General features: G+C 38.2%; 3 protein-coding genes across 9 annotated transcripts in view; 1 reads left to right on the top strand and 2 right to left on the bottom strand.

Annotated features, from left to right (window-relative positions):
* Positions 1 to 8,622, bottom strand: part of LOC138158764 (low-density lipoprotein receptor class A domain-containing protein 1-like) — a 32,406-nt gene extending 23,784 nt beyond the window's left edge. For 3 of the 4 annotated variants that reach the window (XM_069084965.1, XM_069084962.1, XM_069084966.1), the window contains exon 1: positions 8,503 to 8,622. The gene's annotated coding sequence lies outside the window, so the exon portion shown is untranslated. Of the gene's footprint in view, positions 1 to 6,489; positions 6,633 to 8,502 lie in introns of all 4 variants that reach the window. The other variant, XM_069084964.1, reaches the window with a different exon arrangement.
* A 10,630-nt stretch (positions 8,623 to 19,252) lies between these two features.
* Positions 19,253 to 30,935, bottom strand: ANKRA2 (ankyrin repeat family A member 2). 4 transcript variants are annotated; one of them, XM_069084958.1, is made up of 9 exons: positions 30,747 to 30,935; positions 28,389 to 28,778; positions 25,807 to 25,965; positions 24,473 to 24,538; positions 22,985 to 23,082; positions 22,087 to 22,212; positions 21,605 to 21,671; positions 21,436 to 21,516; positions 19,259 to 19,668 (listed from the first exon to the last, which is right to left on the bottom strand). In XM_069084958.1, the coding sequence occupies exons 2-9, from the start codon at positions 28,675 to 28,677 to the stop codon at positions 19,562 to 19,564; spliced, it is 993 nt and encodes a 330-aa protein (XP_068941059.1). In that variant the 5' UTR covers positions 28,678 to 28,778; positions 30,747 to 30,935; the 3' UTR covers positions 19,259 to 19,561. The 4 variants fall into 4 exon arrangements, with proteins under 4 accessions (XP_068941062.1, XP_068941059.1, XP_068941060.1 ...); XM_069084959.1 differs by lacking the exon at positions 30,747 to 30,935 and adding an exon at positions 30,619 to 30,700; XM_069084960.1 differs by lacking the exon at positions 19,259 to 19,668 and adding an exon at positions 20,539 to 20,649 and having other exon boundaries at positions 30,747 to 30,934.
* Positions 30,936 to 30,970: 35 nt separating this feature from the next.
* Positions 30,971 to 55,893, top strand: UTP15 (UTP15 small subunit processome component). Its single transcript, XM_069084957.1, has 13 exons — positions 30,971 to 31,165; positions 33,492 to 33,675; positions 35,224 to 35,316; positions 35,435 to 35,619; positions 37,427 to 37,605; positions 38,777 to 38,902; positions 40,449 to 40,584; positions 46,537 to 46,621; positions 48,223 to 48,372; positions 49,125 to 49,226; positions 49,396 to 49,529; positions 50,160 to 50,218; positions 50,641 to 55,893. Exons 2-13 carry the CDS (start codon positions 33,586 to 33,588, stop codon positions 50,871 to 50,873), a joined length of 1,572 nt encoding a protein of 523 aa, XP_068941058.1. The 5' UTR covers positions 30,971 to 31,165; positions 33,492 to 33,585; the 3' UTR covers positions 50,874 to 55,893.
* Positions 55,894 to 72,089: the final 16,196 nt, after the last annotated feature.

The raw sequence follows: 72,089 nt of genomic DNA, 5'->3' as shown, positions 1-72,089 counted from the left end.
GACTTTTCATGCCCTGGGGGCACAATCTTATTCCCATTTTGGTACTTGTACAACAATGTTCTTTTCCTGGTTGTTCCTGGCTAAACCCTTTGCCCAGTATGTGCAGACCTTCTGGGGCTGGAAAAGTGACTTACTGTGATTTTTTTTTCATAGATTTCACCATCACAACTTTCTAAATGTATTTAGAGGTGTTATTGGGGAGAGCTCAACTGCTCCTCCGCCATCTTGACTCCAAACCTTCATTCCTTCAATCGTCTGTTTTATGGAATGGTCTTTAGTCTTCTCACTTAGTCTCTAATTTACCTGTTGCTGCTTTTGTCCAGTCATGTCCAACTCTTCGTTACCCTGTGGACCCTACTGTCCATGGGATTTTCTTGGCAAGGATACTAGAGTGGTTGGCCATTTCCTTCTCCAGGGGATTAAAGCAAACAGAGATTAAGTGACTTGCCTGGGATCACATAGCTAGTAAGGGTTTGAGCCCAGATTTGAACTCAGGTCTTCCTGTCACCACAAAAAGAACTGCTATAAATATTTTTTGTACATGTGGGTCCTTTTCCCATTTTTATAACCTGGGATATAGCCCTAGAACTGGTATTACTGGGTCAAAGGGAATGCACAGTTTTATAGCCCTTTGGGCATAGTTGCAAATTGCTCTACAGAATGGTTGGATCAATTCACAACTCCCTCAATAATGTGTTAGTGTTCCAATTTCCCCCCATCTTCTCCAACATTTATCATCTTCCTGTATGGTCACATTAGCCAATCTGATAGGTGTGAGATGGTACCTCAGGGTCATTTTGATTTGCATTCCTCTAGTCCATAGTGATTTAGAGCATTTTTTCATACGACTATAGATAGCTTTAATTTCTTTATCTGAGAACTGTTCACATCCTTTGACCATTTATCAGTGGGGGGATGACTTGTATTCTTATCACTTCGACTCAGTTCTCTGTGTATTTTAGAGATGAGGCCGTTATCAGAGACACTGGCTGTGAAAATGGTTTCCTAACTTTCTGCTTCCCTTCTCATCCTGGTTGCATTGGCTTTGTATCTGCAAAAAACTTTCCAATTTAATGCAATCAAAATCATGCATTTTGCATTTCATAATGTTGTCTATCTCCTACTTGGTCATAAATTCTTCTTTTCTCCATAGATTTGACAGGCAAACTATTGCTTGCTCTCCTAGTTTGCTTATAGTATCAGTCTTTATATCTAAATCATGTACCCACTTTGACTTTATCTTGGTATAGGGTATAAGATGTTGGTCTATGTCTACTTTCTGCCATACGATTTTCTAGTTTTTCCTGTAGTTTTTGTTAAATAGTGATTTCTTATCCCAGAAGTTGGAGTCTTTGGATTTATCAAATAGTAGATTACTAGAGTCATTAACTGTTGTGTCTTGTGTACCTAACCTATTCCATGGATCCACCACTCTATTTCTCAGCCGGTAACAAGTAGTTTTGATGATTGCTGCTTTATAATACAATTTAAAATCTGGTACATGTAGTCCACCTTCCCTTGCATTTCTTTTCATTAATTCCCTTGATATTCTGGACCTTTTGTTCTTCCAGATGAATTTTGTTATTGTTTTTTCTAACTCTATAATTTTTTTTGGTAGTTTGATTGGATATTTATTCATTTCTGAGAGCAACTTTTAAGGGAAGCTTATCTACAGTTTCTCTTAAATATTGCCCTCAGAAATGAGCACAGTAGTCCAGATGTGGTCTGACCAGGGCAGAGTAGTACATCTAAACTTTCACTTGTATTCTGAACTTCTCTTAATGCAGCCTAGGATAGATAGAATTAGTGCTTGGGGGCTGTCCTGAATATTGTTGACTCATACTGAGATTGTAATCTATTAAAACCTCCATCTCTTCCACTCCCTTCCCTCCTCCCCCCAGAAACTGCTGTCTAGCGATGTCAACTTGTAGCTGGTGAAACATCTTATGTAAAGAGAGATTAAACAAAGGGTCTTTCTCAATTTCAGACATGTAATGACTTCTGCCTGCACCTAGCCCATAATTCCTTTATTTGCCGTTCTCTGTTGTACAACACCCAAGAGCTAAACGATTACTCATCTCTTATGAAGTTCCAGGTGCTGAAATGAATACCAAAGAACTCATTTTCATATAAAAAGTAATACTCTGGCCTAGTCAATTCAACTTCTACAGATCAAACCTATGATTCAGGGAGCTCCCCAAACAACTGGCCTGTTCCTCAGGGAAGTTTTGGGGTTTGCTCCTGTTGTTAGATGGATGTGTCAGCTTCCTCTCCCTTATTTTTCCATTGCTTTAATAAGGTTTTCTTTGGGGGGGTTTGCTACTATATTGTGACTCTCCTTGACATGGTGTTCCTCATGATCCCTGAATTTAGTCCCTCTGTGACTAACCCTCCCTAATCACGCATCTTTTAAGATTTTTTGGGAACAGAAGTATAGGATTTTACATTCACATCTACAGATAAATCCCAGCGTGAATAATGAATGTCATAAAGTAGTCACATTAATGGAATTTACACTATTCAAAGTTATAATTATATGTAAAATATGAATTGGTTCTAGCCCAGTGGAAATTTTTAAAGTAAGTTTTTAATCTGTTTAACAATTGTTAATCTAATATAATAGAAAAGGATAAGAAAAATGTATTTCTGATTCAAGTTTGTTGCAAAATAGTAGCTATAGAAAGCATAATTAAAAAAAATTAAATGATTGAATATTATGCCTATATTGATGATATAACAAAAATGTCAGTCTTGTCACTTAAAATATTTTATGAGGGTAAACTGAAATAGGTCAGCTAGGTGACTCAGTAGCTAATATGCCAGACCTAGAATCAGAAAGACTCACCTTCAAAAGGATTACTAGAAACTCTGTAGTCTTGGGAAGCTTAGGCCAAAATATGGAAGAAGTGTTCCCTGGGTTTTTCCTGGAGTATTCAGGTCTCCCTGACTCTAGGCTCCTCACTTTATCTATACCCCTCCTCTACTCAATAAACTCCAGTGATAAAATATATATAAAAAAGAAAGACTCACCTTCTTGAGTTCAAATCTGACCTCAGACACTTATTACCTGTGTGACCCTGGGCAAGTCCCTTAACCCTGTTTGCCTCAGTTTCCTCATCTAGAATATGAGCTGAAGAAGGAAATGGCAAATCACTCTGGTATCTTTGCCAAGAAAATCCCAAAGGGGGTCATAAAGAATTGGACATGACTGAAAAACAATTTGATAATGAAGAACCTTTTACTACAAGCATTGGTTGGTTTGGCTGCTTTAAAAATTGCTTTAAAGATTGAGTTCAATTGTCTAGTATTTAAATTACTAGAAAGGCCTGATAACACAGCAGCCAAGCATCTCAATGCTTTGAAGAAAATCTCTGAAGAAGGTAGATATGAATGAAACAGGCCTTTTCTTCTTTTAATTTAATTTTTTTGGTTACATTTTAAGTTCCAAATTGTCTCCCTCCTTCCATCCCCACTAGAGGAGGCCACCATTTCACACACACACACACACACACACACACACACATACACACACACACGTGTGTGTATGCATATATGTATATGTATATAGATATGTAAAACTATAGTATGTATACTTCTATTTATCAGTTCTTTCTCTGGTGGTAGATAGCATCTTCCTTCATAGGTCCTTTGTAGTTGATTTGAGTATTTATAATACTCAAAATGACTTATTCGTTCATGATTATTCTATGAACACTATTGCTGTTACTGTATAATGTAGGCTGTTACTGTTACTATACTGTTTTCTTGGTTCAGCTCACTTAGAATACAGAGTTTTTAGAATTTAGAATACACATTTTTCTTCTAACAAGTTTGACTTAGGTTGAGAACATGGTTGAGTTAAAGCAACAACTTGGGGAAAAAAGAAGAAACCTTCAGGTGAACCTTCAGGAACCTTCAGGAGAAGAACTCAAATTAAGGTTTGCATAAGTCCCTAGAATACAACTTTAGAAATATTGTAGTATGTGCTTGTATAGTTTGAAAGCTTGATCTGAGATTAGCCCTCCATGTTCAATGGCTGAATTACTGAAGTGGTCCTTTACTCTCATGTCTAGACATGCTAGGAACATCTTGAACACACCTTTGCACATATGTCAACCCCAGTCAAATGTAAGAGATCAATACCAGAAAAAATTTACCCTCAAAAATTTTAGGAGACATTCTAGAAAATAAATTAACGGGGGGGGGGGGGGGGGGAGGGGAAGACTTATATGCACAAAAAATATTTGTAGTGGGATTTCTTGTTTTAACAAAAAAGTGAAAACAAAGTGGCCATCAGGAGTGCTGGTCAGTCGGTCAATAAACATTAAGCACCTACTATGTGCCAAGTATTATGCTAAGTACTAGGGGTACAAAAAGAGGTAAAAAACAGCCTTGCCCTGAATGGGGGCATAATCTAATGGGAGAGACAACAGGCAAACAAGCTACACACAGGCTAAATTGGAAATAATTAACAAAAGGAAAGCTCTAGAATTAAGAAGGGGAAAGGCTTACTGTGGAAGATGGGATTTTAGTTGGAACTTGAAGACAAGAAAAGAAGCCGATAGGTGGAGATGTAGAAGGAGAGCATTCCAGGCATGGGAGACAGTCAGAGAAAATTCCTGGAGCCAGAAGATGGAGGGTCTTGGTGGTGAAACAGCCAATAGGCGGATGTCATTGAACACAAGATGATGTGGTGAGGAGTAAGGTGTAAGAAGACTAGAAAGGCAGGAGGGGGCTGGGCAATGAAGGGCTTTGAGCGCCAAACAGGGGATCTTGTATCTGATCTTGGGGTTGGTAGGAGGATGACATGGCTGAACCTGTGCTAAAGGAAAATCACTATCATGGCTGAATGGAGGCTAGATTGAAGTGGGGAGAAACCTGAGGCACCAGAGCCACTATCAGGCAATTGCAACAGTGCAGGCATGAGGTGATGAAGGCCTTCATTACAGGGGTGGCAATGTCAGAGGAGAGAAGGGGGCATATTCAAGAGATGTTACAAAGGTCAGGTCAGCAGGCCCTAGCAACAGATTAGATGTGGAGGATGAGAAACAGTGAGGAGTTGAGGAAGACACCTGGGTCGTGATCCTGAGGGACTAAAAGGATGCAGCTGAACTGTACAGTGATAGGGAAGGTAGGAGGTGGGGAGATAATGATGTCTGCTGGACATCCACTGGGCAGCTAGATGACTTAGTGGATAGATGGCTGGGACTAGAGTAAACTGAGTCTAAATCGGGCCTCAGACACTTATTAGCTGGGTGACCCTGGGCAAGTCACTTAACCTCTCTTTGCCTTAATCTACTAGAGAAGGAAATGGCAAATTCGTCCAGGATCTTTGCCAAGAAAATCCCATGGACAGTATGGTTTACAGGGTCACAAAGAGTCAGAATCAACTGAATGACTGAACAACAGCACTGAACATACAGTTCAAAATGCCTGAAAGGCAGTTGTAGATGTGAGATTGGAAGTCAGCAGAGAGGCTGGGGCAGGATAGGTAGATTTGAGGATCATCAGCATAGATGGCAATAGATGGTAATTAAATCCATGGGAGCCGAGGAAATCACCAAATGAAGTAGTATAGAGGGAGAAGAGGAGGCCCAGGAGAGAACTCCAGGGGATACCTACAGCTAGAGGGTGTGATCCAGATGTGGAGACTGAGAGAGAGCTGTCACATAGGCAGGAAGGGAACCACAAGAAAGTGGTGCCCTGAAAATTTAGAGAGAAGACAGTTCTCAGGGAGGGAAGGGTGATCAGTGGTGTCAAAGGCTACACAGAGGTCAAGAGAATGAGGACTGAGAAAAGACCACTGGATTGGGATGTTAAGAAATCATTGGTAACTTTGGAGAGAGTAGTTTCAGTGACATGATGATGTCAAAAACTGTATTTTAAGAAGAGAGAAAGTGGAGGCACCTATTATAGACAGACTTCAAAGAGTTTAGAGCAGAAGAGATAGAGGATAATATTTACTGGAAACAGAAAGATCAAGTGAGGACTTTTTGAGAATAGAGGAGACATGGGGATGTTTGTAGGTAGTATGGAAGAAACCTGTAGAAAGGAAGGCATGAAAAATAAGTGATAGGATGGGGATGACAGAGGAGACAATCTGTTGGGAGAGATGGGATCTCTTGTGCAGGTAGAGGGGTTGGCTTTGGTAGGGAGTAAGGTCACCTCATTATGTGAGACAGAGGTAAAGAAGGAAAGAGTGGCACCGGAGTGATGGGAGATGGGGAAGAGAGGAGAAGAAGGAGCTTATGGAAAATCATTCTATTTTTTCTCTATAAAATATGATGCAAAGTTCTTAGCTGAGAGAAGGAAAGAAAGACAAGCTATGAGAAGTCTGAGGAAGAACGAAAAAGTTCAGAAGAGCCAGTTTGGAGAGAGGGATAATGAGATGATCAGGGAGGTATAGTAGGATTGTCTAGCAGCAGCAAGGGCCCAGATGAAGTTATGTAACATTGGATCCAGTCATAACAGTTGCATGATTTTCTTTACCTTCAGTGAGCAGCACGCGTGTAAGAACAAAAGTGGTGGGAGTGATCCAAGGCTGAGTCTTGGCAGGGCACAGCACAGTCGGTGAAAAGATGAGGGGGCCAGGGACTCCAGAGAAGAGGACAATGAAGAGTTCAACTGGTTCACTAAGGGGTCAAGATGGGGAAGAGAAGAAAGAGTGGCTAGTGCAGGAGACATGACCTGGGAGAGAACTGAGGGGTCAAGGGACTGGAGAGGAACAGCTAGGCAAAATGTAATGTAATATTATTACAGCATATTATCACATTGCAAGAAATAAAGAAAGGGATGAATTCAAAACCTGGGAGGACTTGCATGACATGATGCAGAGTAAAATGAGCAGAGCCAGGAGAATCATTTATATGATGACCACAATATTATAAAGAAAAACCATTAGGAAAGACCTAAGAACTCTGATCGATGCAATAGGCAATTACAACTTGTGAAGTCTGATAATGAAGCCATCTGCTCCTCTGAATTTACTAATGAAAAACAAAATGTGAAGTACACTTCAGACATACTACAGCAGGGCTAGGAGCTTGCCCTATTTACATTTCATCCCACTGTGACTAAGCATAATTTATAGATGAGGAAATGAAGGCTCAGAGATGTTAGTGCCCAGTGGCAGTAAGTAGAAGAGAGAGGCTTCTCACTCTAAGTCCAAAGCTTGTCTCTATTACTTCATGCTACCTCCAGATGAACTGGGTCAAATTTTTGTTGAATTGAATTCCCTCCTTTCATAGATGAAGAAACTAAGACCCGAAGAGAACATGACTTGCAGCTAGTCGGTATCAGAGGCGGGATGACCTCATTCTTAATCACACCCTAATCTCACTCTTCCTCTGGTTCTCTCTCTTTGGCATCTACAAAACGAATGTCTTTTACCTGGACTGGTGACTTCGTCAATTCAGTGAACTCCTACTGTGGAAACCATCTCCACTGATGCAGAAAGACAACACTAGGGCAGCTAGATGGCATGGTGAATAGAGCATTGGCCCTGAAGTCAGGAGAACCTGAGCCTCAGACACTTGACACTTACTAGCTGTGTGACCTTGGGCAAGTCACAGAACCCCAATTGCCCTGCCTCCCACCCCCACAGAAAAAGAAAGAAAGACAACATTAGTTCTTAGAGCTAGCAGAAGTAGTTTAACTAGAGCTGACTTGAACCCAGGACTTATTGACTCTAAGGTTTTGCCTCTCTCATTGCCTCTGTCAAATAATATAATCCAATAGTACAAAATAAATATATGATAAGTGTTCTTTATCACTAATCATGTATATGATCATACAAACATAATTTCTGTAATTCTTATACCTTTAGAAGATTCATCTAAAGAGTAAACTCTTCTGGAAAAAAGGAGGAGAAAAAGGAGGTATAAAGAAAATGCCCAATGGTAGTACTAGCTCAGGACTTTGTTTTGCCAGACTTTCTTCCATTCTTTCCACTTCTATTTGACTCAAAAATATCATGTTCTCAAAAACATTTAGTTGATGTTGAACATTTATGTCTTTTAAGTGATGCCTTATTAAATAACTAAATATTATGGATATAATTTATAATAATTAAATAATGTCTTATTATATAAGGCATTACTTAAAAGTTACCAATCTGTTCAGCATCAACTATGATAACTACAGCCAGTCAAAGCTTTTACTTTATACAGTGTAATTTACAGAAAGTATACCAGAAACAGGCAAAATTTATGTATTTATATGGTGTTAAAAAAACCTATGTATCTGTATTTGTTAAAAAAGAAAATGTATAGCAGTTAAAACTTCAAGGATGTTTTCTAAATAACCACTAGGCAGAGCAAAAGGCATTGCAACCACTTTCAAAGATAGGAAATAGGATATTACTTTTTGAAAAAAAGTTTATTCATTGTACCTGTTACTTTTTTCTTAAGGCAAAACAGATTATTCTTTACACGGGTTATTGACAATATTTTTTAAAACTTCAAGAATATTAAAATGCTCAAAATAGAACCACAGTATATTTACCCCTTTACTCGGCTCTCCAATCTACAGCTTCTTTCGCAATGAGCAGTTCCATGGTGAATGATGCCGTCCAGTTAGAGGGGTGAGCGATCTCACCATCCCTTTAAGACATCTGTTAGCTTAATGCGTAAGTGATGAAAGGAGAGTTACAAGTAACAATAACACTTAACCTCAGCCTGGCTTTCACCAGACTAGGAACAGTGACATTCTATCTGAGCTCCTGCCATTGGAGTTTATTATCTCTCTTGTGTGAGTTCCTCATCCTCAGTTGTGTCAAACTGTCCTAGCAACCAGCTCTCTAAAAGAATATGATATCATATGATATGACATGACATGTCACAACACAACATAATATAATTAGTATAATATAATGTAATTACTATAACAGTAATACTTGAATGATTTTATAGCATTTTACTTCAAAATATTTCAAGAATGTATGATTTAGCAGAAAGCCCTTAAGAGCTGTTGTGGCCTAATTGTTCATTACTCTGTGGTCAGTTTGGGGATAAGCTTCTCCAACTTTGATTAGGAGAGTCAATCAACAAGCTTTTATTAAGTGCCTACTATGGACCAGACACTACGCTAAATGCTGGTGGTACTAAGTTCTAATTAGGGAGACAACAGGGACATATAGAGGTATTTACAAGATACATGTAAAGGAAATACAAGGTGACCTCAGTGGGTAAGGCTAAGGGGACAGGGGGAAAGGTCTCCTGTAGAAGGTGGCCTTTCAGCTGAGTCTTAGTGAAATTCTGAATTCTAAGAGGTAGAAGTGAAGGAGGAAGGAGTGTTCCAGGTGTGAGTCAAAAGCATAGACAGGAGATGGGGGTGTCATGTATGAGGAGCGGCAAGCTGATCAGGTGAAGCTGGACAGAGAGAAGCAATGTTTAAGAAGCCCAGGAAGATGGGGAAGAACTTTAAGTGACAAATGGAAGAGTTTATATTTGATCCTAGAGATAAGGGAGGGCAACTAGATTTTTATCAAGTCAGGGTCTAGAAGGGAGCAGACCTAAGATCACTCTTGTAGCTCTGTGGAGGATGAGTTGAAGAGGAAGAGATTTGGGGCTGAGGGACCGATCAAAAGGCATGAAATGATGAGGGCATGAACTAGGGTGGTGGCCCAGGGAGTGGGGACCTATATGAGAGATGCTTTGGATAAAGGAAGCATAAGATTTGACAATAGATTGGATATATGAGGTGAATGAGAGTGAGGAACTAGGGATGACACCAAGATTGCAAACCTGGTGACTGGAAGGATGAGGATGACCTCAACAGTAATGGGTCAGTACCCTTAACTCATAAGGGGGGAGGAGATAATGAATTCTACTTTGGACATCTTGAGTTTGAGATGATGACAGGATATCCAATTCAAAATGTCTACTAGGCAGTTGATGATGCAGAATTGGAGCTCAGGAGAGAGACTGGGGCTGAATATATAGATCTGGAAGTCCTCTGCATACAGATGATAATAGAACTGATGAGATCACCATGTAAGCTAGCATAAAGAGAAAAGAGAAGAAGGTCCACGAGAGAGCCTTGGGGGACTCCCAGAGTTAGTGGATGTCACATGAATCAAGATCCAACAAAGGAGACCAAGGAATGGTTTGTCAGGTGGATGGAGAACCAAGAAAGCAGTGTTGCAAAAACCCAGAGAGGGTACAGAAGGAAAGGGTTATCAGTATATCTAAGGCAGCAGAAATATTAAGGAAGAGCACTGAGAAAAAGTCATTGGATTCAACAATTTAAAAAATCATTGATAGATTTGGAAAGAAACATTTCAGTTGAGTAGAGGGGTGAGAAGCCAGATTACAGAGAGCTCAGAAGACAGCAAGTGCAGTCTGATCTAGGCTATATGTGCGCAACCATGTAAAACATGCAGGCAGCTTTTCAAAAGAGTTTGGCTGGGAAGTGGAGGAGATGTATATAGTGTGACAGCTAATGGGAAAGGTCTAGCCAATGAGGATTTTTTAAAGATGAGGAAGATGTCTGTAAGCAGCAGGAAAGGAGTCAATAGATAGGGGAGAGGCCAAAGATTAGGAAGGGCAATGATAGTGGGGGCCATCTGCCTGGGAATATGGGGGTGGGTGGATAGAGGGCACATAGAGAGGGTTTGGCCTTGGGAAGAAGGGCCACCTCTTCATCAGAGACACGAGTAAAGAGATAGGACAACAATGTAAGGGTGAATTATGAGGAACGTCAGGGGGATATGAGATTAGTCAGTCAGTCAATAAACATTTATAAAGTACCTACTTTGTGCTACCCCACTCCCCACTGCAGGGGGAGGTGGGATGGTCAACTCTGCACTCCATATTGCAAGAAGGAGATGGGAATCTGAATTGGTGGAGAGGGTGCTGAGTACAATGTGATGTTGGTTACCTGTGTAAGGTACAGAGCTGGTGGTAGTGATGGGGTACCTGGGGTCTAGATCAGTCTTTTGTCTCCTTAACGACCTGGCCCAAATCTTATCTAAACTATCTATTCACTTGCTCCTCTTGGTCAGCTCTGACCTTTGTCTATGCATTGAGGCCCCTCCCGTCTGGTCAGCCCTGACAATGGCAGCCCTACCCTTTAAAGGTAAAAGCATGTACCCCTCTCACTTGCAGGTCCCCTAAAGGACTCTTGCCCGCTTCTCATGGAAGCATAACAATAAACTTCTACAACTCTCACTCCAATTAAGCCTGAGACCTTGAATTCTTTCCAGACGATATTGCAGGTTTCCTGGTCTTGGATGAGATCAGAATATCTGCTGAACCTATTGGGATCCCCTCCCCCATCAGTAGGGCTTCTAGCATATGTGATGCCAGACACTCCTTGGGAGAGAGATAGATAAAAAGACTCTGGTATCAGCAGATGTATAGGGAAGCCAACTTCTCCATATCTCTGATTTCCAGCTTGCCTTTCAGAGAATTTCCCATTGGGTGAGATCCAAGTTTCGTTCTTGGTTGAGTTGGAATCTTATCTCCCTCCTGTCTAAAGAGCTCATTCACATCTGTATCTTTTCTGATATATTGTAATAATTTCCCTAATTTCTATTTGTCATTTTGTGTAGTAGACTTTTGTTTAATCAGCATTTGGTAGGTAGGAATTAAACTGGTGAGTATAAGCTCAGAACTAGCTTCCAGGGAAGCAACTTTTGTATTCAACCAGATTTGTGCCCCAAGATAAGAAAAATTTGATGGGCAGATAGATATGTCTAGTCCAGTACACGTCTTGGAAATAGGCAAAGGAAGGAGTGAGCTCAGAGTCATGCCATTTTTTCCTGTTCTCAAGGCAGAAATTACAATTTCCTTTGAAGAGGAGTAGGTCAGATTTCAAAATATTCATGTATGCTACTTGCAAGTCATGAATCTACAAATTAAGACATATATATCTTGTATGGACTCACACACATACACCTTACTAGTAAGTGCATTAGATTTCTTAGATGCAAGACACTACCAATATATGAAGCACTGAACAAAAAGTCCCAAGTGAATATTAAGCTGTATACTCTATCTATAGCATGTTTTAGAACCTGGTGACAGGCTCAAGGAAGTTGAATTAAATAATAAATTTAGGCTATGACCAAGCATAATGGCCTTTTTGTTCTTTGTTTAGTGTAAGGCCTGTTCCTAGCTAATGGCCAGCCAAGTAAGGGATGAATCTCTGGGCTCTAGGAAGATTTCTGAGAATTTAGCCAAGTCTGTGTGAGAGCAGTCCCCTATCTCGAGAAGAATAGGCCCAGTAAATCTGCCAACTAGCCATGGGGTGAACCAGAACCTCTCCTATCTTCTCTTTTCCTTTCCAAACCAATCTTCCAAACCAATTACAGTATTTAAAGATCCCGAAGTATAGATCTGGGAGCAGAGGTAACTGATAACATCTTTGTACAAGGTACAGTCCTAGGACCCCTGACACATAAAAAAAAGAGAATATCTTTAACATCTGTCAGGGGCTTTCAGAGTCATAGTGAGAATAAAATGGGATATAATTTGTAAGCCTTAAAGCACTATACAAATGCCAGCTATTAATATCTATGATGATGATAATGATGGCATTTTAGAAAATCAGCAGCTGCCCTTTATCCCCATGGACCCATCTGACCTCACAGTCACCTGGATGGCTAACAGAAGCCCATCTTGAGGCACAGATCCAAGAACTAGCAGAACTCTCTGTCTCCAGCTCTCCCGAGGCCTGGGACAACTGCGAAGGCTATCCTTCAATAAATTTCATTTGGATATATGTCTTAGGTGTGGCCTCTCTCTTTTCCATTTTTAGCACTGGTGTTGATTTACCACTAAATCACTCATTTATAGAGCCATTTGATGCCAAATATAGAAATTAATGCGGGCAGGAGATTCCCTTTCAATTTAAGACAATTTTTTTAAATTCATAGAAGTAGCACTAATTCACATATCAGAAGGAGAACATTAGTTCAAAACAAAAGCATTTAATTAAACAGCAAAGCAAGATAAATTACAAGGAATGTAGGATCATTCCTAGATCTAAAAATGGAAGAGATTTCAAAAGACATCTAGTCCAACTTCTCCCTTTTTTATTTAATAGATGAAGAAAAAGAAGTTAAATAAGTAAAAGGTCACATAGGTAGTATTTGCCAGAAGTGGCATTTTAACACAGTTCTTATACGTCCAGAGCACGTGCTCTTTCCAGAAAATCGAGCCCTCTGTAACATACATGCAGAGGTACATTCTCCCATGGATCCATATACCATCTGTGGGAAAGTACATAAGGGTAACAAGGGTTATTCACTATTGAATAATTAGTGGGGAATTCGCTATTGGATCTATGTCTCAACTAAAACCACCATCTTCCAATGATGTTGCTGCTTGTTTCTTTCTCCATTATAACTTTGTAGTATCTTCTAAAGGGCTACTTTTTCTGTTCTGCTGACATTTGATAGGTCTTGGCTGCACCATTATCTACATTTCCCTCCAGGGAGCTGCTATCTGCTGGTCTTAGTTTCTTCACTGACAGCTTCTTTTGATATTCCTGGGGCCATCTTCTAGAAGAACTACCACTGCTTTGCACACTCTTTTCTCAAAAAGGAGCAACATCTGCTCCTTTATCACAAAGCCCCAGGAGCTATTTCAGTTCTTTTGTGAAACACACAGACAGCTGCATCCAGTTAACTAGCAGAAGCCCTAGTTAAGTGTGTCTCTTTAGTATTTATGTTATGCTTCTGCTTTTGAATGGCTGCTCCTAGAATTCAGTCTGTTATTTGATTTGGGATGAGTACATTCCTTTTAATTCCAACTATGTCTGTGGTTGCTAATTTAGGTGCATGCAAATCAACCTAAGAGCTTAACTTAGCAAGACTGGAGTGATGGAGTGGCATTGCATTTGTCCTGCTTCCCTGTAGGCACCCTCATTGCTATTCTCTTACACATGTTAACTGTGAAACTTTATATGATCCAACAATATAGCCTACAGCATGAAGTGAATTGAAGGTGAATTTTTAAACCGAATCAGTTAAAAAAATACTACTAAAAACAAATAAAATAGTCTGACAGTGTAGTTTTTCTATCTAGTGAATTGACTTTTAGGGAATCTTGCCTAACTGATAAAAGGGCTCTAAGCTAGAGTAAGTAGGAGACAATACAAAATTCCAGACACTGAACTTCCACCTGATCAAAATTAGGGAAAAAGTCATCCTTTGGTTTAAAGGCTTGTGAGAAACATCACCTGGGAGGTATTAGAACACCAATGATGGTTTTTGAAGGGATTTTATGGATGACCTTTAAAAAAGTAACCAAACCACAAGAGAGTGATATCTTTGTTCTTCCCTTTCCCTTTACAAAACTTTCTCTAACATCCCCTTTCTGCTCCTTGTTCCCCAAACATGGAATGCCTTTACACTGTCCTCTGTATAGTGTCCCTCATCTACCTAGACCTACCTTCATTCCAAAATTCCTGCAAAATCCCTGCTGACTGATGACCTCACAACAAAGCTGGGAGGTAGATGCTTGCTATTATCCCATTTTATGTTTGAGAAAACTGAGGCAAACATGGCTAAGTGACTTGCCCAGGGTCACACAGCTAATGAGTCAGGCCAGATTTGAACTAGTCTTCCTGACTCCTGGCCCAGCGCTCTATCCTCTGTACCATCTACTGCCTCAGTAGATGGTACAGAGGATAGAGCGCAGAGCATTGTGGAGAGCATCCTGGGCACTGAGTCAGGAAGATCTGGGTTTGAGTTCTGCCTCTGTCCTAATGTGTGACCAAAGCCATTACAACCTCTCAGCATCAAAATCCTCATCTAATCCTCATAAAACGGGGATAACACCTCAGAGGTGTGTGTGTGTGTGTGTGTTCCATCCTTTTGGACTGTGACTCCATTTGGGGTTTTCTTGCCAAAGATATTGGAGCAATTTGCCATTTCCTTCTCCAGCTTATCTTACAGATGAGGAAACTTGGGGTAAGTGACTTGTCTATGAGCATACAGTCAGTAAATATCTGAGGCCAGATTTGAACTCAGGAAGATGAGTCTTCCTGACTTCAGGCCCAATACTCTATCCACTTCACCTTCTAGCTGCCCCTAAAGCAATACATTTCAGCTGTCCTTTTCTTTGTATTTTGGAGGGGGGGGGGGAGGTAGGACAATTGGAGTTAAGTGAATTGCCCAAGGTCACACGGCTCGTTTTGTGTTAAGTGTCTGAGGCTAGATTTGAACTCAGGTCCTCCTGACTCCAGGGCCCATACTCTATTCATTGTACCACCTAGCCACCCCACAGCTGTTATTTTCAATATCCTAAATTTGCATTGCACTTTTCCCCATAACTGTTTAACTTCATGATGAGACTGTGGCAGTAATAAGGTCAGGGTCATGGCTTTACCAGATACTACACACCATTAATATAGACAATTACCCAATAATTATGGGCCCTTTTACATAAACCCCCCACTGCTACCACTGAACTCAAAGCATCCCCTCTCTTGACAGTGGGTCAGCAGCAGCATCTTTAAAGATGAAGGAAAGATATTATCATTTTCACTTCTGAAGTTTCCCTAGATTACCTTCTTTCACAAAAGTCCTATTCTGTTGCTTCATGGGGTTGGGGTGGTAACCCTGAGTGTTTGAAGAGTGTCTACTAAGTCAAGCTCTAGCAGATTCTTCTGCCATGAAAAGGCTTTGAGTACATACATATAGCTAGCATGTATATAAGCACTTTGTTTCCAAAGCACTTTATATGTTACCTCACTTGATCCCAATAACGCTTTAAGGTAGATGTTAGCATCACCCCTATTTTCCAGATGAGGAAAGCTGAGGCTTTGAAGTTAAATGACCCACCGAGGGTCATAGTGTATAAGGCATAACTTGAACTCAGGTTTTCATGTCCCCAAGTTCAGTTTATAGGAGCTCATTACCAAGTTGTGTTTAACTTTTTTGGTGACAGCAACTCACAAAACCGTCTAAGAAAGTCAAGGTGTTGCGAATATACACAGGAAAAGATTACCTCTATCTACATGGATGAAACCCTGGGTATTTAAAGAATCAAAGTATACCCCACTTCATTTTTCAGAAGGGTATCCTCATAGTAACTTGAATATAGGGAGAGGTAGCTCTGATTAGCTGTGTGACATATGAAGAATTTGAGGTACAGGCCAAATGACCTACATGACAGTCCCAAGTGTCGAGTCAACCTCTTCATCTCTTGCTCTCTTCACTAGATTTGGATGATTACATTTGCACTATGTCTGAGAGAATTAATCTCTCACACATTTTTTTCCCTTAGAGAGAATTCTGTCACCACGGTATAATGAGTTGGAGAACACTGTTGGATGTTCTATGTCAACAAGCCTTACTGATTTATATATTAATTTCCCCAGAGCTCTGTTTAGTGACTCCTTGAAAGCATTCCAGTTGAGCACGAGCTCTGGACACTTCTATTACACTGGAAAGGTCTTTGAGTATGGTAATGGCTACAGACTGGAACAGTTCTCTGAGGATCAACCTAGCTACTTGTGAAGAAGGAACCAGTACGATGACCATTTGGGGAGAAGTCCTCTGACCTTGGAAAACTAATTAGAAAACAGTCCCCAGTGCTATGCAGTCTCCTTCCACTTCTCCAATGTTAGGGCTGTAGGCAGAAAGTGCTAAGAATCAGTTTTTTTAGACAGTCTATACATTTTAACTGCTGGTGCTCCAAATATAAGGTCCTTGACCAGTGGCTGATGCAGTGGATTTATTGCCGAAGGAGCTGATTTATATCAACGTTGACAGTTTTACTATAAAAGAAACCCAAAGAAGGAAGTTGCAACAAAAATGAAAGATGACTCAGTGAAAACCAAGAAGAGCTGTCATAGTTGGTTTACTCATATATGCAAGGACAAGAAACATTACTTCGCTGGACACTTGGTTGTCTAGTATTGCAGCGTTTGTGATTATTTGCAAAAAGAGCACCACAAAAATAACCGTAACTTACACACCAACATTGAATGCAGAGGATGAAAAAAAAAGGAACTTTACAAAAAATTTTGTAAGACCTTCCAAATTAAATCACCACAAGTTTAATAGTTATGTTGTGGGCCAGGCCTAAATGGCAAGTCTAGTGGTTCAGGCTTGGGAATGGATTAAATGAGACACTCATAAAGCTGCTGACAGTTTACAAAAGTTTACTTAGCCAGCATGATGAGATTATTCAGCAAGGACATAGTGTTGATTTAGGCAGATATATCCTACTTCTTTTCCATATGAAAAACCTAGTCAAAAGGGTGGGTTGACTCTCATGACAGTGGAATATCCAACAAGTCTGAAGGGCCTTGGCTCTCCTTTCTGTGCCTTAATCAAGTAAGAAGCTGTGCCAATAGCTCAAGTCTTACTGGCCTAATCAAGTCTCAGGGACAGCTCCCCTCTCTTTTAATGAAAAATTCAGCCCAGGTTACACGACTTGTTTTTAGAACTAATGCAGTCTATGTGGCAGGGCCTTAATAGATAGATGCTGCTTTTGCCATGCTCACTGACTTTATAGCAAAGTAGGAATAGGTGAGAATGGTAGAAAATAAATGAGAAAATATGGGTAGGAAGAGACTGAACACTTGCAGACTACACAGCAGCTGCACATTTTACATTGTGAACACTTTTTCAAAAAGGCAATTGGTAGGCACTGGGTATGGTGAACACTGAATAACATCACAAAAATAAAATTCGTTTCATTTTAAACTTGCTATTGATGGGAAGATAAATGGACATCTGGGTACAGTTAAGTCACTGAATTGTTAGAGCAAAGTACAAATTAGGAAAACCTAGGGCGAATGAGAAAATTATATTGAATTCAATTGAAACAACTTAATCCTAAATCATCTAAAGAAGTAGTTGATAATGAAAAATGAGTACTAGAAAGCAGAAAGGACATCAATGCTGATCATAACGATTTTACAGTTTAATTGATGTAAATCAAGCAGACCAAAAAAACTAACAAAGCACCTTAGTCTGTAGACATTTACTTGCCGAGTGACAAGAGATATGGTGGTGACAGGCAAAACTAGGTTAAGACTATAAAGTCATTTGAAAACTCTTATGATGGATGACTATGAGCAATATCACCTCAAAAAGCAGGCAGAAACAACAAAGGGTGAAACCAGTTTAAAGTTATAATTGAATAGCATTCTGTAAACAATTGCCATCTGTGCACTTTAAAAAAACTGCAAGACCCAACTTCTCTGTAGATCAAATTAAGCAAAGATTCCCCCTGGTATTTAAGGATGAAAATGAATGTATACAAACAAATAGAAGAAAAAAGTAAGGCTGTTTTTTTTTTTTTCTATTTTTTACCTGTGAGAAGGGGAACCACTATATTTGGTCCCTAACATTACAGTCTCAGATGTGCTTATTTCAGAGATGGCATTGAAGACAACAAAGACAGGAAAAACAAGCGGGCTGGACCAAAAGAACACAGAGGAAAGAGTGACACAACTCTGAGGGTGTTGTTGAGGGATTGGTTCACACAAGGTAAGTGATGAAGGCAATATACCAAAAGTGTGTGAAAAAAAATCTCAGACCTTACTGATATAGAAAAAAGGGGAAACTTGGAAAACATCAATAATTACTAATAGGTAATATTTACATAGTGCTTTTAAGTTTTGCAAACCACTTTACACGATATCTCATTTGATCCCCACAACAACCCTGTGAGGTAGGTGCTATTATCCCCAACATTACACACGAGGAAACTGAGGCTAAGAGATGGTGGCATGCCCAGGCCAGATCTGAACTCAGATCTTCCTGGCTCAAGGCCCAATACTATACACTATCTATGTTTTCTATTACGTAAAATCTTTACGAGACTCATCTATATACACATCAAAGGCATACTCAATTAGAGTATTTACAGAGAACAGGCATGCTTTCTCCAGACATATCTACTGTGGACCACACTGTTACCATTTTATAACTGATTGAAAGATGTAGAGGATACAAAACACCCTTGTGCTTACTATTAATTACAAAAAAAAAAATAAGCTTTTGATTTGGTAGAACAACATTCTATTTTAAAATCTCTTCCAGCAAGGTATCTTTGATCTAGACATCACAACCATTCAAGATTCCTTGAAAAGTGTGATGAGAAACAACATTATTTAGTAATCCTAACTCAAGGATCACAAACACTGGGTGAGACATAAAACAGGAAGCCATGTGCTTGCCAGAGATGTCCATCACTGACTGTAAGGAGGAAGATACAGTTTGGATCCTGAGTTGGAGGGTGGTTCCCTGTGGATGCTGAGGTGTTCTGGATGCCCCTGCTGTGGATGACATTATGCTGGCTGCATCAAGTTCTGGAACACAGTGGAGCCTCCTTGAAGAGATGCTTAACCATTGAAGAGTGGACAGAGAGTATCTATTGTTCACCCAACTTCATGTCATACATAATATGTGCATTATATAGAATCTGTCCATCTGTATGTCCATATGAAACAGAGAGTACAAGGGAGAAGCCAGGCCCAGAATCAAGCAGGAGGAAGAGAGCAGGGATGCACAGCCTTCAGTGAATTGGAAAGCTCCCAAGCTTTCTTCAGAAACAAAGGTTCATGTTTTTAAGATCAATATGCTAAGAGTGCTATCTTAAGGTTGGGAGAAAAGGAACAAAAGTCTCTGTAGAAGCAAAGATGGTATCACAGAGAGAGCCATGGAGAGGCGCACAGTGGGAGTGAGCGGGCTGCCGTGAGGACCTATGATGAACAGGAATGAAAGCTGTCACTGGAGAAATGTATGACAGAAGAGGAGATGAGAGAGTCACATGGCAAGGACAAAGGGTGGCAGGCAGAGAGCCTGAGTGCTCCAATGATATGCTCAGGATGTCAGGAAAAATGAGGAAAGACTTCAGCACACTGGGTGGATCCCCAAATCAACTTATGGGAGGACATACACAAGAGTTACAGAGCAGACAGGGAGAGACTGCAATTTGCATTACTGGAGTAAACATTCAGATTGATAAGATTCAAGATCCATTTGCATATTAGAAAGTATATATTAAATTTACCTTAATTATATTCCTGTTCATCTAAAACAAGAATGTTTATAAATATTTTAAAATCACTAATAAAACAATTTAAACTGAAACCCTAAAGAAATTTCAAAATATATCTTAAATTTTTAAGGACAGCTATGCAAACAGACAAGTTATTTATAAGTGAACAGCATTCTGTAAACAATCACACTTTGTGCACTTTTAAAAAACGTTAACAACAAAATTGGTTTTCTATGGAAATTTACCTAGATTCCATATAAAGTCAATAGGTAAATGCAAGGGGGAAGAGAGGACTGGTTTGAATAAATTCTGGAAATGTAAAACTACTACACTTGATATGAAGACTTATGTAACTATGTTGACTACAAATGTTTACATGCAACAGAACATTAATTTACATTTTTAAATATACAGTAAAATACATTTACAAAGAAAACATCCATACCAAGCCTACTATAACCCAGTGAATTACTTAGAGGGAAATTTATTAAAATTTACTAAAAATCCGTAAATATTGTGACTGAGGTAAAGTTTTTAAAAGTAAACAAGTCTTTGTCACTTATTGGGACTAAAAAAAAAAAAAAAAGCAAATGTTTTTTACAGAACATTTCCTGTTGACCACAAGTCTATTCCTTGATATTTTGTAGAAGCCTCAACAAATGTGCCTCAATAACCTGTTGAACTAAAATAAAGAAACAATCAGGATCACTGTAACTGTAAACAGGCTGTATCACACTTAAGACATATGACCTCGTCCCTGAAAACACTGGTTTCCAAGCAGCAGTGCACTGTCCGAAGTATACAGCTTGGTAGATAAGGAAACTAGGCATTTGAAACCCAAGCCTGACTTTGACTATGTGACACAGCAAGGCTCCTGGACTTTTTGTGCTTGTTACCACAATACTGATCTACAGACCATGCCTCTAAAATAAGAACAACTTTTAAAGGAAAAAGAATTTTTCAGTGTATACTTATATAACCTGTTACAAGTGACATTCAGTTTTCGTATAGGTTAAATTTTCAAGAAAAGTACAATCTATATTCACACCAATAATCACCTTTGCAAAACTGAGACAGCCATTCTGACTAACAAAGGCATTATAAGGAATGATGAAAATAAAATTATAAAATATTTTTAAATACAATTTGTGCATGAAATGCTAAAAGCACCTTGTAAATAAAGAGGCACTTACATACTCTTATCTGCTAAGAAACTTAAGCTGGAAAAAGAGTAACATGAACTGAAAATGTATAGATTTCTTTTCTCTATACTCTTATTTTTTCTAATATTTCTATAAAGACATTTAATAGTAAATCATACTTATTCAAGTCAGAGTTTATGCCAGAAGTTGGGTGTTTTATGACAAAATCTTCTAGAATTTAGGCAGAATAAATATTGGTATGATGGTTTTTATTGCAAAACTTATAAGGTTTAGTCAAATCGGATGGAATTCTAAAGTATACTTACCACCTCTATAGCCCAAAGCAACAGATAAATCCATAGAATTATATCCAGAATCTGTTTCAATAGTTGGGTCTGCTCCATTTTCTAAATAATAATTTGTGAAAAAGGAAAAAAAGAAAGTTAATTTCACATGTGGTAATTTCTCACTAGTTCTGATTTTTATTTGACTTACCTAGCAGAATTTTTACACATTTCACATGATTTCCATGCACAGCATAAAGTAATGGTGTTCCTCCATTCTGAGTAAAAAAGGAAAGGGAAAAAAGTCAACCTAGAGCCATCTGATATTACTTTAGAAATATCTTTCAAAAACTGTTGATCTGAAAAGGGTCAATAAAATTTAGGAACCTAAAAGCAATTTAAAATAATTTAAATTACTTTCAATGACCCTCCAAAGTTTAAATAAAATTAATATGCAAAGACAAATAAATTTCAGTGTTTGGTAAAAGCAACGGGTCTCAGACTGAAGAGGAAGTCTATAACTTATAAAGTCTAACGTTCCAATTACTGTTATCACTATTAATAAACATCAAATAATTATCAAAAATGATATGATTCCATAAGACTTCCAAGGAAGAGGAAAGTGAAATATAAGTTACATAACATGCCCACAGCCTGAAAGTCAAAGGCGACAACTTGTCTTACCCAACTTACCCAATCATATTCATTAACATCTACTCCACAGTCGAGCAGCATTTTGACAATGTCTGTGTATCCTTTACTGGAGGCCAATGACAGGGCACTTTCTCGTCCTTTCCCCAAAATCTGTGGATCTGCACCCTATAAGAAAAAAATGGATAAAATGCCTTTTTAAGTTCCATCAAAAACTTTTAAGTCCTGATTGTTACTGTCATTATTACTTATTATCAGTAATAGTAAAAAGGATGACAAATAATAACAGGCATTTTCTTTACTTTAGTGAAATTACAGTATATATGCTTTTTGTACTCATAAGAGAATCTTATACATTTACGTTTTTCCCCTCTGTTTGTAATACTCCTTCCTCCTTCCATCTGCCCACCTACATCTTACCCACCCTCGAGAGTCTGCTCATCATTATCGAAAAATTTGTAAGGTTTAGCTAAACAGGATGCAATTCTATCACCTTTATCATTCTATTACCTTTTCCAGCTTATACAAAACTCTCCCTTCCTTCAACTCTGTTACATTTTTTACATGTAGAGGCAAGAAAAACTTCCTAAAACTAGAGCAAAGTAAAATAAGTTGCTTTTAAGAGCTGGTGGGTTCTCCACTACTGGAGTGCTGCAAGGAGAGGCGACAAGCATTTGTCAGTGTTCTTGTAGAGGGGACTGCTGTTCATACAGGTGGCTGGATTGGGATATTATGATTCTTTATTATCATATGTATTGGTGTGGACCCCTTGACTAGACTGCAAGCTCCCTGAGGTCAGGGATGATGTCTTACTTTTTTTTTCTCCATACCCATGGACTAAGCACAGTTTGGGATACATAATAAACATTTAATAATTACTGATGATTTAATCTGAAAGTTACTAATATAAAATAAAATTTGCAAAAAAAAATTTCCTTACATTCTGAAGCAGAAACTCTACTACTGCTATTTGCCCATGAGCAGCGGCCCACATTAGAGGAGTAAATCCTTCTTCATCTGTGTGGTTGATTACATTTTCTGTTCAAAAGAAAAATAATTTCACCGTCTTAACACAATTGCTTTATATTTGTCACTCTTTGTTTCATAAGTTGAATCAAGAAGTGACAAAAGATATCATTCAGAAAACATATGATAAGGAAAAGTGGTGAGCTGGTCATATAATGAAGATCAAGGAATAACAGACAGTATAAGTGTGGCCTTGGTATTCATGCAATGTTAAGACCTGGAGAAAGGTCTGGATTTTTATAGATACTCTATGGAAGATTTACTAAATATAATAATAAAGTGGGTGCTATATAAATGTCAGTTATCATTACTTATTGGAGGACATGGACAACAATCACAGAGGATAAGACAGTATGTAGATGGGTTATCATCTGTACCACTTAAATAATATGGCACTATTTGTTACAAAAGTCCTGCCATTCTAAAAGGGTAATATAAGTGAGGATTTCTATTTTAAGCTCAAATCTGATCCACAAAATCATCTTGAAAACCATTTGAATGCATTAAAATATGTCCAGTGTACAGCTGGCTTTGCTCACATGCCACAAATACTTAAAAAAAATAGAAATACTAGATAGATTATAAAATACTAGATAAAAAATGAGACTATTTTAGGAGGGGAGTTATTTTGTTACAGGCTCCATGTTAAATAACTTTAAAAATTTTTCCCATTCTTGCAATTTATTAAGATAGCACAATACAAACGCATAGTGAAAAATTTAGAACAGTATATTGGAAACCCACCTTGAAGCCACCCCCCCCATTCACCACCCCGCCCTCCAATCTGCTTACCCCCTAATCTGTTAGCTGTGCAGAACTCTACTGATTTTCACCTTCATTTTCGTGGCCTAGCAACATAGAATGTAATGGTAAAGTTAAAGTACATAATGTCTTTTCTCTAAATCCATGTCATGGATCGAGATCTAGTGTTTTCTTTTCTTTTCTTTTCTTTTTCTTTTTTTTTTAAGCAATCAGGGTTAAGTAACTTGCTCAAGGTTACATGGCCAGTTATTTCTGGGTGTGGTGCTGAGCGTCTGAGCCCGGGATTCGATCTCCAGGTCATCCCGACACTGGAGCCGGTGCTCTTACTCGCTGAGCCACCTGGCCGCCCCTAAGCAATTGGGGTTAAGTAACTTGCTCAAGGTTACATGGCCAGGTGTTTCTGGGTGGGTGCTAAGTGTCTGAGCCCGGGATTCGATCTCCAGGTCATCCTGACACTGGAGCCCGTGCTCTTACTCGCTGAGCCACCTGGCTGCCCGATCTAGTGTTTTCAATAACGTCAGTGGAGATTACTATGTAAAGCCAATCCTATTCAAAGGGACTTCTCTAATATACAATTATAAATATTAATTATTCCTTCTAAGTGAATAATGTGATTAAACAGACTACTTAGTTATCTCACCTTGTTCAATACGAGTGGCCAAATAGAGCATTTCTCCCTGAGCAGCCAATTGGTGAACAGATAAGGCTGAAACAACAGTATGAAATGTGTCATAGGTACATGACAAATATATTTTCCTTCAGTTCTCATTTTTATTTTCCTGACCTATAAAACCAAATACTACACTGCGTATACTACAGAGATAGTATTTAATTTGCAATGTAAAGTTACTTTGACATTAGCTAAGTGGCATTATTGAAATATACACCCAAAGGTGACTCAGGATACAATTTAAAGTCTTCCTCTGTAACAACAATACAAAGTGTCTGCTTTGTGGCTACTGTATGGAATACGATACAAACTTTCCTATCTCTTTATTTCAAGGTTCTGCCATTTTATTTCCCCTGGGTGATCTTATATTACTTTATCTCTTAATCAGATGAATTTGGAAGTTTATCATTTGAAATTGATGAGTTCAATTCTGTAATCAAAGTTACAATAAGAATATTTGAACTATAGCAACCTTCTGTTAACTGGTCCATATTTTTCAAGAAATGCATTACCTGGTTATTCTAAATACTTTATACCTGATATTCTCTCCTCTCTAGGTTTTCATGATACTCCTTTTCAGACTTCCTTGTTATATCATCATCCAGGACATATCCATTAACTGTGGGTGTCCCAAAAGGGTCTGCTATGGCCCTCTTTTCTTTTCCCTCTATACTACTTCACTTAGTGAATTTATCAGCTTCCATGGATTCTATTATAATCTTTATGCGATTGATTCTGAAGTTTCTTTTTCCAGTCTTTACCTCTCTGCTGACCTCTAGTTTGTATCTCCAGCTGCCTTTTAGATATCTTGAACCATACATCCTGTAGCCATCTTGAACTTAACATGTCCCAAACTAGTTATCTTTCTCCTCAAAGATTCCTCACCTTCCAAAACCCTCTGTTGAGGGTACCACTATCCAGTCACCCAGGTTCACATCCTAGGTGTCATCCTTAATTCCTCATTAGCTCTCGCCTCCCATATTCATTTAACCTTTGTATCACCTATCACATATGCCACTTCCTCTTCTGATTCTGTCATCGCCCGAGTTCAGGCTCTGAACCAAGGCCTCCCACCTTGGACTGGATTATTACAACAGTTTGCTGACTGGTCTCCCTGCCACACATCTCTCCTCAGCATAATCAATCCTCCCCAGAGCTGCCAAAGTGATCTTCCTAAAAAATAGCAATTTTTGCCCCATAGATCCATCCCTATCACCTCCGCAATCAAATATATTTGATATTACTTCAAAGTTAAATTTGTGAAATTGCTTTACTAGATAAATATACCATTGAGAAATACTTACAATTCACTAGCAGAGGGGTCGTCGAAACCTCATTTCCTCTGTGTTTGTTTGTTAAAGTAGTTGACTGTTTTATGGGTGAAAAATGTTTAGTTGTTGAAGGAGTGTAGACATGCCTTACTTGAATCCCAGGAGAAGGGGATGTATGGATATTGCATTCAGCTAAATCAAACAGGTTAAAACAGATGAAAAAAGTCTTTCAACAGCAGTGAGTTTATAACAATAGACATTCAACTGATACTAGTAGCTTGATTACTTAAATGGATAAAAAAAATTCAACTTCCTGTTTTATACACAAATTATTTATTATCAAAACATATATTTATTTCTTCAACCCATCACAATGAAAACTTCATAGGAATAGACTTATTTAACTACAAAGGAATTCAGTAATTTCTATTATTCCATGAATGCAGGCCTCATTAGATAAAATGGGTAGTTTTCCTGGATTCAGGAAGAGCTGGGCTGAAGACCTCTCTCTGACAGTTGCTATGTGACCAAGAACAAACTGTTTAACTTCTCAGTGCCCCAAGTAATTTTATAAAACTGTACACTGTTCATTTGCATTGCTGAAAGGAATTTTCATGCTAAGAGTTTTTCAAAGTGATGAAATCATAGGTCCCGAACAACCCTTACTCCCAAAAAGTATCGCTTATACAAAGACATATGCTTGCATACATACATATAAATGTATCTGTATATATACATGTAGAAATAAAATCACACACATGTATATAAATAAAACGTATACACACATACAAACATATAGATTCTTGTGTATATATTAAATTACTGACTTGAAAAAGCTGATGCATACTTAAATGGATTCATTTGAATCCCAGTTAGTAACCCCAAAGGTTTCTAAAAAATTATTATTGTTCTGATGTCAACTTTTCCCTAACAGAAGAAAAAAAGAAATATCCTTGGTCACAAAGATGAATCATAACTATTTTAAATTAAATGACCAAACAAATGTTAAATATAACAGAGTACATAAAAGCATTTTGATATTATTTCAAAGTTAAATTTATGAAGCTGCTTTATTAGTGAGTCAATATATCACTATATACAATATTTGTATATATAAGTATATACACAAATAAATATATAAACATATGTGCCTATTCAAAATTTTTCATTTTCCTACCAGTAACTTGTTCTTTAACAGTCTTTTTTTGGAGGAGGTAGAGGGTGGGAGAGAGAACAAATCATTCAAAAGGAATGACAGATGAATTAAAAACATTTATTAAGTTTTAAGTCTTAGCTGCCTGAAGTACTGAGAAGTTGGGTGACTTTTTCAGGGTCACAGGGCTACTATGTCAGAGGTGGTACCTGAATCCAGGTATGCTCCTAACTCTGAGGCTAGCCTTCTATCCACTACCCAAGCTATGAGTTATTTTCAAACATCTTTCAACATAAAGTTGGGAGATGAGTCAAAATGCTATTTTAATTTTAGCAATTACGGTCTTTTAAAAAAGAATGAAAACCCCTTGCCAGATCCACGGAGATGATTTCACTGTATCCTGAATCTTACTACCTAACCCACTATATTACAGTAATTAATTACCTATTCCTCAGCAATAGGTAAAACAATATTCTATAACATGTATGTGATTGGAGCGGCAATTTTTTTCTTGAGAAATTATGAAGCACTTAAATTATAAGCAACTACATATCAATTTGGTAGCACAGAATCTTTAATTCAATGGAAAATGACTGAGTGGCATGTATGTGTATGTGTGTGTGTGTATTCACAGAAGTTCTAAATGATCTTGCTCATGACTAGCAAGACTAGTTTCCTAACTTTCTTATTTCTGAGAAGCATCAAATGATGAGTGGAAAAGCAGATTTGTATTATTACTATTTTAAGCAATCGGGGTTAAGTAACTTGCTCAAGGTTACACGGCCAGGTGTTTCTGGGTGTGGTGTTAAGTGTTTGAGCCCAGATTCGATCCCTAGGTCATCCCAACACTGGGGCCGGAGCTCTTACTCGCTATGCTACCTGGCCACCCCAGATTTGTATTATTCAAGCAACTTATACAGCATTCTTAAGTTAATACAAGTTAAATATTTGCAGACTAGGGTGTATTAGTGAATAACTACAAACAGTATTAGGATTTTATTTTAATTTACTATTTTGGAACACTAGGGAAGTAACTAAAAGGGAGATCTGGCAAAGAATATTAAAATATGTAAGGTCCTGACAAGTAGCATTAACACACACATGCACAAGCGCACACACACGCACACATGTGCACACACACACACAACCTTTCATATCTGACCTAATGAATTTAATATTGGTTTCAGAATAGTTCTAGGAAATAAAGTGATATTAAAAGATGACCCAGGACCCCCTTCTCATTAAACACACACACACACACACACACACATACACATGCACATGTGTTTGTCCGCACATTTACATATACACATACTTAAACACATAAATATGCATACATACATACATACATACATATATACATATATATATATATATGTATATATATATGTGCGTAAAACAAATTTCACAATGGAAATGGAAAGACAAAACAAATGCAACAACTTATACCATAAATTTCAACCTTTAAATAGGACAGATGCCACCTCGAGGTCGGAATTAACTTGATCCTGAATATTTTTACTATCTTCTTCATTTAAAGACTTTACAAATCTAGAGCATACGTTCATATCAAATCTATTTGGCAAAATGAATTTCATCCCCATTGCACCACTCTGGGCTGGGCCTTCTTCAGGATTTGGGTCCAATGGGTGCTCTGCTTTAATATCTGTCATGTTGGATAGACTATAGCTGTTGTTGCATTCTTCCACAATCATTTGGGCTCCCACATCCAGATTTGCTGATAAGGCCATGGTTTTAATTTTAATAGCAATCCTTAAAATGTTTCTTCATGGTTTCTACTTGATTCAATGTTAAGATTAGACTATCCTTGGGATCTGGGTATTAGAGAAATCTGCAATAATAAAGAAAAATAATATTTAAACATTTGAGGTAAGTTTATTCGATTCAACAAATATTTATTAAGCACAGGGCACCACAGAAACACAAATATCAGAGGCAGTATGTTGAATAAGTCATTTTAACCAAATGCAAAAACCTGAATGTATTATATAGATATGCTTGACTGCTGCCAAATAGCATACAAAACAAGACAAATAAAAAATATAATTTACTTAATCTTTGACCTGAAATTTCTTATTTTTGGTATGCTCCAATTAAACAAGTAATATTAATTCAGCTTGTCATTAAAGAAAATATCACTAATTTACTTGTTTTATACTCAAATTTATTAAGTCACATGTAAAAATTAATTTCAAGCCAATAACCACTGGCTTCAAATGGCTTAAATTCTTGTCAAGGGGAGAAACAACCATCAATGCTTATAATGTATTAACAACTTGAGCAGTTGTCAGTTTCTATGGGCAATAAAGCTGTCTAAGAATAACCAAGTTCATATCTTTGCATGAGTCAACATCACTACAACATCAGGAATAAATACAACTCCCAAATTTGAATCTTTAGGGAAAGAGGCAAGTAAGGTGATCTGGAACAAAATTCTGAAGAAAAGATTGTTCACAAAGATCAGGATAATTCATTACCTTCAATTAATAAGAACCAGTGTTCAAAGTGTGCATCTTACAAATGAACTCTTTTAAAATTATTTTAATTTTTTTCTTTAGTTGTTTACACTAGGATGTCATAATTGGCACTGCCTCCTCGACTTTAATGTAAAGTCAACTGAAATGCTTTACTGCAGCTAAAATTACAAAAAAATAAAACAAAATAAAATACAAAATGTTTTAAGAGAAGCAGAGAGAAAAAGCAGTATCTTGTTTAATTTTCCTATATTTAGTGTAGACAAATACTACAAATTTTGAGAGCAGAATTTTATGATGGAGGAAATGTTAAAATTGTATTAAAAAAGGAAAATGGCTTAGATTTAGAGCAATGGCCACAGAAATCCTAGTCAAGGTTATACATTGTTTTCTAAGGTCAAATTCTGGCTGAAATTGATCATAAAGGATAAATAAATAGGAAACAAGGTTAGTATACTTTTTGAAAATAAATTACATGGTCTCTGAGGTCCTTTCAAGTTCTACATCTGTGATCCTAGGATACTGTACTATAGATGAATTATGGCCTGTCTTAGTAGTAAGAATTAGCAATAGAAATAATTATATGCTCACTGTATGAAATAGTTCACATTTATATAGTGTATCTCTTCCGTAGGCAAGGCAAGTATTATCATCTTCATTTTATGGATAGGGAAACTGGGGTTTGGTCCGGTGAAGTGGCTGTCCCACGGTTACACATCTAGTTAAGTGATCAGGATTTGAACTTATGTCTATCGCTCTTTTCAATTCAAATCAACCAGCATTAAGTGCCTACATGCAACTCTGTTACAAACAGGAAATCTACAAGACAAACTGAGGATAGTCTCAGAGATAATCTAAGATGAAGGAGGACTGGGAAAGGCTTCTCGAAGAAAGGGGGGTTTTAGCTGAGACTTGGAAGAAGCCAGAGGGATGGGAGGGGGTAGAGGATGGGGGAAGAGGATGGCAGAGGAAGGGGGGCTGGGGCTCGAGAAGCTGGAAGGGGCAAGGGTTGGAGGAGGACTGAAGAACAGCAGGGGAGAGAGGGGCATGAGCATGGCAGGAGTGCGAGGGTGTAGGAGGATGGCAGAGGAGGGAGGGGGCAGGGGCGCGAGGGATGGGACTGAGCCTCCGATAGGCCTTTCCTTTCCGGCTCTCCTCCCCTGCCCTGCTGTGCTCCGGGAGCCCGCCATCCTTCACCTGCTGCCCCGTCCCGCCGCCGCCGCCGCCGCCGCTGCCTCCCGGACCCGTTTGTTGTGGCTGATGCGTCACTTCCTAGTCCTTCCCCGCGGCCCCTGACCTTAGGAAAGCGGGGTTTTCCATCTTACCTTCCGAACCACTGGACAATTTGTCTTCTCCTCTAAGTCGACCCTCGTTTTCGGTCCGAGGCCAGGGACTTGAAAGCCCTTCGAGGGGGAAGCCCTCAGTCCCCTACCAGCTTCCTCTAGCTTCCCTTCGCCATCCTCTCCCAGCCCACTCCGCCTCCCCTCCCCCGCGTTCTAGGCCACGCCCCCCTACGTCAGTCTGGCGGCGCCGGGTCGCGGATGACGCGATATTGTGCGACGGGGCCCGGAAGAAGACCGGCCGCTAGATGAAGACTCGTGGGTCCAGACTACACGTGAATCCCAGGGACTGAACCCTGGTTCGGACGCATGGTGTCTTGACTAGCCAAAGCAGCGGAGAGTGGCCGCCGAAGGACTCAGAGAGGCTCCCCCTGCGAGCAGAAGCGCCGCAGGCTCCGGGGGAGGTAAGGGAAGAGGCCTCCATTGGAAGCCGGGTGCTTGCCCCTCGCCCAGCGCTCTGTGGCGAGCTCCCCGGCCGGTGACCTGGGTCTCTGCGGGAGCACCCGCACCGTCTACGGCCTCGTGGGGTGACAGGCGCCCGGTTGGGGCAGGGGAGACAGTCTGGGGCCAGGCTTCTCCCGACACCGTTAGTGCTGTTGACAGGGACTTGTAGCCCTTGCGCTTCATCGCCTCGGACAAGCTGGGAGGCTTGCTTAATTAACTAATCAATTAGAGCTGGAGCACTTCGCCTTTTGTGTGCCTAGAATCATGTTTTTAAATTCATTAAATTATATGATTACAAAAGAAAACGATTCTTGAAACACACCCATCTGTCTGTATACACATATGCATATTATATTTACACATATGTGTGTATATGCATACCCTCAAACCCCTCTCCCCCTTCCCGAGTTCACAGACCCCAGCTTACCTGAGCTAGACTTTTAAACCCTCTTCTGAATCTCGATCCTCTGCCTCTGGCGTCTTCCGTGTTGTGTAAATGCATCGTCTTCATCATGGAAAACTTCCGCTTGGACTTTAAACCTCTCAAGTCCTTAACCAAATTTGTGGCCAGGCTCTCACTGGAGGAGAAGTGAAAGGAGAAATGATATGAGAGTTCTCAGAAAGGATCTAAGAATTTTGTCTTCAGAAATCATTTTATGTGTTCTTTTGCTTTTTTCCAAAATTAACCTTAGATTTTTAAAACGTCAGTGTTGTGAAGTTCAAACATATCTCCTTATATAGGACATTTTTTCTAAAATTATCGTGTAATGCAAGTGTTTTTTTGATTCGTTTTGATCTCATGAGATATATTCGAAAAATGGGATTTATTCGTTATGACATTTGCTCATACAGCAAATTCTCTTATTTGGTGCTTTTTAAATATTGTCACTTTCTCTGATATGGCTATGCAAATATACTTTTACTCCAACAATGTCTCTATATTAAAATATAGGGAACCTACTAAATTATTGTATCCACTTTATAGGTGATCAGTACTGTATACAGTCATTGGCTTACAGTCATTGACTTAATGGTTCTCGTTAATATAAACTTGGAAAAGAGGAAAGTATTTTCCATTATAACCTATGACTGAATTGGAGTGACCCTTTTCATGCATTTTTTTGGTTTGTTTTTAAAGGTCACACACCTGTGATTTCTTTAATATGAGGAGTACTCACTGAGGAAACTTCTTCTGCTAATGCAAATCTGTCACTGGTTTACAACTTGGAGATTGTAGACACTGAAAGGTTGTGTGACTTCTCCAGTGTCCTACAGTCAGTATGTCAGAGGCCCCATCACTAATTCTTTAAGCTTATGCTTAAAATAAAAATTTTAAGAAGGGAATCTTCCTAATACAATATTTTAATGCAGTTGTAGAAACAGTAAGACCTAAATTTTCTATCTACACACTGCTTTGTTATCTTGGGCATATCACTTTTGGTTCCATTTACCTCATCCATAAGACGGAGATAAATATAGCACCTGACTCACAAGGTTGTTGTGAAGATCAAATGAGAAAATGCACTTTGTAAAGCTTAAGGCATCATAGAAATAATTATTACTAGTTTAAGAGGAAAAAAAGCCTTCCATAATGGAATATTAGTTTTGTTGTGTAGGTATCTTATCTAAATTAATTGCTGACACTTGAATCAGTTTTATGGGATATATCGCACACTATAGGCAATTGTTACAAGGTTAGATCATGAATTAAATAATATTAGGGCCTTTCCAAAGCTGTTTAAGGATGCTTTTATTGGATAGATGGCTGAATAATCTTTTTAAAATATCCTTCTGTCTGGATTCCCCAGTCCTTGATCTGTATTGTTAGATCATTAGAAAGCAAATTTCCTGCAGTGTTTTATTTGAGCCTCTTGAAGAAATTCTTTACTGAGTTTTGATTTATTGTTGTACCCTCTTCCTTCATAGAGCACGCTTTAGCAGCATTTCTTTATCTTTTATAAGATCATGTTTAAAACTTTATGTCTTCTCTACAAGTGTACATTTCCAGGTTACAGAAAACAAAAATTCTGCTACCTCAATGTTGTTTGTTTTGCCTTAGCTGCCAGAAAACAGATTCAAATTTATTGAAAAGAGTAAACTTCCAAACTCAGGTGCCAGAAAATAATGATGCTACCTTTGGTTGGTTTCTTATATTTGGTACTCAAATGACTCCTTTACACGATTTAATTATGTAAGCTGCCCCAAAGTCTTTTGAAAGTAGTAATGGAACAAATTTTAAATATATATTCGTGTCTTTGTATAAAAATTGTATTTACTGTTTTTCAGATTAAAGAAGGGGACATTAAGAATATTAAAGGATACTACTTTAATACCTAAGTAGCACCCTTTTTAGTGGGTAATAGTTCAGCTGTAAAGAATAATGGCTGGTTATAAGCCTGTTATTATTCAGACTTTTCCCAAACTTGGTGAGAAAATAACTCAAGATACATTGTATTGGAAAAACTACAAGGTAAGAACCTAAGATAATGAGTAGAAAGTAATTTTTCATTTATATTAATTATTCTAGTACACAGCTTAATTTGTTTTGATTTTGTATACCAAATTATAGTCTAAATAATCTAAAAATTTGAAAACAACTCAGAAATTAATTTAGCAAATGACTTGAAGATTAGATTTGATTGTCTGTTCTTATTTCTGAATATTTTGTGTCAGTTGTTCAATGAATTCTTTCCCTACTTGTTAAACCATAGTTTCTTTGCTTTTTCTCATTATAATATAAAACATGCATGATTTTTAAAAATTAGTTTTTGATCAGTCTTAAAGATTTCTGTACAAACAAAGCCAATGTAACCAAGATTAAGAGGGAAGTTGGAAAATGGGAAAGAATTTTTACAACCAATGTCTCTGATAAAGGCCTCATTTCTAAAATATACAGAGAATTGAGTCAAATCTATAAGAATACAAGTCATTTCCCAATTGATAAATGGTCAAAGGATATGAACAGACAGTTCTCAGAGGAAGAAATTAAAGATCTCTATAAGCATATGAAAAAATGCTCTAAACCACTATTGATTAGAGAAATGCAAATCAGAACAGCTCTGAGGTACCACATCTCACTGGTCAGATTGGCTAAGATGACAAAACAGGAAAATGATAAATGCTGGAGAAATTGGGACACTAATACATTGCTGGTTGTGAACTGATCCAACCATTCTGGAGAGCAATCTGGAACTATGCCCAAAGGGCTATAAATAATTTCGTATCCTTTGACCCAGCAATACCACTTCTAGGGTTGTATCCCAAAGAGATCACAGAAGCGGGAGGAAGACCCATATGTACAAAAATATAGCAGTTCTTTTTGTGGTGGCAAAGAATTAGAAATTAGGGGATGCCCATCAATTGGGAAATGGCTGAACAAGTTATAGTATATGAATGTAATGGAATACTATTGTACCATAAGAAACGAGGAGCAGATGGACTTCATATCTCCATGGAGAGGCTTATATGAACTGATGCTTAGTGAGAAGAGCAGAACCAGGAAAGATTTGTATACCATTACAGATACAACATATGTGTGATGACCAACTTTAATAGACTGGACTTTTCTCAGAAATGCAGGGCTATAAGTAAACTCCAAAAGACTCATGATGAAGAAAGATGTCTACATTCAGAGAAAGAACTAGAAAGAACAGAGAGAGTTTGAATGCAGATTGAAGCAAATTACCTGCTGTCTTTCTCTGTCTTGTTTGGTTTAGTTTCCTCTTTCCCACTGTTCATTCCGTCTGATACAATGTGAAAGTATTTGCACATCCTATACCTGATTGTATACCACCATGGCGGGGGGAAGGGAGGGGGAGAAAATTTGAAACTCAAAGAGCTGGGGAACTGAATCTTGTAAACTGAAAAGTAAACAAACAAATGAATAAAGACAAAAAAAGAGATTTCTTTATAAGATGAAGCACACGACTAGTTCTTAGAAATTATTTGTAAGAAATGTATTCAGATATTAATCCACTAATGCTAAAAGTATTCTTATCTGACATTGTTTTTCATTCAGACTCCTGTTCAGATAAAAGAGTTTGGTGCAGTGACAAAAATAGACTTTTCTCCAGAGCCTCCATATAATTATGCTGTCACAGCTTCTTCAAGGGTAAGACTTAATATCATCAAGTCTGGTTTTACATGGTTTATCTTTAATTTTTATTCATGTACTCTGGTGGAAAAAAATTCATGAAACTCTTTTGGTATATCTTTGTTATTTGTTATAGATTCATATTTATGGCCGATACTCCCAAGAACCAATAAAAACCTTTTCCCGCTTCAAGGACACTGCATACTGTGCTACATATCGACAAGATGGTAGGCTACTTGTTGCTGGAAGTGAAGATGGTGCTGTCCAACTCTTTGATGTGACTGGAAGGGCACCACTCAGACAATTTGATGGCCATTCAAAGTAAGAATTGCATCTGACTTCCACTGGCACATTTTTTCAGTCTTACTTTCTGATCTATCCTTGAAGAAACAGATGGGTCCTGTGTTGTTTAGGTGTTGTGTAAAGTAGGTTTAGGTGTTGTGTAAAAGCCCCAGTACCATGTTTTGAGGGTAGCCTCAGAGTAGGTTGAACTTTTGAGAAGGCATTTAGGAAAGTCTAAGTAGGCGGGCATGTAGGCCAGTGAGAAGTAGCTGAGTGGATCTCTGTTAGAAATGAACTATGTCAAAAAATTGTTTTTCCTTTTTTCTCGGTTCTATTGAAATTTTGTTTCTGATGAACTGCTTGATAAGATACAGTTTTATCTGCTAATTGCAAGCTTTTTATTAAAATTCAGCAAAAATATACTGTATCTATAGAGTGCCACAACCATTGTTAGGTGTTAAAGGGGATAGAGTTCAGATAAGACCTGGTCCCTGTGCTTGTGGGGTTATTGGTCTAGTAGAGGGATAAGATGAAAACACAGATGATTTAAGCACATTAATACAATTTAAAGCAAAGTTCTCTCTGAGGTCTGAAGGGGAAAATCATCACTTATCATGAAGATCTGGACTTGCAGGAGATGGTGGTATTCATGCTTACTGTAAGAATGGAGAGGAGTCCATAGACAGAATGTGGACATTGGAGGCACAAAGAATTTCATCTGCACAGAATTGGGAAGTTTCAAAGAAGAAAATCCCAGTTTTAAGCAGAAAGAAAAGGAATAGGAGAAGGCTAGTACCCAGTGATGATGGGATTTGAATGCCACGTGAGAAAGAGTGAATTTAATTCATTAGTTGGGAAGGGAGAACAAATGAAGTGTTTTGGACCATACCTATATGGAGGAAAAATTATTCTAACAGTGGCATGAAGGATCAAAAGTACAGAGACCTGTTAGGTGCTGGTGCAGTAATCCAGATAAGTGACTGACTACTAATGAAGTAAATATTTAAGATTAAATTAATATAATAGAGCCTGAATTGAAGATATTGAATAAAATGTGAACTACCTTTTTCTATTAGGTCTGTTGAAGTTTACACAGATGCAAAAGTATATTATTTCTTCTTGTTTTTGGAACTCTCTCCACACCATGGAAGTAGAGGGCAACCTATCTTTGCCCTAAAATGTAATTGGTCCTTAGTTGTATGAGGCACATAGAAAGTGGCAGCTACAGAACTTGGACCCAGGCCTTCTTGACATCAAGCCCAGCACTGTAGGCTTTTATCCATGCTGCTTCTACCTGTGGAAATGTATGCATATATCATTAGGGCAACAGTGTCCCCAGAGGTCCACACTTCTACCTACTAAAACCTCAGATTTTTCACAGTGCTTTGGCTGAACCTCTCCTTAGACTTTGTGCTCCCTTCTATGATAGGTTATTTGTGTGAATGTCTTTCCTCCCTATTAGATTGCAAACTTCTACAATATAGATCTGTATTGTTTCTCTGTATACAAGCTTCCAGCAGAGTTTCTTGCAGGTGGTAAGTACTTAATAAATGTTTGTTGAACTGAATTAAGCTAGCATTTTACTGATATTTCTTCATTAATCTCTTGTTCTGTGACAGCCTAACCATGATGTGGAAATTTAAAATATCTAAACTGAATTGGGGCAAACAAGCATTTTGGCAGCCTTCACTTTCTTTTCCTCAGTTCTCACCCCATGACATCCTCACCTCTAGTCATCCACTCAAGTTTTTTACTATTTTTAGTAGAGACTGCAAATTGACCTTGTTAGAATATTCCAGAAATAAAATACCTGCTATAATCTCATGCTTTATTTCTTATCTTTCAGAGCCGTTCATATGGTAGATTTTACAGCTGACAAATATCGCATCCTTTCTGGAGCAGATGATTATACAACTAAATTATGGGACATCCCAAATGCCACTGAAATTTTGTCCTTTAGTGAGCATACAGATTATGTGAGATGCGGTTGTGCTAGCAAACTTAATGCAGATCTCCTTGTAACAGGTTAGCTTCATGTTTTTCTGAGGCCGAAGATTTGACAGCTGTGCCCTCTTTGCTCTTTGGGGGAGGGGGAATTTTTCCACTTTCATAATGGAATTAGGTTTGTTTCCTCTCCTTTTTTCCTTTTTACATATTATCCGTTGCTCTTAAACACACACACACACACACACACACACACACACACACACACACACACACACACACCCATATTATTTGCTTTGGAGCCATTATGGTACAAAGGACCCCTTTGGGCTTTAGTTTCTTCATCTGTTAATTAAGGAGATTTATAGATAGATGATCACTGAGGTCCCTTGTAGCTGAAAGTCTATAGTAAACCTATAATGATAAATGTGGACATGTGAGTAACAGACTCCCTTCAAAATTCTCAAGTCTGCTTGCCTTTTTTGTACCTCTTGTAAAGTAAATCAGTGTTATACCAAGTTCAATTACATTCATTCTTTTGTTGATATATTTTGTTTTGTGATGTTAGTCACCTAATGAACAACTCTTCTCCCATAGTACCTTGCTGTTGAATATGACTGCTTAATAGAGTTAATAGAGTTTACGGTAGTTTACTGATCTTTAGCAGAAAGGAAGGACAGGTGCTTTTTTAACATGGTAATTTAGGCAGGTTCATTTCAATTTATCAGGCTGTGTGGCTTCAGTGGTAGTTAAGGGTCACAGGGGGTGGAATTACATTTTTGTGGCTGCCTCTAACCAGGGCTTTATACCTTTGGTTGTTTAACAAACTGACATAGACTCTGAAGGCTGGAGCAATGGAAAATCAAGGAAAGGTAGACCTTGCTTAGGAAAGCATAATATATGTGCACATATGTAGAACATGAGAATTTGAGAGTTGGAGGCAACAGGTGGGATTATAGCATGCAACTCTCACTAGATACATGAGGAAGGGGAGCTTAGAGTGGGCAGGGGACTGGGCCCAAGGACATGTGGGCAGTTGTGAGCAGACCTAGGACTGGAACCCAGACCTGGCTCCAAAGCCTCCTTTCCCACTGTGCTGTCTTCGGTGCGCACTTAGTACTTGGCTTGGACACGCAAATGTCCTTGTGCTGTTAGCCATGCTTTTGGACTTTGTGAACTGAACTTTTGTGAATTGTTGTTTGTAGTTGTTTAAAGATAGCCAGTTTCAAAAAAGCATAAACTTATGTTTTAGGTTCATATGACCATAGTGTAAAAATGTTTGATGCCCGAGTGAAGAAAAGCGTGCTGACCGTGGAGCATGGACAGCCTGTGGAGAGCGTTCTGCTCTTCCCGTCTGGAGGCCTTCTGGTATCTGCAGGTATCGGTTTTCAAAAATTTTTTTAAAAAGAGGTTTAATATTGGTCTCTCATTATATACTTAGTATTTCCTTTCCAAATCGCAAGTGATCATTTGCCAGACAGTGTTTCCTTATTTCATTTGAGTAATTTGTCTTTGCATAACTTCTTTGGGTAGCTGAATACATATTTCAGGTTGATGAAAGAGTAGGGAGAATTGGACAGATGTTAAGGTGACATGAAAGGGCTATTTAAACATGAATTACCATTATTGTTATTATCTAATAAAGGGTTATTCTTGACCTTAAATTTTGAATTAAATACCTGAAACTTTTTATGAAGACCGTAGTTATATTTAAGAAGGGAAAATGCCTCCCGTATTGTCTTAGTGCTTTTGTATCTTTCTCCAGCTCAAAGGGATTGCTGCAGATTTTTGGTCAGAACCACAATTATGTCAGTCTCCAGCTTGATGACCCAGCTGGAAGCTGATGGTTTAGCAGGGCCAGGGAGACTGAGGAAATCCCAGCTCCCGAGACTGTGGTGTCAGCCTGGACAAGATCTACATGGAGTCTGGATAGAGAGTTTTGTTTTTGGTTTATCCAGCTAAACTTTTCAGCATAATGATGCAAAACTAAGGGCCTTTTTCTATTTAAGTTACAAAGTTAGTGTAGTCCTGAAATGCTGCAAACTTGTGTGCAGTGTATACATATGTTATAATGTAACAGTTGCTTTCCATAAGGAGAATTCCTATATTTGATAAGTAGAACCTAGAGCTTAATGCCGAGCAACCTAATGCTTAATAATATTTCATGTTCATATGGAGCTTTTAGGTTGAACATGTATTCTTCACAATGACTTCATTGAATAGGAAGTGCAAGTTGGACTATTCCTGTTTTACAGATAGGAAGAAAACTAAGCCCCAGAGAGCATGAATGATTTAAGATTATGGGATTTAGAGCAGGTTGGAGGCACTTTAGAGATTATCTGATAGAATCCCTGAGAAAGATGGAAGTCCAGAGTAGTAGTTGTGGAAGTTTCATAGTTATTAAATGTCCAGGTTACCAGAGTTTTGTCTGTTACATCATATGTACATCTTATCCCTGACTTCTCAGTCCAGGGTACTCCCTCCCCCCCGCCCCAATAAAAATTCCCCTGAAATTTTTCCCTCTCTTCTCTTTGTTGTGCTTCTGTGGAACAAATGCTTGAAATTAAGATTTCTAGAGAAGGCCTCAGGTTGCTTGCTTACTGAAAAAGAGATCCATATGCAATCTGGGTTCCTATGCTCATAATTTTGATAAGGTGTGTTTTCATTAAGTTAGTAGTATTTCACAGTTTGCATAAAAATAAAAGAAATTTTCGACACAAACAGAAGGTCTTATAGAATTCATTTTTTTCTTAAGTTTATGGTTTTCATAACAAGTTTCAAGTAATTTGTTTTTCAAACAAGTAGGTTTTGAAATTGAAGGTCAAGAATAGTACTTCCTTGGTTAATAACAGTAAGGGTGATTTATGTTTCTAAAACACTTTTGTGTCTCAAATTAACATATATTTGGTTCTTCTTTTTACCAGGAGGTCGCTATGTTAAGGTCTGGGATATTCTAAAAGGTGGTCAGTTGTTAGTATCCCTGAGAAATCATCACAAAACTGTCACATGCTTATGTCTAAGCAGCTCTGGACAAAGACTGCTCTCTGGATCACTAGACAGGTCAGTATCTTAATTTAGTTAGAGACTTGGCTTTATCTTGAATTAAGAGAAATATTGCTTGGAGATGAATATATAAGTCTCAACTGCTTAATAAAGTAGATATGCTTCTCCCCCTCAAAGTTGGCTGTAAAGTGAATTAGTTAAAAAAAAATTTTGGCTCGCTGATTCCCATTTCCAAAAATTCAATTTGTTGTGTTATTTTTAATATTTGAATTGTGTATAATGCTTTGTAGTTTCCAAGGTGCTTTCCTTACAAATGTAGGTTAGGTTGGGCAAGTGGTTTCATCCCTATTTCACAGATACGGAGACTGAGGCTTAAAGAGGCCAAATTACTTAGACCAGATTATAGGTAAAAAGGATGTGAACTATTGGTTATCTGTATATAAGGAGTCTCAGAAGTCTTATTGCATTTGAAGCTTTAATAAGCTTTTAAAAAAGCTTAGTACTGCACTAAGACTTCTGATACACTCTGCATAGGAATACTGTAAATTTTGTGTTTTTCTTTTATGCCCCACAATTTTGCTGATCTCTTAAATGTTTTTTGGCTTTCCTTGGCTCTTGTTATTATCTATAAAAAATGATTATTTTAATATTATGGATAATTTTTTAAAATATTCACTTAATGCATTGTATTTGCTAAGATTTGATTTTGGATATTTATATTCAGTATATCATATAGTATATACTCATAGTATATTACTCAAGTAAAATCATAAATGAATTAGACTGATAATTTCTTTGGTTTTACTCTTGTTAGGTTTTGGCATTAAAACCTTATTCATCTCATGTAATCCTGTTCTGGTCTGCATTTTAAGGTAGATTATGTAATAGAAACTGGAAATTCAGAAAAATTCAAGTAATCTTAAAAACCAACAAAATATGAACAGTGGGAGCTTAATTTTTCATCATTGCTCACTTTTTTCTGACTGTGAAGACACGGTCTACTGTAGCAAGTTGGCTGAGGAAGCCCCTTCTCACCTTATATTTTATCTCTGATTGCTCAGAGAAATGCATACTCAGAGATTTGGGATAGAGAAGGATGAGAAAGTAGGTATATGGGCCAGTGATTGTTTTCTTGGTGTCACTTTTTTTAAAAAGTGCAGTTCATGGTTTTTGGGGGCAGTTTTTAAAGAATTTTTGGGATCTCTTAAAAATTGGTCTTAAGTACTTTTAAAATTGTCTTTTTTTCATCTATTTGGTCAAAGTCAGACACCCTTTTCAATTTCTTCTAAAGTGTTTGCTTCCTCTCCAGATACATTAGGTTCTGAAGTGTTGAGTCCAAATGTGGTTGCTTATCTGTTGTTGATAAGAATAGATCACTATAAAAAGGAACAACTTGAATATGTTATCTCATTTTTTTTAGTCCTTTCCTCCAGGAGATCCGACTCTGGCTCACAATAGGTCCTAGCCTAAGCCCGTTTTGGTTATTGTTTGGGCTCTGATGGTTCAGAGTGAGTGTAAATAGTGATTGTGTTTCTGTTTGGGCCAGAAACCCTGAGGGTCTTCCCCTTCCCTATTAATTTTTTTTTTGACTAGGTAAAAGAGGCTGACTTGGGAAAGACCTTAACTTTAAAAGCCAAGATCTCCCACTGCATCCAGAGCCATCTCCATTCATCCTGATCTGTATCTTGCCACTGGACCCAAATGACTCAGAGTGAGGCTGGTGACTGTGCACAGCTTTCCCTCACTTAAATACAATTCACTTTCAAATCATGACATCACCTTTCTGATGTCATAGTCCTCTTTGAGAATGAAGGACAAATAACAGCAACATTGAAGCACAGAGGGGACTGTGGGTTCTCCAAGGTTATGTCAGCAGAGCAACAAGGTCTGATAGGTTCCTTCAGGTTACAAAGTGAGATCTCAGTAGCAGAGTGCTGTTTGAAGACTTGCTTTGACAAGTTTGGAGAGGATCCTAGAATTCCCCATGGGTGATGAATTCTTTAGCCATTGCAACCCATAAAGCAAAGAAGATTACAAAAAAGCCCTTGGTCCAGTGTGACCCCTTTTTTCCTGCTTTGACAGTAGGAGTACAGGGATCAGAAAGTAATAAGAATTACAGTTTTTCAATCACTTAACAGATGTTAATTCTTGGTAGTCTAAATGTGAAATGTGTCTCTGGAGGACGTACTACTGGAGGCGCTGAATCATTAATCTTGACGTTCTCGGTAGTTAAAAGGACCAAAAGAGCCTAGAAACAACTTAGCCAGAAAACACTTGTTTTTGCCAAAGCAGAGAGTAATGGCAGCCAAGGGTAACACTGGCTTAGGATATAAACTGGTTTGTAAAATCTTACAGAGTGGAATGGTGGAAACTTATGAGCAACATCACATAAAAGAGCAAGGAGAAGTGGAGGAAAACAGGTTTTACATAATGCTTGGTGAGAAACCTAGAAGAACAAGGGTAACAGATGGAAAACAGAAAAGGTCTGTCAGGCTTTCTACAACACACTTCCCTTCATCAGTGTCAGTGAATTTTTCCACATTTGAACTGTTAACATCACAATCTCCAGGATGATGTATGAAGGCATAGAAGTAATACTAAAGAAAATAATGAAAAAAAAAATAAATAAAAAAAGATGAAACCAAGTATACACAGAGGGTCCCTCTTGGAGGCAGTGCTGTTTTCAGGGTGATGAGGAATTAACTTTCAAGGTCTCTGAAAGAGGAGATAATACTAAATCCTTGGGAAAAGATTCAGATTTTACTGCTCCAAAAAACTAAACTTGGGTGCTTATTTTCTTATATCTGTAATTCAAGGACTTGTTTGATGAAAGTATGTAAAAAGAGCAGGCGACATTTGCAAAGTGTGTTCTACAGCAGAATAATAATGTTGCAGTCAGTCACAACTGATGGAAAGGTATAACAAATGTAAGATCTCACTTTACATTTTGTTGACTATAAAAAAAATTTGATGTAGTAGAACACAATTTTCTCCTTGCTCTCTCCAATGCCTATCTTAAAGTCATATAAAACTGAAAAATAAAATAACAGGGAACTTTTTTATTTATTTTAAGTTTTTTTTGGAGGGCACTTGGGGTTAAGTGACTTGCCCAAGGTCACACAGCTAGTTTTTTGTGTTAAGTGTCTGAGACTGGATTTGAACTCTGGTCCTCCTGACTCAAGGGCCGGTGCTCTATTCACTGTGCCACCTAGCCACCCCCAGGGAACTTTATACAACCAAATGATTACAAATATTGAGGCAAGGTGTAAATCAGAGACATGATTGCTGGAGGTGTTTGCCCTGTGTATGTCCTGGAGGATGTCCAGCACAGAATCTCTATAGAAGAGTGATTCTCTATAGAAGACGAATGTATTCCTCTTGGTGTTTCCATTTGCGAATACTGTTCAGGTTGTGTCATTCCCACACATTGCAGAACCTTCTAAATAAGCATAGTCACTCAGACCTTTTCCCTTAATTTTCCATATAGGAAAAAAGTGAATGATGTAGACCCACTGTCTCTAGATCTCGTAAACATTTGGATAGATGTTCTGTAAAGCTCTACATGTATCTTGGACACTACAGAGAAATAGTGGGCTCAGAATTGAATAGGAAATAAAGCCTAATTGTATATGGGAGATTGCATAGTGCCATCAGTGACCCCAGTCTTCCCTCTGAAACAAAAAACCCTTCTTTTTAACACCAGTATTCTTCCATGGCTGCTGTGTGACAGCGAATGGGGGACCAATGTAATCCAGAAGGATATGGCAGTTGTGCCAAAGGGTAGTGGAATGATGCATGGTAGATATAAGTAGATGCCAGCGTCTTGACAGCAAAGAGTTGTGCCAAGAGAATTGGCTTGAATATCAGAAAAATGGTCTGGGAATAGTAGTAAGAGGCTGGGATATCTGATGGCCAGTGCCATTGTGTGCTACATTAGGGCCCATACTTTTCAAGAGAGGTTTCTTCCAGTTCTAAAGCTGTGAACTCGTGATATGACAGTTACATATGAGTGGAGGTCCCATGTAATGTTTTCAGGAGTATAAGAAGGCATGAATGGATGGGTTATATAGTTGGCACCACTAGAAAGAATTATACCCACATCACCAAGATCATCTGTTCATTGAACTCCTTTTCCCTTTGTTAAGATTTGCTTCATCTTTTAAACTCTTTTGTACTTTCTTTTTTTCTTCTTGTTCCTTTGCTTTCATATCTGCAGTGCAAATTATGGTGTTCTTTGGACCATGAGCCATGGAACATTTTTAGTAGATTGTTTCAGTTTCTTTAGTTCTTGAAATATGCACCAGTTTTCAGAAACAAATCAGTTTTCCCAATGAGTATTTCCAGTGATAAATGCATTTCTATGAACTTTTCTTCTCTATCATCCAGGAAACAGAGTTGGCTTTTTAAAGTGTTATCACTCTTTTGTAGCTTATTAAATCTTGTCATCTTGAAAGTTTAAGATCTTGACAAGTAAATGACTGAGCCTTTGAGGATCATTTTTGCTAGGAATCCTATACTTTACCAAAACAATTTTTTTTCTTTAATCTCAGAAAGTTTTCTTTATTCTTATTTTAGTTTTCATCTTAACTGAAATTAGAACAGTTCCTCTGGTAAAGTATTACTCTTAAGTATTCCTCTACAGCTTTTACAGATGTAGGGTCTATGTTCTCTTTTTGTAAGTATTATTATCAAACCAGTAAGTGTAAATTTGCTTGTCTTTATCTGAGTCTTCAGTTGGTGCTATAGTATGTAGCTTTTATTAATTATATCTGTTATTTTATTTAGATAAGTGAATTATTTTAAATCCCGTTGGCAGTTTTGGGAAGTCAGGGATAGAATCTCTCTTTATTCTCCTGTCTCCTCTATTATCCATCATACAAACTGTCCATAGTGGTTATGTTGGAAATTAATGAACAAACAAATAGAAGTTTTCTGTGAATGTTAAATTGGCAGTTTTAAACTGCCTTTACTAAAAACCTCCTGCTGGGCCTCCTCCATGTAGATAGCAAAGGCTTATTTCAAGAAATCCTAAATTTCTTTATCTTGTAAAACAAGAGAATTAAACTAGACAATCTTGGAGGTCTTTTAGTTCTAGATATTATGAATCTCATGATAAATAGCCGGTGGTAATTTTGCCAGCATTTATCTTCTTATTCCTATGCTTATGGTAAATTTTTTTAGCCGGTGCCTGGTTTCATAATATTGTTTGTTGCGTTTATCATTTAATACAGGCAAATTGCCAAAGTGTTGAAATGATTTAAGAAGAGGGGTGAATCTTTAGATCCCAGCCTGCAGTGCCATCTTGCTGTCTTGCAGTTTGACTTTGAACTGGGTGGTTTCAGTTTAGTTGGGTTTCAAAGTGAGGCACAGCCTGCAACAGAATTGCCTGTTGTTTTGTTCTGCTAATGGTTTTAACCTTGGAAACGTCCTTGTAATCTAGAGACATGCCAAAGATGATGGCATGTCAAAAAAAAAGTGCCAGTTTTAACAGCCAGGGTGGTTTGGTGGAAAGAAGGCTGGACTTGGAGCCAAGTGACCCAGGTTCTGGTGCTGCCTAGAGTTTGGATAGTTTTCTGGCTGTTACGCTGAGCAAGACTTCATTTTCCCCATCTGTAAAATGGTTGTAGTAACACTTGCACTGCCTAACTTAGAGAGTTGTGAGGAAAGCACTTTGATGGTTTTAAACAGTGATGCCAGTGTGAATTAGTTTTGCAACTAAAAACCAGATATAGTCATGTTAAAACAGAAGTCATTACTATAAGGACTATCTCCTTTGAAAGAGTGGCATTTAAAAGTGAATTAAGACCCATTTTTCATGGCCTGCAAATAAACATTTAATAAATTTGGGGAGCTCCATGATGAATCTTTTTACAATTCACGTAATGTCTTAATTTAGTTTTATAAATAGGTCTTTATGCTCATATGTTTGTTTTCTTAAACATTATTCATTGTGTACTTTAGGCTGCAAAGTCCTAAGAAGAGTTGTAACTAAGTGTCTCTTCTTACTAGGAAGGTGAAAGTGTACAGCACGACTTCGTACAAAGTAGTGCATAGTTTTGATTATGCAGCATCCATTTTAAGCCTGGCGTTGGCAGTAAGTATCTGTGCAGGGTTCCTTTGGGTATGTGTTTATTTCTTAAAGCTTTCCTTTAACCATCTTAGAAAGATTAGAAGAGGAATATTTTTTGGTTTGTAATTTACCCTGAAGAATTTCTTCTTGCCCAAAATGTTTGAGAGTTTCTAGAATGTATTTGTTGCTTTAAGTAATGATTTAATATAATGTAGTATGTGGGGCAACTAGTGGATAAAAGTTCTGGGCCTGAAGTCAGGAAGACTCATCTTTCTGAGTTCAAATCTGACCTCAGACACTTTCTAACTGTGTGACCCTGGACAAGTCACTTAATCCTATTTGCCTCAGTTTCCTCATCTGTCAAATGAGCTGGAGAAGGAAACGGCAAATCACTCCAGTTTCTTTGCCAAGAAAACCCCAGATGGAATCATGGAGAGTGGGACACAAATGGAATGACTCAACAGCAACATGGTTTAGTGTGTACCAAAATACCGGAGATGAGAACAAAAAAGAACAAGCTTTTTCAGCACATCCAGTCCAATGAACATTTATTAAGTACTTCCTGTGTGCACTTTGGTGCTATGCTAGGCACTGGGAATGCAAAGACACAGATGAAACAGTCCCCTTCCCTTGGTTTATGGTCTAGTGAGGAGAGAGAACATGTATGCCCACATTGCAACTATTACATAATAGATGCAAGGAGATTTTTGGAGAAAGGCATTATTAGTTGGGGGATCAGGAAAGTCTTTTTGAATAAAGGGAGATAGTATGAGAGGCTTAGAAGAGAAGGTATTGAACAGCTCCTATGCTAAGTCAGACAGAGAGATAATTAGGGAGGAGTGAAAACACTGCCTTGCTGTAGTGGGGGTCTAGTCCGGATGAGATGAATACGTGGTAGATCCAGTCAGTGTGGTTATATGGCTTTGTCTAGCTCTGTTTGGTAGCACATAGGTAGGAGCAGAAGAGGTGGAGGGTGGAAGTTATACAGGGTCAAGGTTTGGCATGCCTTGAGCAGCAGTAAGACAGGAGGACAAGGGTTTCAAGAGTAGAGGGAAGGGTAGTGTTGGCCTGCTCATCCAAAGGGTTATGATTAGGAAGTGTGGGAGGTGAAGTCACCTGAGGAGGGGCGGGTGCCGGGAAAGTTCTGAAAGCTAGAGGGATTGAAGGCCACCATTAGGACAGAATGATTTTAGGAGAAATGAGTCATCTGTGATCTGGATCTTAGGATCCCTTTGGAAAGACTGTAGGAAAGTAGAGCTTTTTCTGGAGTCAAGGCCAACTGTGAGGATTTAAGAAGAGTTGGTAGTTCGGAGGAGAAATGCAGATGTTTTAAGAAAATGTTGTTAATTCTGTATTCATGTATCTTAGAATTTTTTAGTGAAGCTGTATGAGTGAATATAATCCATGTGTTTTAATACAAAGGTTATATAGTAAAGTGTAGTAACATGATGTTACCAGTCTTTTCTCCTCTCTGGGTTTATATTTTTGCTCACCCTAATGATCTAGCAATATAATAAGCAGCAGTAAATAACCCTTTAAAGCCTAGTTAAGATAAAAAGGGAGTATTGTTACAAAATAGTATTACAGTTGACTAGTACTTACCAACATTTAAAAATTCATTTCAGCGTGAAGATGAGACTATAGTTGTAGGAATGACTAATGGAGTGCTAAATGTTAAACATCGGAAACCTGAAACAAAGAAGGATCCTTTTCCAAGGAGACGAAGACCTGCATACAGAACCTTTGTTAGGGGAAAAAATTACATGAAAAAACAGGTATTTCAGAGGGGGAGAATAGAATAAATCCTTAATTTCTTTCTTTTCTTTCAAACTATATCTCATAGGGGACAGCTAGGTGGCACAGTGAAGGGAGCACCGGCCCTGGAGTCAGGAGGACCTGAGTTCAAATTTGGCCTCAGACACTTAACACACTTACTAGCCATGTGACTTTGGGCAAATCACTTAACCCCAGTTGCCTTCCTCCCCTCCAAAAAAAAAATACACACACACATACACACCCACCTCATTAAGGAATGTCCACACACACACACACACACACACACACACACACACACACATATACACACACACCCCTCATTAAGGAATGTCCAAACCAGTCCCTAAAGAAAGTTATTAGAACTCATCAGTTCTTTAAATGACAAAATAAGCATGATAATGGGGATTTGATAAGAGGGGAGTACTTTTACAAGGTGTCCCAAGTAAAGAGGGTTGATATAATTTCTGCATAAGTTTATTTATTATATATGTGTATATTTACAACTTTATAATATAGTTATAACATAACTTCTTGGAATTCACTTTTTTGCGTATTGATTTAATCATTTTTTTTCCACTTTCATATACTTTATCTTGCAAGTATAATGGTACTTATAGTATGAGTATTTAAAAGTACTCCCTTCTTCCCTATCCCTTCCCTGCTCCTGTGGAAAGAGATCATGAAAAGATCACTTACAGAATGAAAAAAAAAAAGATTTTTATTTTTTCTTATTTAAAATTTGCCTTTCCAGGATGATGTTTTGGTCAGCAGACCATTAAAGACATACTTACAGACATATGACAGAGATCTGAAAAGCTTCCAGGTTTCCAAAGCTCTTGATAGAGTACTTCAGGTGAGTAACATCATTTTTTTCCTGTAATTGTTTTATTTGGGGTATAATTACCAGGATTCAAGAACACAGGAAAAAAGGCCTTTTAAAAAGGTTTTATAATTTTAATGATTTTGATCTTGGAGCTTACTGTATTGTCTACTTGGGTTGACTTTTTTCCATTTTATTTTAGCCCAGGTTTAGAGTCAAACAGCCAGAAGTTACAGTTGCTGTCATTCAGGAGTTAAATCGAAGAGGGACTCTTTCGAATGCTCTTGCAGGGAGAGATGAGAAACAACTTAGCATTATTCTTAGTTTCTTAATAAGGTATGCTTTGTAGTCCTAAAACAACAGTCTTTTGAAAATGAAAACCTTATTTCCAAATTAGAGAAATTGTTAAAAGAGTGAGGGACCATGATATGGTAGATAGAGAGTTGGCCTGAAAGCCAGGAACACCTGAATTCAAGTCCCACTTCTGACCCGTACTGCCTGGCTGAACCCTGGGTCAAATCATTTAATCCCTTACTGTTCTGGGCAACTCTGTTAAAGTCCTAAGGGGCAAAGAAGGTACCAACCTGCATTGGGAGAAGAAGTTTCTTCACCTGGAAGTTCCATATACCAGTGAAATCATGGGTCCACATCCCTGTCCCTTTTAGTAACTCACACTTCCATGCTGCTTCAAGCTTCACAAAATGCTTTCCTCACACCAGTCCCATAAGGTTGGTAGTAGAAGTATTAACTCTCCCGTCTATCCCCATTAAACAAATGAGGAAACTGAAGTGAAGAAATTAAACCACAGTCATATAGCTAGGAAGGGTTAAAGCCAGGGTTTGAACCTAACCAGGCCGCCTGACTTCAAATCTGTTGTGCTACAAACTGATATTTATAGAGAATTGGTGTAACAGGTGACAACTTGCTAACTTTTGGTTCTGATAAACCAATTTTTTTACTGTGTAGGCACCTGGCTGAGCCAAGATTTGCCCCTGTTTTGATCAATGTTGCTGAAATGGTTATTGGTAAGTTGTAAAGGTTTGGTTTTTTAGTGTTTTGTTTTTTTTAAGGTTTATAGTCATCAAATTTAAACAGTTTAACAGTTATGAAAATGCTAAAATTGAATTTAAAATTCAGATCATATATGATTATCAACTCAAATTTATCATAATCATAACTGACAGTTATGTAGCACTTTATTAAAAAGTTTTCATATATTATCTCATTTGATCTCTTGTGACAGACTTGGCTATAAAGTTAGATCATTATGCAAATTGTCCCTGTGCTTATGCCTTCAGACAGAAAAAGGATAAAGCAACTATTAAAAAGTAGCAAAACAAGTAGTTCTTTGTCATACACTTCAGTTTAAATTCTACCATCTATAAAAATACAAATTCCCTTATAGTAGTAAGGAAGTTCTAGTGACTACATTTTGTTTTCTTTCTAGACATATACCTACCTGTGATTGGACAGTCACCAGTCATTGACAAACAGTTTTTGGTGCTCCAAGAGCTTGTAGAAAAAGAGATTAGTTATCAAGGACAACTACTAGAAGCTTTGGGGATGATGGACATGCTTTTTGCTACCATGATAAGAAAAGAAAGCACTTCTGTATTCGACAGTAAATCCAATGGTGTTTCTAGGGAACAGGAGCAAGATACAAGCAGCATGCTTGTTTGAGGCCTTGGTTGGTCCATAACACCAACCTTAAAATGAACATTAGCCTATTCAGTATTGGGAAGAGAACTGTTTGGTGAGTGACGCCCTCTGGAAAAATTCATACAAGAAGAAACTCATCGAAACATATTTTTTAAGAGAGACTGAAATAGTGAAGTTTGCAGAATAAATATCTCCTTAAGATGTGATTTTTGATGAAGTAATTTTATTTCTGTATTTTAGATAATTCTATAAAATCTTCAGATTGGAGAATGATTTTGTTTCTCTGGCTCTTACTATACTGGGCACAGTCCATTTTAAATGTTCTTAGAATGAGCTGATATTTTGATTCAGCAAATATTATACGTTAGAATCTGGGAGGGGGAGAAGTATTTGGAGCAAGCCTACTGAATACCCCTTCCTCCAAACTGTTCTCTCTTGTATCCTCCCCCATTCCCCCCTAACTTTCTAGTAGGGCAAGATGGATTTCTATACCCCAGTGCGTGTATATCTTATTTCCCTGTGGCATGTAAAAAATAATTTCTTTTTAAACATTTGTTTTTAAAACTCTGAGTTCCAGATTTTTTCCCTTCTTCCCTGCTCACCCACCCTCACTGGGAAGATAAGCAATTCAATATAGGTTGTACATGGGTAGTTACACAAAACATTTCCATAGTAGTTAAATTGTGAAAGACTTAACTATATTTCCCTCCATCTTATCCTGCCCCCCACTTATTCTGTTTTCTCCTTTGACCCTGTCCCTTTTCAAAAGTGTTTGCTTCTAACTACCATCTCCCCCAGTCTACCCTCCCTTCTATCATCCCCCCTCTTATCCCCTTCCCCCCTGTTTTTCTGTAGGGTAAGATACCAAATTGAACACTCAAGGATTTTTCATCTTGTACACAGCAAAGCTGATTTCCTACTTTTCCAGTTCTAGAGAGGGCATTTGGTATCCTCAGTCCCTTACCAGACTAGTTGTCCCATGCCCTGAAGCTATTAGCTAATGGTGAAACTATAGTTTTCCTGGGACATTGGGATCTACACCAATCTTGCCTCAGCATAGAGGAAACTGTACTCTTTGCCAGTCCGTTTGAATGTCTTAACATTAAATGTCTAGAAATGATTACTTTTGTACCTGAATGTTTTATTAATTTTCCTAGGTAAGGAAATGCCATCAGAACCCTCAGCGGTTGGTTTATTCTTTTATAGTCGGGGATTTCCAACGTATCTAGTCCCTTTTCTTTAGTCTCAGAGAATAGTCTTTTGATATTCCTCTTCTGATAGCCTTCCAGATGCTTGAATCTTATTCATTTACCACTGTCTTTTTTTAGTGGGGGAGAGGTGGTTTTAGGGAGGGAGTTAAATAATACAGGTCCCTTTCATCCTTATAAAGCCTATCTTCTTTTTAAAATAGATATTTTATTAATGCTCTTTGTTTTTTATACACGATTCTCAATAACCATTCCTTACCTTAACAAAAAAGTAAGCAAAACAAACTCCTAGAAATTTTATCTGCTCCTCTAGTGTGTTTTTGATAACAGGCAAAGGGCACTGGAGAGGACAGTAGCCCCTGAGGTTCATCCCAGCTCTCCACTCTCACTTACAATTGGTCTGATCTTAAGCAAATCTCTTAATCTCCTCATCTGTTAATTGGTGAAAATGGGAAACTAAGATGAGATGACCTTTAAGGTCACTTTCCAGTCTTACCTCTATGTGTTAAATGTATTTCATCACAGAGTCATTGAATTTCATCTGAATTCTGGTGATTTTTATCATTTTCATTTACATTATTGTGAGATCGATATGTGTGGTGTTCTATTCTGCTTTTTTCTTTTGGTTCTTCACTGATTCATCAATCTCATTTTTTTGAATTCTTAATCATTTTTTAGAGCTAATTAATATTTTATTACATTCATATATCATAATTTACTTCCCAGTAGATAGATGCACCCATTTTCCATTTTTTTTTTTTTTTTGCTTCTGCAGAAAGTACTATTATGAATATTTTGGCATATGTGGGACCTGTGTTTTGACTTTCTTGGTTATAGATCTTATTTTGAAGCTCTTTAGTTATTTATTTTTGCTTTTGAATCCTTTTCCTTTTTATTTTTTCTTTGGTTTTTTTTTGTGAAGCCTTAAATATGTGTAGCTTTTATGAAAGATATATTCTTGCAAAACAATGTTAATTAACTCTTATGAGTAGAATTTTAGTTTTATGCTTTTTGAGATACTATTTTTATTTTAAATTTCTAACTCACCAGACCCTTAACCCCAACCTCTTACCCAACTTCAAGTATTTGTTCAGATATTCAGATGGATCTGTCATCTTACTGATATATGTGAGTTCACTCCAAAAAGGTAACTCACAACCCATATAAGCCTGTTTGTACTCTGCCACTTGTCCACAGAGCTTTCCATAAGTCACAGGAGATACCCCTAATGTGCTGGGGTTCTTGCTTGCTTGCTTCTAACATCCCAAGAGTACCAGTGAAGAGTGTTCTAGCTGTCCACCTGTCCTTCCTCGCCCTTGTTGCACGATCAGCCCATCTTATCATACTATACTTTGATATCTTTTTTTTTTATTCTTTTTCGAAGTTCCTAACATTGGCAATATGGTACAGTTTGCTCGACTTTATATGCGTCTCTCTGCTACCCTTTATGGGATATTCATTAGTTTTTTCCTTTGGAGGCTTGTATTCTGTGTCTTGCTTGCTGTATAGTAATACCAGTAGACTGTTAACATTAAAAACAAAGAACCTGAAATCAAAGAAAGAGGAAAAATACCTATAGGTACATAAATACTTAGAGGAACTCTTTTCATGGCAGGCCAAAATTGGAAACTAAGGTGCTATCCTATTGTGGAATGACTAAACATGAATGAAGCATACTATGCCATAAGAAATGGCAAAATGGAGTGTCAGAAGAAACCGAAAAGGCTTAACTGATGCAGAGTAAAGCGAGTAGAACTGGGAGGACAGTTTAATGACAGTGACAGAAATACAACTTTGAAAGATTTAAAAACTGATCAGTGATGGAGAGAAGTGTCTACATCCAGAGAAAGAACTGAGTTTGAATCCAGATTGAAGCAAACTACCAGCTCTCTTTCTTTTTCTTGTTTGGGTTTCCTCTTTCCCATTGTTCATTCCATCTGATACAATCCGTCTTTATAACCTCACTAATGTCTAATGTGAAAGAATTTTCAGATCCTATATTTGATTGTGTGCCACCATGGTGGGGGTGGGGGGGAGGGAGGGAGAGAAAATTTGAAACGCAAGGAATTGTGGAATTGAATCTTGTAAACTAAAAGTAAACAAACAAATTAATAAAGACCAAAAAAAAACCCCCCAAAACTGATCAATGACAAATTGAATCCAGAGGACTGAAGGTGCAGCATGTTCCTTACCACCTGCCAGAGAGATGATGAATTTACGCAGAGAGAGGTATATATTTTATGGCCAATATGGGAATAAATATTTGTAATTAATGTTTTTCTTTTTGCTTAGTTATGGATGGGGCAGTGGGAGGAACGGATTATAATTATTTTTTTAAATAGGAAAACAAAACAACAGGCCTTTGTTTTTATGGAAACTTGGGCTCATTAAAGAAAACTTTAAATTTCCTAATGGTAATTCAGCCCCTCTTTTTTTGTGTTTAACTCTGCATTCAGTTCATTAGCCATCTTTACTCTCTGCCTTAGATGTCCCAACAATGTCTATTTAAATACATATTGAAATTTAGTGATAAACATTGTTCATCTACTTGGTCTTTCTTGTGTGGATGTTTAAGCCTAACCCTTTTGAGTGATGATAGATTTCTCCCAAGAAACTCATTAATGTGGGGATTGATGCAATCAGTAGAGTGTCACTTGGCAATAACATCTGGACAATGTCACCATCCATAGGAGATCTATCTTCAACTTGGACTCTGCATGACATTTCTTCCATCATAGTATTAAATAACTTTGGCAAGCCTGTATCTTGTTTTATGTCTCACCTGATTTTTGTCAAAGAAATAACATGATTGTTTAAGTTGTATGTTAGTACAGTTAAGTTTTTCAAGGAATCAGGTGATTTTGATATGTGAATGGGAGACATTGTGTTGAGAAAGTCTGTGTTTTGCTCTCACAAATAAAATATTTTTTTCTTGATCAGCAGTAAGCACAGTGGAATATTTAATCCTCTTCATCATTCAGTCAGTTCTGAAACCGTAAAGATGTGATCTATTCACAAATACCATTTGTAAAAACTGTTTCCACTAATGCCTTTGTTGAGAATACCCTCAACTTTTATTTATAGCTCAGAGATTCTGTATATAGAGGAAGCATATAAGTTGGTAGTTTCTGATCTCTTGGTCATTTTTTTTTTTATAATTATGGTCTGAGTTTTCTTTGTTAGCTTCCATTCAGATATCTTGAATATTGATCCCTCAATCCCCTTCCAGTTGTTGGTCTCTTTAGTCCCATTTTTACCTTCTTCTTGATAAGTCCCTCAGACCTTGATATCAGGATCCTACTATGGCTGATGTAGAAGTCATAATTTTTATAGATTTCTTATGTTTTTATTCTTTGATTTTCATCCTTAAATATCTTTCAAATGACTGCTTAATTTGATGTTTTGCCAGACTTTCTTTAAACTTGTTTTACCCTCTACTACTTCTCTTTGCTTTATGAGATAATACTATTCATAGTTGTCCTTTGTAAGATTTTTGCTGACAAGTTTCTATTCTAACCTGGTATTATTTTTGGTAGCCATCTCCATCTGCTAATTAAGTCAGATGTTTGCAGACAAAGGCGCTTCCTGGACTCTTTCAGTCTTGTGGCAATTAATTTGCTTTTGATTTAACTTCTGGATAAAATTATTAAATTAATATCAGTTTAATTTCTGTTGTGCATTTCCTATTTTGATTCTTAATTACTTATTCAAGATTGAGTTGTTGAAATGTATTCCAAATCTTTTTTTTCTGTATTCTTTTATTAATTCTGATCTTAGCTCTGACATACCCCCACATTAATAACATCTGTCTATTAAAATATAACCTATTTTGTTTTTTGTGTTATTTGTTACTATTATGTCTACTACATATATGTGTGTGTATACGTACATACATATATACATATACTATTTCCTTCTCTGAGCATAAATCAGTGACTAGTGATGCTGAAAAATGGACCTTGGTGGTTTCCTCATAAGTCAAAGACGGTAAATTCAGGAGTGGGACATCATTTGGCCAGAGGGAGAGGATTTCCCTAACAGCTTGCCTCTCAGAGGAAAAGACAGCCAGGGTGATACTGAACATACATAGTTAACAAACTACTAGAGAAAGCCATCCCCTTGAGGTCCTGGAGATCTGGAATTGGATAATGCCTACCATTTATTTGCTTGAACAAAAGTGATATAGAAGTATGAGGCCTCTGTTTTTGACCTCTCTCATTCCTTCTTCCTCACCCACATTTTCCCTGACCAGGCCACTTTTAAGTAGATGAGCCAACTTTAGTAGATAGAGGGCTGACCTTCAAGTCAGGAAAACTTGGAGACAAATTTTGTTTTTGACACATACTAGGTGTATGACTGAGCAAGACATTTCTCAGTGCTGTAGGCAATTCTTTAGGACTCAAGTTACAGACTAATTGTTGATGCTCAGTGGAGAGGGTTTCTACATGGGGAATTCCCTATCCCAGTGAAATCCAGGTCTGGAACTCCCCTCCTCCCAAGAATATACCTTAAACGCCAAAAATATTTGTTCAAGTTTAGGGAAGTTGGGATGTGAAACCAAAAAGATCTTAAGAGATGATCTAGTTCAGTTTTTTCATTTTATACACAAGGAGTAGGAAGGGCAGAGAGGATAAGCGATTTTTCCAGGGTTACACAATAGCATGGTGTAGTGCCAATGCAATATTTACAGCACTCATGATCACGATAAAGACCATGACTATAAATATTGCATGGTGTTCAATCACAAAATATACCAGATTCTCCAGGTAGAGGGCAGAACTGAAACATTTATTTAGACACCAGGAAACCAAATCCCCAAACCAGTAAGCCTATTCCATCATAGTACCAAAGACAGCAGAAGCCATAATAACACTGAGAGCCACAGCATCCTTCAGCCTTCCCACAAACTAATACAAGATCAATATTTATTCACAAACCTCTCTATTTCCTAGCCTCAGCCTCCTCTCTCTCCCACATCTCTCTGGCACTGACCAGCTTCCTGTGGGCTCTGCTTCCCTTCAGCAAACTCCTCCCACCACAGGCTCCATGTGATTACATTCAACCTATTAGGGGGCAGTTTGCTTTCAAAGCAGGGGAGGTCTTCAAACTCCCCCCTAGGTCTATTAAGGGGCAGGGAAGATCTTCAAATTCCCATTCCCATTACACATGACTAGAATTAAAATCCATCTCTAGGTTCTGGATCTAGGGCTCTTTTCATGTTATCACCACTCCTCTCAAGTTTCACATAAGATTTGAGGCTAGTCTATATTTCAGTATATACCTGTTTCTATTTTACTTTCAGAGACCTTTTTTTCCAGTTTAAACTGATCTAGCCTTTAAAGGAAGCCTATCATTGTACTCCCCCCCCCCCCCAGTTTATGTTTCATAAATTCACAATTTGTAAATCACTGAAAATGTACCTATACTTCAGTAGAGGTCTTGTATCATATATTGTATATACGATAGATGGCTTATACTAGATTATAGGTTTGTTTAAGAAACTGATTGATAGGTGGCTAGGTGGTGCAGTCAATAGAGCACTGGCCCTGGAGTCAGGAGGACCTGGGTTCAAATCTTGTCTTCAGACACAACACAAAAACCAGCTGTGTGACCTTGGGCAAGTCACTTAACCCCAATTGCCCTCCAAAAAGCAAAAAAAAAATACTGATTGATATATGAGAAGAGGCAGGAACATCCCTGGGAAAGTTTGTGAACACAGATTCTCTCAAGGGCATAGAATTAACAGATGCTTCAAATTTTTGTTGTTATGTGGTCATTTCAGTCATGTCTGACTTAATGACCCCATTTGGGATTTTCTTGGCAAAAATATGGGAATGGTTTGCTATTTACTTCTCCAGCTTATTTTACATATGGAGGTTACCAAGGCAAACAGGGTTAAGGGACTTGCCCAGGGTCACATGTCTAGTAAAGTTTTGTCTGAGGCTGTATTTGAACCAGAGTTCTTCCTGACTCCAGGTCCAACACTCCATCCACTGCACCACATAACTGCCCCTATGCTTCACGTTAGGGGATGTCTTTTTCTTTTTTTTTTCTTTTGGTACTATACCTGTGATTACATTGCTATAGGGAACTCTCAGTGAGGAAATTCCCTGCACCAAAGCAGATCCGCATCTGGTCTTCTACTTAGTCTTAGAGAATTGCCTAGGGGCACTGAGAGGGTAGGAGATTGCATTACCAGAGTGTGTGAAAGTCAGGACTTGCTCAGGTCTTCCACACTCAAGGCTAACTTTCCAGCCACTTTGCTCTTTCTTAGGGAGTGTTATTTTAAAACATTAGTGTTTATCCAAATAATTTTCCATTTGACCTAAAATATTTTTGTGTACTGTTAACCATATTGAAAGCTATTAATTTGTGAAATCAGTAAAAATATGAAGTTGGATGTTTTGTCTAAAAGCACAGGTAGAATTTTGAGTAACTATTGGGTTGACCAAAGATTTTTCCCCTCCTCTAAAGGGAGAAAATTTTCTTTTCACAGTAGCATGTTTTCGAGAACCTGAGAGCCTGCATTCACACATTTATCTGTCTATCTCAGCAGCTAATGGGGACTGTCTGCTGAATAAACACCCCAAACTAGAGGAAATTCCAGGAGTGTCAGGAAAGATTTTGCTCATTAAAATAGTAGTTTTGAACCATCTGATTCATCTTTTTGTATGTGTGAGGCTTGAGTAATTTCGAAGCAATCTGGATGTACAAGAGGAAACAGCTACATAAAAACAGAATTCCTCCAACAATGTAGGTGAATTCCAAGTATGCTGAGCAAAATATCTATTCTCTTGACAATGGAATGGAATTTCTCCTACATGTTTAACAGGAAGGCATTGAAACATGGAGAAACAGGAAAAAAAAAGTTTGCGTATGTTATCTTGTTACCTTTTTAGGTTACATATAACTTAGACATAACAAGCATCCTCTTTTTCCAAATAGGTTCATTCCTTGGTCAATGGGATAAGATTAATTTTCTAATATTTTTAAAAGTTTGCATCACTTAGCTTTAATTTAAAGATTAGTTAAAAAAATGAAAAGAAATATTTCCCTAGAATAGTCTTATGATAAATATATGAGGTATAGAAAAGATGTCACCTAAAAGATATGGAATATTAAAAGTAATGTAGGCAATGGTCCTGGACTTTGGACAGGTCAGGACACAGCTGAATGACTATATTCTGGGTGCCATATTTTAGGAAGTATAAGGGTTATATGGGTGACCAAGGGGCTGAATCCATCTGTTCCCATGGTCTCTAATGCTTTAATAGCTAGCATTTATATAGCACTTTAAGGTTTGCAAAATGCCTTACAAATATCTCATTTTATCCTCACAGCAGCTCTGGGAATTAAGTACTATTATTACCCCCATTTTATAAATGAAACAGGCTGACCAGCAGTCAAGTGACTTACCCAGGATCACAGAGATTTTAAGTGAGGCTGGTTGTAAACAACTCAGGTCTTCCTGACTCAAAATTCTGTTCTGTATCCATTGTGCCATCTACTTTCCAAAGGAATCTAGAAATAGAAAGGCCTACATAACCTGGCACATGTATTTCTATTAGATGAGTCATAGGTTACCAAGGATTCTAGGTGGAACCCCAAAGGCTTCATGCTCCTAATATTGACAGATCAAAGTCTGTGTCAGCCTTTGAAAGAGAGCAAAGCAGTCACAGGTTACAACTGTCCTTTGGGCAAGTTATTCTATAGTGGGATTCCCAGCTCTCTTGGTGGGCTATGGGAATCTGCCTCTGTCCTGGTGTCTTCTTATTCTTCAGCCTAAGATTACGTACAGATCCTTGAATTTGATACCAAAGTTGACGGAGAGGCTAAAGGGTGTTGGTCTACACTACCCTTTATTGATGCAATAAGATAGTGTGTCCCAGCTGGGTCATTTAGTCCTAAAGAGGGGAGTACTAGAAAGATTACCTGCTCTCCCCGGGAAAGGGGACTCTTTGTTGGAGTGGATATGAGGAGGCCCTGTCTTCTGGGCACTCCTAGAGTGTCCCCTAATCCTCCCTAACCTACCTGTAGGCCAGTTCTAAGGCAAAGGTTCTTAACTTGGAGTCTATGAAATTGTGCATGCTTTAAAAATTTTTTTTGATAACCATATTTTGAACGAATTGATTTATACTCACATATTTTATTTTATGCATTTGAAAACATTATTCTGAGAAGAGGTTCATAGATTTCACCAAACTGCTGGAAGGGCCCATGACACATATGAAAAAGCCAAGAAACCCCGTTCTAGGGGCTCCTCAGAACAATGGCCAAACATAATTCACCGTCTTAGGTTTACCCTCACGTTGAGTGGCTTTCTCAGTCTCTTTTGCGGCTCCTATTGTATCTCTGCCTTACAAGTTGGGGAGCAGATCTCCAGGAACAAAGGCCAGAGGGGTGGCTTGGAAGTTGGGGTGATGGGGAGGCATGGTAGGATTAAGTAGATTAGATTGTAAATCATATAATGAAACCTAGGTACAGGGTCTGGTTATAGGGGGGCCTATAACCTTAACTCAGGAAGGCTAAAACCCAAACAGATATTTGGATAAGGGACTGAGAATTTAGGCACATTCTAGGCACAGGGGTGACATTGATCTTGGCAACTTCATCATTTTAGAAGACACAAGTATTTCTGTTGTTTTTGTTTTTTAACACTTCCAGTCTGGGCCCAAGCTAGGGTATACATGGACCTGAGCCCATAGCCTTGAGATGAGAAACCAGATATATCCTTTGTGTCAGGAACAGGTGTTCTAGGGAGAGCATCATAGAAAGAGTACAGGACTTGGAAGTCAGAGGACCTGGGTTTGAGTTTCTGTATCCAACTAGAGAGTTGGCTTTATAAAGGACTTTGCTATTTCTTTACCAGCTAGACCTTCCCCTTACCTCTCATTCATGCCAGCTACAGCTTATCCACACCCATGCCAATACCATATAGAGCTTTGGTTTTAGGAAACCCTAAATTCAAATCCCACCTCTGATAAATACTGGCTATATTTCCTTGGGCAAGTAAGTAAGACTGGGGGGGTGGCTCAATTAGTAGAGAACTGGGTTTGGAATAAGGAAGATCTGAGTTAGAATTCTGCCTCAGATACTAGCTGTGAGATCCTCGGCTGCTCACTTAGTTTCCTCATCTGTAAAATGGAGGTAATAGCGCCTACCTTATGGGATTGCTGCAACAATCCTATTAAAGGTCATCATCATCATCATCAACTGTATTCTCAGCAACTGTCTCAGACTAAGCTGGACAGAAAGTGCTGACCTACACTGGTAGAGAGAGAGAGAGCTCTTTGTACCAGCGTCAACACAGGGGCAGCCTCTAATCCCATCCTACTCTTCATCTGCCCACTCAGTCACTTCTTCCCATTGGCAATGCTCCCCCACTCGTTCCTCTGCTTTCTGAACCTGAATACAGGTCAGGCCCCTCTATTCCCTTCTCTTCCCTCCCCAACCCCCGATGCTTTCTATTGTTTAAGACTTAGATCTTGGAGATCCAGAGCCCATCCTTAATGTGCTCATTTCCTTCTTGGCCAATTATGGTCATGCATATCATTAAATGTCATCTACTTTGCAAGTCTCATTCAATTAAAAAAGACAACACTCCTTCGTGCTCCATGTCTGTGGTTCATGGTGGCTATAGCAGGGGTATTTGCTCATAAATCAGTCATCTACTCACAGCACAGAGAAATGGGAGGGGATGTTTCTTGAGACTTCCCATGCCATCTGTATATATCTTGTATATAGTTATTTCTATCTAGTTACTAGTTATTTACATCTAGTTGTTTACTAGTTATTTACATCTAGTTATTTACTAGTTATTAACATCCAGTTACTAGTTATTCCTGGTTATATCTTGTTATTTACAGTTATTTTCATCTAGTTAATTTATTTATATCTAGTTACTAGTTATTTATATCAGTTACTAGTTATTTACATCTAAGTTACTAGTTTTTGCATCTAGTTAGATACTAGTTATTTACATCTAGTTACTAGTTGTTTACATCTAGTTACTAGTTGTTTACATCTAGTTACTAGTTATTTATATCTAGTCACTAGCTATTTACATCTTGTCTCCTTCTTTAGGGCAGAAACCATTTTGGCCTTTCTTTGCATCCCCAGCTCTCAGCACAGTGCTAAGATCATAGTAATAAGTGCTGATATGTCCCATTTATTTCTACCCTTGTCTAGGCTCCATTGTTTTAGTCATTTTCAGTCATGTGTGACTCTTCATGACCCCATTTAGGGTTCTCTTGGCAGAGTTACTGGAGGGGTTTGCCATTTCCTTCTCTGGCTCATTTTGCAGATGAGGAAACTGAGGCAATCGGGGTGAAGTGACTTGCCCAGGGAGGTCAGGTTTGAACTCCATGCCCGGTATACTATCCTGTGCCACCGAGCTGCTCCACTCAGCTCCAAAATGACTGTTGGGAGAGGAGCTCTATGCATATTTGTCATCATCTCAACCTGATTAGCCTATTAGATGATTCCACTCCTCACCTAGTGATTTATGTAAGTAATGTGCAATCATCTCCTTTCTATTCCCTTTGCCTCCGGTCTCTCCTCTGATCCATCCTTTACTGTACTGTTTGGCTAATCTTTCTTAAAACTTCATTGTGTAATACTTCACTCCACCCCAAACTTTTAATGGCTCCCTATTGCCTGCTAAAGTCCAGACTCCAGCTTGACATTCAATGCCTCTACCATCTGTGACCTATTGACATTTTTAATCAAGAGATGCCAACTACTTCCCACTAAGTACACAATGTTCTAGCCAAACAACCCTTCCTTAAACACTTGGTCCATTCCTTTCCACCTCTATACCTTTGTTTGTTCCATTTGTTTTCTTCTGGTACATATTTACCTCCTTTAACTCTACCTATTAAAACACCACTCATTGGTTAAGACCCAATTAGTGACAAGGGAAAGAACTCTGGGCAGGGAGTCAGGAATACCCAAGTTCAAATCTAGCCTCAAATACTTACTGTGTGACCCTGGGAAAGTCACTTAACCCCTATTTGCCTCAGTTTCCTCATTTGTAAAATGGAAATAAAAATAGCCCCTACTTACCAGTGTTGTTGTGAGGATCAAATAAGAGAATATTTATAAAGTGTTTAGCATAATTCCCAGCACATCTGTATAAATTTAGCTATTACTATTAGTCCAAAAGCTACCTCCTCCATCAAATCTTCCCTTATAATCTCAGCGAAAAATTAATTCTCCCTCCTTTGAATTCATTTCTGTTATACTTTGTTTCTGTCTTTCTGTCACTAATCCTGCTTTGTGTGATGGGATGTTGCTGAGTTTTGTGTACACATTTTATGTCTCCTACTAGATGGGAAACTCCTTGAGGGTGAGACCAATGTCACTGCCCTCCAACCTCTATCAAAAAGTTACCCTGTACACACAGTAGGTACAATTAGATTGTAAATTCCTCTATTGGATGGTCACTTCTCAGGAATGTTTTAGAAGGGATGCTAATTCAGGTGGGGGTTAAGACTAAATGGCCTTTGAGATCCTCTTCCCATTCTGAGATCCCCTAGATTGTTTGAGGACAAAAACAATTGACTATTCACCATGTATCTCCAGGCCTACCTCAGGGCCCTGAACATAATATCATTGAAGGTACTTAGTAACTATGTGCAGAATTGAACTAATAAATATTTATTGAATGAATGGTTAATTTACACATGAGCTACAGTTGGTTGCCACGCATAATTATGCATCTCAAGTAGAAAATGTTCCCCAATGCTAGACACACTGCCTTTTATTATAAATTGAATTGGAATGGAATTCAAATGGTCCACCAGAAAACCTCACTTTAATAACAAACCTTGTAAGCGTGTATCACCACAAGGTGGCAGTATATATACAAGATTGGAGGGCCTCTCCCTGCACTCTTTCCCGGGTTCTAACGTATTCCCTAGTAGCTCTGGGAGCTTTGTTAGAAGTTATCTCTGTATTCGTTCATTCATTTCATCACCGAACATTTTTTGAACCATCACTTTGTGAAAAATGGCTTGTGCTCGGCACTGACCATGTATGCAAAAGGTCTTATTACTATAAAAATAAATGAACAACATGGAAGCTAAATAACTTCAGAGATGCTCTGAGGGTTTTTTCAGGGAAAGGATATTGTTGAGTCATTTCAGTTGAGTCTGATTCTCCACGGCCCCAATTGGCGATTTTCTCGGCAAAGATATTGGAGTGTTTTTCCATTTTCTTCTCCAGCTCATTTTACAGATGAGGAAACTGTGACAAACAGGGTTAAATGACTTGGCCAATGTCAACATAGCTAAGTAAGTGTCTAAGGTCACCTTTGAACTAGGTCCTTTTGACTCCAAGGCTGGTTCTATACGCTGAGCAAAAGGTCTAATCTCATTGTGAATTCAAAGTAAATAAACACACAAGTAAAAGAGTTTGGAGATATAATACTTGCCACAGAGGAGGATCAGAAGGGGGTGAACTATGTAAGAGAAGGGAGTAGTAAAATAGAAAGAACTCAAATGATTTTATTTTAGGTTTTTTTTTTTCAGACTCTAAAAATCCTTCCCGAAAGAGAAGCTGCTCAAAGTTTACAAAATACCAGAACTATACTTTAGGGAATCTAAGAGACTTGTCCATAATAAACCTCACCCACTAATTTGCCATTGGTTATCCCCTCGGGATAGACTGAGTCAAAGTTTACCTTTCCAATAATTTCTTTTTTTCTTTTTCAGGTCTAGACCTGCCATTTCATGATACTTCTGATGTGAAAACTTCTTCCAGTCACCCTCCAGGCTCTATCTAGCATGGCGTCTTGCCATCTATTCCCACCCCCTTTTCACCTCTTTCTCTTGGAACAATAATCGAATTAATATTACTAAATTTTTCTATAGACAAAACTAGAAGAAAGATGGAAGGATGACCCACGGGTACTGCTTGGAGAGGCGAAGAAAGAAGTTGGCAGAATATATTTTGGCATGCACTTAGAGTCATTCAGTCAACAAGAAACATTACTTAATGGGATATTTGGTCAGTATATATTGTAGTACTAATGATAAAGCTATTAATTCACACAAGGCAAGTGCTCACATGGTGGTCAGAAGAAGTGATATGAGGTTTGTCTGAAGAACTTTGGAATCAATTGTGAGACATGGGAGACCCCGGCACAGTACCGCCCAGCATGGTCTGCATCAAAGAAGGTGCTGTTCTCTATAAATAAAGTAGTTCAAAAGAAATGTGAGATGTGCACATTTAGAGACATCTCCATTCCAAATATTCATATGGACTATTTGTCCCTGATTTGTGGTAGAGCCTTTGGAGCTCATATTGGTGTGATCAGCCAAAGCTGGACACCTTGTAACATTGGCCCCGACACAGTGGTCATTTTGATTGTCTGAGTATGAAGGACAACAGCTCACTAATGAAAACTATTTGTAAAAGGGCTACTATGTAAATAATCACAGTTTATGTATCAATTTCAAGTGCCAAAGATGAGGTGGCAGAGAAATTCTGTGAAGGACTCGATAAGACCAAATTAAATCAAGGCATACTCTGGTACTTGGTGATTTCAAGAAGAAATGGAGCCAAAGACTTGTAGGTTGCACAGAAGCTGAATGTCTGTAAATCATGAACATTTTGAGAAAATTATTGGTGGGAGCTGGGTATGGGGAGCATCAGAAAGAACAAAATGTATTACATTTTAAAAGACAGGAAATGTTATTGATGTAGGAGTAATTCTTGAGTCAGCTGTCTATATAGTCAGACCACCAACTTGTCAGAGCTAAGATCAGAATTAGGGAAAAGTAAGAATTTTAATGAGAAAAAATATATAAAGCTTATAATTGAAACAACTTAATTCTACAGTATCTTAATAATTAATTGACAATCAAAACGGGAAGTGGACAACAGAAATGACGTCAGTTTGACAGCAATTATTATAATTTTATCTGTAAACTAATTACCACAACCAGGAGACCAAAAGTGCTCAGAAAAAGTCTTACACAGCAAATATCTGACTGGCCAAATAGAGAGGTACCAAAGACAACACTGGGTTCATATAAACTTGTCTATCAAATCTCCTGAAGAGAGACTGACAACTGAGCAGTATCATCTCGTAAAACACTGAGAAGCAGTGGGGCGGTAAAACCAATTTACCAAAAATTTGGCAAGATAAGCAAATGATCAATCCATCCCAAGGGCATTCAAGGATGACAATGTAAGAAGAATAACAAACAGAAGGAGAGTGGAAGAGATAGGTAAAATCTATTTTAACAATGTTTTCTCTAACAAGGACAGTGGAACGCTGTGTGTTCTCTACCATCAGAGTCCTGTATGTGCTTATATAGAAGGAAGAGAGCAAAGATGGAAAAATCAGTCAGATTGACCTTAAGATGATCAGTGCTGGAAATAACACAACTGTGAAGAAATTGAGAGACATTCAGATAGAAGATGTAGAAAGGAAGGTAAGATGCCAATGTTGTGGGAAAGATATCAGACCTTATTAAAACCCCCCAAAGGGGGCTGACAATATCAATAAATACCCAAATCTATACCTTCTTTTCCATATATTTTGTTCAGTCATTTCAGACATATCCAACTCTCTGTGACTCCATTTGGGGTTTTTTTGGTAAAGATCTTGGAGTGGGTTGACATTTCCTTCTCCAGCTCATTTTACAAATGAGGGAACTATGCAAATTAAGTGACTTGCCCAGGGTCACACAGCTAGTAAGTGTCTGAGGCCAGATTTGAACTCAGGAAGATGAGTCTTCCTGATTTCAGGCCTGCTGCTCTATCCACTGTACCATCTAGCTTCCCCTTCCTATGCATATACCTATGTGTGTGTGTATGTACATATGTATATGTGTGCATATAAATGTGTACACACATACAATCTTTATGAGAGTCGCACATATATGAATCTAGGGCATCCTCAATGAGGGCATTAGTAGAGAAAAAAGTAAGTTCTGGCAAGTGATATTCAACAATGGACAACAATTTTATTATTTCACAATTGATTGAGACATAGAGAAAATAAGATCCCAGTGTGTTTACTGTTTATTAATTGTGAAAAAACATTTGATTAGTAGAACAGAATCTGTTTTACATGCCCCTTTTCAATAAGGTGTCTTCCATCCATATATCAGAATCATTCCAGTTTCCTTGGGAGATATAACAACAGAAATAACTGTGTTCCATGACCCTCTAAAAATAAAAACCAGGGAAAGGCATATAGCAGGGAGATATATGCAGCCAAAAATATTTTCTGTTGGGATGGAAGAGATCTTGCGTGAAGAAGGTTTCCCTGGGGATAATGAAGTCCTCCTGATGCTTCTGTTTATGGGTGACATTATTCTGATTACAGTAAGCCACCGAAAATTGCAGAACCTCCGGAAGAGATGTTTAATGACTCAAAGGAGTTTTGCCTGCTCACTGTCATGGGAAAGTCCAAGTGACAAGGAATGGCTATTGTCTAGATTTCACCATGCATTTGATTGGACACCATATAGAGTGTTCCAACAGTATGGACATCTGAGACAGACAGTTCCGATGGACACATTGGGCCCAGATTTAAACAGAGGAGAAGAAGCTGAATTGCTTTCAGGAAACTGCAAAACTTCTTTACTGACTTCATGCTTCCCATGAAAGCAAAGGCCCACTTTAAAAAATACTGACATTCTACCAGATGTTGCTATATGGCAACAAGACATAATACAACTGCCTCTGAAAACTAAAAATAAATCTCACATACAGGGTATTGGAGAGCCACGTGGTAGATTATGAGCAGATTGTAACATATAACCAATGAGGAACTCTGAAGAAAAGGAATAAATGACATCTCAAAGATTAATATCAGAGGAAGATAAGATGGGCTGGTCATGTGGCAAGAATGAGGACAGCTGGATAGTCAAGTACTCCACTGATACGCTTGGGATAGCAAGAGAAAGTGAGGAAGGTTCCCCCAAATTGGATGGGCATCTGGGATGGATTTAGGGGAGGACACTGCCAAACTGCTGGGTATGAGGTGAAACTTCAGAGTTGTCTTGACGTATTCATCTTTTAAAACTCAGCTCAAATGCTTTTTCCTGCAGCAGAAAGTCTTTCCTGATCCCTACGTCCATCCTCTCACCAAGAATGAGCTTTCCAGGGGTGGCTAGGTGGCTCAGTGAATAGAGGCACCAGCCCTGGAGTCAGGACGACCCAAGTTCAAATCCAGCTTTAGACATGTGACACACTTACTAGCTTGTGTGACCTTGGGCAAGTCACTTAACCCCAATTGCCCTGCCTTCCCCCTCCAAAAAAATAAAGAATGAGATTTCCTTTCTCAAACATGGAATAACACAGGTGTACCTTTTATTGACTAATGCTGGACTCTGTATAGTAAGTTTCCAACAGATGAATGAAAGTACTGAGAAATCTGGTTGGGGAGTCATACTCTAGCAGACTTAAATTTTATTTTATTTTTTTGTGGTAAGATAATTCATGTCCCATCTGTCTGCTGTGTGATTTGGTCCCATGGAACTTGTTTGATTTTCAAAACCCTGAAAACAATCAACTAAGGCTCCCAAAGGTCCATATTCTTCCTTTCTCCCAGTTTGATTTTTTTAAACTAGTGACAGCTGAAGACCTAGGGCTAAGGTATCAATAATTAAAACCTACTGCTTCTTCTGGCACCCTGCAAATAAGCCCCACCCTGGAACTCCTCTGGAATGCCTACAAAGGGGATATGCTTTGATATTCCGACCTCTTGTCCTGCTTTTAAGCTCAAAGACTCAGACCGCTGGTAGCAGGTGGCCCCAGCCAAGACCAGGCACCCACAGCTCCTCACACCTGAATGCAGCTGGTTAAACCTGACTCCCCACCCCACCACCTTGTGATTTGGGGGTTATTGCTGCTGTTTCAAGGCTGCTCAAGTTTATTGCAGCTGCCTGCCAACACTCTCATAGGGACAGTCTGGAACTGAGCGAGTTTAGTACACAGGGACTGAACTGTCCAACACTTGTTTGTCTACATTTACTGCCCATATTGAAAAACAGCCTTTTAGTCATAACGCAAGCTAAACCAGCTGTCCAGCAGTGGGGGTTGCTCACTGGGATATTTCCCTGGAGTTATAAGAAGGGCAGAAATATTGTCACTGAAACGCTAACAACTGAGAACCAGTCTTTTCTTTTTCTACTTGCATTCAACAATCAGGCACCTACTACATGCAGAGCACAGCATCTCAGTATTTAAATGAGAGTCGCATAAGTGCTATTATACCCTGAGAAGGGAAAAATCATTCCTGACATGGTTTGATCAGAGAAGGCTCACTGGAAGGAAACAGCATTTGATCTGAGTTTTAGAAGATGAGTGGGCCAAAAGTTCCCAAAGGTTTCCCCTCACACCAAGCAAATTGGTCAAGATGACAAAAGATGGGAATAGTCAATATTTGAGGGGTTGAGGACAGACAAGGCACATGATATATCATTTGTGGAGCTGTGAATTGATTAACCCTTCTGGAAAGCACTTTGTATTTGGGCTAAGAAAATCACAAAAATTCCTCCGCTCCCCTAGGCTCATACCCTAAGGAAGTCAAAGGTAGAAAGTTAAGAAAATGTTAACAGAGATTGATTTACTAAGTAGGTCAATACTATTGTTTCTGTATGCCTCATGCATTTATATCAAAGAGGCATAAGGAAGTGAAGGATGAATTGTCACTGAAAACCAGTAGCAGCCATATATTAGGGAAGAATAATTTTGAAATTCAGACATGGGTCCACATGTGGAGATGATATTAACACATAATAATTAGGAAAAGATATCAGGGGGCTCATTTTCTCTTAAAATAAAGTCCCAAACCCAACATATAATGGTAAGTGGACATCACCCCTATTTTGCCAATGGAGAAACTGAAACCATCAATAACAAAGGTGGCATTAGAACATTGATCTCCTGACTCTTGGTCCAATGCTCCTCCTTTGATAGATTCTGGGTTGTTTTTCATTTTTATAGTTTTATATTACCTAGGAAAGGCAGCATTGTGTAATGGAAACCAACCTTGGAGTCAGCAAGACTTGGCTTAATATCTAGGTCCTGTCACATGCCAGCTATGTGGCCAGGGACAAGTCAGTTAATTGCTTAGTGCCCCCAGGCAATTATCATCTAAGATTATAAATTACAGAGGAGTTGCCAATAGGCAACAATGGAGGGAGTTTCCATACCTGGAGTTCCCTATCTAGATGAACTAATAAGATCATCCCCAAATATACTCTAAATGTGTGTATTAAGGTATATTTTGGCCTTCCTCCACTGTTGCCAGAATATTGGGCTTTGTACTTTATTTTACATATATAATATATAGTGTATATAATAAAGCCCAAATTTTACACATTATATATGATTTATAATATATCACACGTAATATATATGCATGTGTATACATGTTATATGTATTATACAGTATATATACTTACATATATGCACATATATACACACACACTCATATACATGTGTATGTATAAAGTTCAAAGCCCAACATTCTGGCAACAATGGAAGAAACCCAAAATATACTATAAATACAATGCTCTCTCTCTCTCCCTCCTTTCTCTCTCAAATATCTATATATTACACATATATAATATATGTAGCATACATATGTGTGTGTATATATTCTCTCTCTCTTTCTCTATGTGTATTATGTATTCTCTCCTAGGATCATATATTTAGAGTGAAAAGGGACCTTATTAGGTTATCTAGTCCAATACCCTTGGTTAGTTTGCTTCTAGTGAAAATACACTATTATTTGTGCAGGGGTTTTAAAGCAAAACTAGTCTGATTATTTCTGGTCTTTGGAAGACTTCAGGAGTTATGCAATTCAAGTGCCTCCAATGATCTGATGGCAGATTGTATGTGCAAATGAAATACTGCTTCTGCTGGACTTTTGCTGGTATAAATGCTATAGCAACTCCCATTGTTTAAACATGAGGCCATCAACCACTGTTCGTGTTTGGTGAGCATTAAAATACATCACAGGCTCTCTTGATGCCTTTCTCAGAAAAAGAGCCTGCTGGTTGTTTGCTAGTTAGAATAAGAGTAATTTGATACTCACTTCAACCAATGCAGCTTTTTCTGTTCGTAATCAGGTCATAAGGTCCCAGGGTGGTTTTGAGCAAACACTAGTTACTTAGCTGGTGACTCAGGGTCTTGGCAATATATAATGTCAATGTCTGAGTCACCCAAGCTCATCCTGGAGCATCAGGATTGAGGAAGATATTTTTTTTTAAATACCAACAAGTTTAAAAAATACACTTAGACCTTTTAAAGTGGGTTAATAAATTCATAGAATTAAAAATAGGACTGGAAGAGAGTTTAGAGGTTATCTAATTCAACCCCCTCTTTTTATAGATAAGGAAACCGAGGCTGGAAAATGTTAGATAATTTGCCCATGGTCACATAGGTAGCAAATGGCAGAGTTAGGATTCAAATCCTGGCCATGTTGCTCCAAATTCAGTAGTCTTGCCACAGCACCACACTATCTTGGTTGGGTCTACTTAGAAAGGAGTTAGAACTACATCTGGGGTCTCTGATTCTCATATTTTTCAGAAAGCATTGAGTGACTTGGGAAGAGAATGAGGAGTATTCCTATGAGGACTACGATGCCCAGCCTACCACAGCTCAGCCCACACTGACTGCAGATTAAACCAGAGTTACTCTACCAAGTATTTAAGGTTGGGAGTGACCCTCAAAGATCATCTGTTCCAATCCTTTCCTTTTACACAAGAGGAAATTAAGGCCCAGAGGAGTGAAGTGAATGGCCTGAGGTCACACAAGGTAGCAAATGACAGTGATGGAATTCAAATCTAGCTCTTCTGACTCCAAGTCCTGTGTACTTTCCCCTACCCCCAGCTGACTCCCTGACTCCTGCTTTTGGAGGATGATAGAATTATCCAAAGGCACGGGAAACAAGAGCCCTTGAGGTATTTTAAAAAATCATTTATTAAATTAAATTATTAATTTTTAATAACGAATTAACTTCTAGTTTACATCATTCATTTCCCCAAGATTTTGAGTAACA

The sequence above is a fragment of the Petaurus breviceps genome, unplaced genomic scaffold (assembly GCF_028583685.1).
Source record: "Petaurus breviceps papuanus isolate PSGF00001 unplaced genomic scaffold, PetGlider_PUasm1.0 175, whole genome shotgun sequence".
Classification (NCBI taxonomy): domain Eukaryota; kingdom Metazoa; phylum Chordata; class Mammalia; order Diprotodontia; family Petauridae; genus Petaurus; species Petaurus breviceps.
Note: the sequence above shows the minus strand (reverse complement) of the source record. Positions and strands in the feature narration are given on the sequence as shown.

What these genes read in the sequence shown, in the direction of transcription:
- ANKRA2 (XM_069084958.1), bottom strand. Translation starts at nt 28,677, where the DNA reads ATGGCCTTATCAGCAAATCTGGATGTGGGAGCCCAAATGATTGTGGAA. An exon ending in GGCCACTCGTATTGAACAAG is followed by an intron (nt 23,083 to 24,472) that starts GTGAGATAACTA and finishes TCTTTTGAACAG; the next exon opens with AAAATGTAATCAACCACACA. An exon ending in ATGTTAATGAATATGATTGG is followed by an intron (nt 21,672 to 22,086) that starts GTAAGTTGGGTA and finishes TTTTTTACTCAG; the next exon opens with AATGGAGGAACACCATTACT.
- UTP15 (XM_069084957.1), top strand. Translation starts at nt 33,586, where the DNA reads ATGGCTGGTTATAAGCCTGTTATTATTCAGACTTTTCCCAAACTTGGT. An exon ending in CAATTTGATGGCCATTCAAA is followed by an intron (nt 35,620 to 37,426) that starts GTAAGAATTGCA and finishes CTTATCTTTCAG; the next exon opens with AGCCGTTCATATGGTAGATT. An exon ending in TTTTAAGCCTGGCGTTGGCA is followed by an intron (nt 46,622 to 48,222) that starts GTAAGTATCTGT and finishes AATTCATTTCAG; the next exon opens with CGTGAAGATGAGACTATAGT.